Here is a 72,089-nt window from a genome sequence, read left to right as displayed (position 1 = left end):
AAAATTGAAATTTTTATATGAAAAACTTCTTTTGCCCATATCTCCTTAAATATGCGTCCTAGAGCGAAAAGGACTTTAATTCGTGACCACCCTCAAAAAATTGAAAAATCCACCCAAAACCTAAAAAAATTGAAATTTTTATATGAAAAACTTCTTTTTTATATGAAAAACTTCTTTTGCCCATATCTCCTTAAATATGCGTCCTAGAGCGAAAAGGACTTTAAGTCGTGACCACTAGGTAGGGTCACGGCCTAAGGCAAAAAAAAAAGTTGATGCAGTCACCCCCCAGTTTTGTAGCATATTTGAAGACAATTTCAGAACACGAAAACTTTTTTTTTTCCGTGCACCCTACGACCCCCCGAAATACAATTTACTGTGCTGTGTCGTCATTTGAAGTCCGATCGAAAAGAAACGCATATCGTTGTTCATGGTTGATCAGGGGCTATATTTCGTGCATTGGTCATTTTTGACTCCGACGTCAAATTTGATTTTTAATTTTTTTATTTCGCTTCGTATACCCCTATGATGCCCATTTCTTATAACCATTATAAAGATCTTATCAAAATATGAAACTTTTCCTTTGGAAGTATTTAATTATATTCATAAACAAAAAAGTTACAGAGATTTTAAAAAGTCAATAGGTCACCCTACACCATCAAATAGCTTTTGCTGTGTTGTCATGATATCCGATCGAAACCACATGCACATCGTTATTCACATCTACGAAATTAATTTGAAAGGTATTTAATACACACAAACTGTTTATCTGTAAATTTCTAACCGTATCATTGTATACATACTCGTTGTGTGCACTACGGCATTTTCTGCGTTATGCAAAGTGCATGTGTTTTTGCTAGAACAATTTGAGAACAGTAGGCTCTCAAATTGTTCTAGCAAAAAATCTAACAAACACTTTCGCTACATGATTTCTTAAGTCTGTCCATATTTTTGTGAGAGAAGGCTGTTGATAGTATTTGAAAAAAGTGAAAACAAAATGAAATTCGAAGCTCGGGTTATCGACAAAACTAAATTACCAACAAATCATCAAGTTATTGAATTCCTTTTATATTTAAAGAAAGCAGGCACCGCAAGTGTTAAAAATGAATCTACTAGTCATGTTACAGACGATAAACGATTGGGTTATATAATATCCAAAATTAAAAGTCGCCAACAACATAGTAAACTTGATTCTAGACCGGATTTGTTATAAATTAATTCTAAAAAGTTGTTAGCCGCATAATAAAATTGTACAATTAATAAACATGAAATGTACTCAAATCAAATACAAATCTAATCTAATATTTTCTTGTTTAAAGTATTTACTCATGTGACAACATTGCTCACCATTGTGAAGATGACAAGAAAACGCAAAAAAAAATACGGCGTAGTCAGATGTTGAAAGGCAGAAATTTAACCAATGTGTAAGCAGCATAACGATCTTCGTAATTTTCCACAATTCCGTTACCACTTACTTTTATTGTTAGATTGATTGTTAGATTTTAAAACAGTAGGCTCTCAAGTTGTTCAAGCAAAAACACAAGAACTTTGCATAACGCAGAAAATGTCGTAGTGCACACAACGAGTATGTATAATGATACGGTTAGAAATTTACAGATAAACAGTTTGTGTGTATTAAATACCTTTCAAATTAATTTCGTAGATGTGAATAACGATGTGCATGTGGTTTCGATCGGATATCATGACAACACAGCAAAAGCTATTTGATGGTGTAGGGTGACCTATTGACTTTTTAAAATCTCTGTAACTTTTTTGTTTATGAATATAATTAAATACTTCCAAAGCAAAAGTTTCATATTTTGATAAGATCTTTATAATGGTTATAAGAAATGGGCATCATAGGGGTATACGAAGCGAAATAAAAAAATTAAAAATCAAATTTGACGTCGGAGTCAAAAATGACCAATGCACGAAATATAGCCCCTGATCAACCATGAACAACGATATGCGTTTCTTTTCGATCGGACTTCAAATGACGACACAGTACAGTAAATTGCATTTCGGGGGGTCGTAGGGTGCACGGAAAAAAAAAAGTTTTAGTGTTCTGAAATTGTCTTCAAATATGCTACAAAACTGGGGGGTGACTGCATGAACTTTTTTTCGCGACCCTATCTAGTGACCACCCTCAAAAATTGAAAAATCCACCCAAAACCTAAAAAAATTGAAATTTTTATATGAAAAACTTCTTTTGCCCATATCTCCTTAAATATGCGTCCTAGAGAGAAAAGGACTTTAATTCGTGACCACCCTCAAAAAATTGAAAAATCCACCCAAAACCTAAAAAAATTTAAATTTTTCTATGAAAAACTTCTTTTGCCCATATCTCCTTAAATATGCGTCCTAGAGCGAAAATGACTTTAATTCGTGACCACCCCCAAAAAATTGAAAAATCCACCCAAAACCTAAAAAAATGTAAATTTTTATATGAAAAACTTCTTTTTCCCATATCTCTTTAAATATGCGTCCTAGAGCGAAAAGGACTTTAATTCGTGACCACCCTCAAAAAAGTGAAATATCCACCCAAAACCTAAAAAAATTGAAATTTTTATATGAAAAACTTCTTTTGCCCATATCTCCTTAAATATGCGTCCTATAGCGAAAATGACTTTAATTCGTGACCACCCTCAAAAAATTGAAAAATCCACCCAAAACCTAAAAAAATTGAAATTTTTATATGAAAAACTTCTTTTGCCCATATCTCCTAAACTAAGCGTCCTATAGCGAAAAGGACTTTAATTCGTGACCACCCCCAAAAAATTGAAAAATCCACCCAAAACCTAAAATAATTTAAATTTTTATATGAAAAACTTCTTTTGCCCATATCTCCTTAAATATGCGTCCTAGAGCGAAAAGGACTTTAATTCGTGACCACCCTCAAAAAAGTGAAAAATCCACCCAAAACCTAAAAAAATTGAAATTTTTATACGAAAAACTTCTTTTGCCCATATCTCCTAAACTAAGCGTCCTATAGCGAAAAGGACTTTAATTCGTGACCACCCCCAAAAAATTGAAAAATCCACCCAAAACCTAAAATAATTTAAATTTTTATATGAAAAACTTCTTTTTTATATGAAAAACTTCTTTTGTCCATATCTCCTTAAATATGCGTCCTAGAGCGAAAAGGACTTTAATTCGTGACCACCCTCAAAAAATTGAAAAATCCACCCAAAACCTAACAAAATTGAAATTTTTATATGAAAAACTTCTTTTGCCCATATCTCCTTAAATATGCGTCCTAGAGCGAAAATGACTTTAATTCGTGACCACCCTCAAAAAATTGAAAAATCCACCCAAAACCTAAAAAAATTTTAATTTTTATATGAAAAACTTCTTTTGCCCATATCTCCTTAAATATGCGTCCTAGAGCGAAAAGGACTTTAATTCGTGACCACCCTCAAAAAAGTGAAAAATCCACCCAAAACCTAAAAAAATTTTAATTTTTATATGAAAAACTTCTTTTGCCCATATCTCCTTAAATATGCGTCCTATAGCGAAAAGGTCTTAAATTCGTGACCACCCCCAAAAAATTTAAAAATCCACCCAAAACCTAAAAAAATTGAAATTTTTATATGAAAAACTTCTTTTGCCCATATCTCCTTAAATATGCGTCCTAGAGCGAAAAGGACTTTAATTCGTGACCACCCTCAAAAAATTGAAAAATCCACCCAAAACCTAAAAAAATTGAAATTTTTATATGAAAAACTTCTTTTGCCCATATCTCCTTAAATATGCGTCCTAGAGCGAAAAGGACTTTAAGTCGTGACCACCCTCAAACATTGAAAAATCCACCCAAAACCTAAAAAAATTGAAATTTTTATATGAAAAACTTCTTTTGCCCATATCTCCTTAAATATGCGTCCTAGAGCGAAAAGGACTTTAATTCGTGACCACCCTCAAAAAATTTAAAAATCCACCCAAAACCTAAAAAAATTGAAATTTTTATATGAAAAACTTCTTTTGCCCATATCTCCTTAAATATGCGTCCTAGAGCGAAAATGACTTTAATTCGTGACCACCCCCAAAAAATTGAAAAATCCACCCAAAACCTAAAAAAATGTAAATTTTTATATGAAAAACTTCTTTTGCCCATATCTCCTTAAATATGCGTCCTAGAGCGAAAAGGACTTTAATTCGTGACCACCCTCAAAAAATTGAAAAATCCACCCAAAACCTAAAAAAATTTAAATTTTTATATGAAAAACTTCTTTTGCCCATATCTCCTTAAATATGCGTCCTAGAGCGAAAAGGACTTTAATTCGTGACCACCCTCAAAAAATTGAAAAATCCACCCAAAACCTAAAAAAATTTTAATTTTTATATGAAAAACTTCTTTTGCCCATATCTGCTTAAATATGCGTCCTAGAGCGAAAAGGACTTTAATTCGTGACCACCCTCAAAAAATTGAAAAATCCACCCAAAACCTAAAAAAATTGAAATTTTTATATGAAAAACTTCTATTGCCCATATCTCCTTAAATATGCGTCCTGTAGCGAAAATGACTTTAATTCGTGACCACCCTCAAAAAATTTAAAAATCTACCCAAAACCTAAAAAAATTGAAATTTTTATATGAAAAACTTCTTTTGCCCATATCTCCTAAACTAAGCGTCCTATAGCGAAAAGGACTTTAATTCGTGACCACCCCCAAAAAATTGAAAAATCCACCCAAAACCTAAAATAATTTAAATTTTTATATGAAAAACTTCTTTTGCCCATATCTCCTTAAATATGCGTCCTAGAGCGAAAAGGACTTTAATTCGTGACCACACTCAAAAAATTGAAAAATCCACCCAAAACCTAAAAAAATTGAAATTTTTATATGAAAAACTTCTTTTGCCCATATCTCCTTAAATATGCGTCCTAGAGCGAAAAGGACTTTAATTCGTGACCACCCTCAAAAAATTGAAAAATCCACCCAAAACCTAAAAAAATTGAAATTTTTATATGAAAAACTTCTTTTGCCCATATCTCTATAAATATGCGTCCTAGAGCGAAAAGGACTTTAATTCGTGACCACCCTCAAAAAAGTGAAAAATCCACCCAAAACCTAAAAAAATTGAATTTTTTATATGAAAAACTTCTTTTGCCCATATCTGCTTAAATATGCGTCCTAGAGCGAAAAGGACTTTAATTCGTGACCACCCTCAAAAAATTGAAAAATCCACCCAAAACCTAAAAAAATTTAAATTTTTATATGAAAAACTTCTTTTGCCCATATCTCCTTAAATATGCGTCCTGTAGCGAAAATGACTTTAATTCGTGACCACCCTCAAAAAATTGAAAAATCTACCCAAAACCTAAAAAAATTGAAATTTTTATATGAAAAACTTCTTTTGCCCATATCTCCTAAACTAAGCGTCCTATAGCGAAAAGGACTTTAATTCGTGACCACCCCCAAAAAATTGAAAAATCCACCCAAAACCTAAAATAATTTAAATTTTTATATGAAAAACTTCTTTTGCCCATATCTCCTTAAATATGCGTCCTAGAGCGAAAAGGACTTTAATTCGTAACCACCCTCAAAAAAGTGAAAAATCCACCCAAAACCTAAAAAAATTGAAATTTTTATACGAAAAACTTCTTTTGCCCATATCTCCTAAACTAAGCGTCCTATAGCGAAAAGGACTTTAATTCGTGACCACCCCCAAAAAATTGAAAAATCCACCCAAAACCTAAAAAAATGTAAATTTTTATATGAAAAACTTCTTTTGCCCATATCTCCTTAAATATGCGTCCTAGAGCTAAAAGGGCTTTAATTCGTGACCACCCCCAAAAAATTGAAAAATCCACCCAAAACCTAAAAAAATTGAAATTTTTATATGAAAAACTTCTTTTGCCCATATCTCCTTAAATATGCGTCCTAGAGCGAAAATGACTTTAATTCGTGACCACCCCCAAAAAATTGAAAAATCCACCCAAAACCTAAAAAAATTTTAATTTTTATATGAAAAACTTCTTTTGCCCATATCTCCTTAAATATGCGTCCTAGAGCGAAAAGGACTTTAATTCGTGACCACCCTCAAAAAAGTGAAAAATCCACCCAAAACCTAAAAAAATTTTAATTTTTATATGAAAAACTTCTTTTGCCCATATCTCCTTAAATATGCGTCCTAGAGCGAAAATGACTTTAATTCGTGACCACCCCCAAAAAATTGAAAAATCCACCCAAAACCTAAAAAAATGTAAATTTTTATATGAAAAACTTCTTTTTCCCATATCTCTTTAAATATGCGTCCTAGAGCGAAAAGGACTTTAATTCGTGACCACCCTCAAAAAAGTGAAATGTCCACCCAAAACCTAAAAAAATTGAAATTTTTATATGAAAAACTTCTTTTGCCCATATCTCCTTAAATATGCGTCCTATAGCGAAAAGGACTTTAATTCGTGACCACCCTCAAAAAATTGAAAAATCCACCCAAAACCTAAAAAAATTGAAATTTTTATATGAAAAACTTCTTTTGCCCATATCTCCTAAACTAAGCGTCCTATAGCGAAAAGGACTTTAATTCGTGACCACCCCCAAAAAATTGAAAAATCCACCCAAAACCTAAAATAATTTAAATTTTTATATGAAAAACTTCTTTTGCCCATATCTCCTTAAATATGCGTCCTAGAGCGAAAAGGACTTTAATTCGTGACCACCCTCAAAAAAGTGAAAAATCCACCCAAAACCTAAAAAAATTGAAATTTTTATACGAAAAACTTCTTTTGCCCATATCTCCTAAACTAAGCGTCCTATAGCGAAAAGGACTTTAATTCGTGACCACCCCCAAAAAATTGAAAAATCCACCCAAAACCTAAAATAATTTAAATTTTTATATGAAAAACTTCTTTTTTATATGAAAAACTTCTTTTGTCCATATCTCCTTAAATATGCGTCCTAGAGCGAAAAGGACTTTAATTCGTGACCACCCTCAAAAAATTGAAAAATCCACCCAAAACCTAAAAAAATTTAAATTTTTCTATGAAAAACTTCTTTTGCCCATATCTCCTTAAATATGCGTCCTAGAGCGAAAATGACTTTAATTCGTGACCACCCTCAAAAAATTGAAAAATCCACCCAAAACCTAAAAAAATTTTAATTTTTATATGAAAAACTTCTTTTGCCCATATCTCCTTAAATATGCGTCCTAGAGCGAAAAGGACTTTAATTCGTGACCACCCTCAAAAAAGTGAAAAATCCACCCAAAACCTAAAAAAATTTTAATTTTTATATGAAAAACTTCTTTTGCCCATATCTCCTTAAATATGCGTCCTATAGCGAAAAGGTCTTAAATTCGTGACCACCCCCAAAAAATTGAAAAATCCACCCAAAACCTAAAAAAATTGAAATTTTTATATGAAAAACTTCTTTTGCCCATATCTCTATAAATATGCGTCCTAGAGCGAAAAGGACTTTAATTCGTGACCACCCTCAAAAAAGTGAAAAATCCACCCAAAACCTAAAAAAATTGAATTTTTTATATGAAAAACTTCTTTTGCCCATATCTCCTTAAATATGCGTCCTAGAGCGAAAAGGACTTTAATTCGTGACCACCCCCAAAAATTGAAAAATCCACCCAAAACCTAAAAAAATTGAAATTTTTATATGAAAAACTTCTTTTGCCCATATCTCCTTAAATATGCGTCCTAGAGCGAAAAGGACTTTAATTCGTGACCACCCTCAAAAAATTGAAAAATCCACCCAAAACCTAAAAAAATTGAATTTTTATATGAAAAACTTCTTTTGCCCATATCTCCTTAAATATGCGTCCTAGAGCGAAAAGGACTTTAATTCGTGACCACCCTCAAAAAATTGAAAAATCCACCCAAAACCTAAAAAAATTGAAATTTTTATATGAAAAACTTCTTTTGCCCATATCTCCTTAAATATGCGTCCTAGAGCGAAAATGACTTTAATTCGTGACCACCCTCAAAAAATTGAAAAATCCACCCAAAACCTAAAAAAATTTAAATTTTTATATGAAAAATTTCTTTTGCCCATATCTCCTAAACTAAGCGTCCTAGAGCGAAAAGGACTTTAATTCGTGACCACCCCCAAAAAAGTGAAAAATCCACCCAAAACCTAAAAAAATTTTAATTATTATATGAAAAACTTCTTTTGCCCATATCTCCTTAAATATGCGTCCTAGAGCGAAAAGGACTTTAATTCGTGACCACCCCCAAAAAATTGAAAAATCCACCCAAAACCTTAAAAAAATTTAAATTTTTATATGAAAAACTTCTTTTGCCCATATCTCCTTAAATATGCGTCCTAGAGCGAAAAGGACTTTAATTCGTGACCACCCTCAAAAAATTGAAAAATCCACCCAAAACCTAAAAAATGTAAATTTTTATATGAAAAACTTCTTTTGCCCATATCTCCTTAAATATGCGTCCTAGAGCGAAAAGGACTTTAATTCGTGACCACCCTCAAAAAAGTGAAAAATCCACCCAAAACCTAAAAAAATTGAATTTTTTATATGAAAAACTTCTTTTGCTCATATCTCCTTAAATATGCGTCCTAGAGCGAAAAGGACTTTAATTCGTGACCACCCTCAAAAAAGTGAAAAATCCACCCAAAACCTAAAAAAATTGAATTTTTTATATGAAAAACTTCTTTTGCCCATATCTCCTTAAATATGCGTCCTAGAGCGAAAAGGACTTTAATTCGTGACCACCCTCAAAAAATTGAAAAATCCACCCAAAACCTAAAAAAATTGAAATTTTTATATGAAAAACTTCTTTTGCCCATATCTCTATAAATATGCGTCCTAGAGCGAAAAGGACTTTAATTCGTGACCACCCTCAAAAAAGTGAAAAATCCACCCAAAACCTAAAAAAATTGAAATTTTTATATGAAAAACTTCTTTTGCCCATATCTCCTTAAATATGCGTCCTAGAGCGAAAAGGATTTTAATTCGTGACCACCCTCAAAAAATTGAAAAATCCACCCAAAACCTAAAAAAATTGAAACTTTTATATGAAAAACTTCTTTTGCCCATATCTCCTTAAATATGCGTCGTAGAGCGAAAAGGAATTTAATTCGTGACCACCCCCAAAAAATTGAAAAATCCACCCAAAACCTAAAAAAATGAAATTTTTATATGAAAAACTTCTTTTGCCCATATCTCCTTAAATATGCGTCCTAGAGCGAAAAGGACTTTAATTCGTGACCACCCTCAAAAAAGTGAAAAATCCACCCAAAACCTAAAAAAATTGAAATTTTTATATGAAAAACTTCTTTTGCCCATATCTCCTTAAATATGCGTTCTAGAGCGAAAAGGACTTTAATTCGTGACCACCCCCAAAAAATTGAAAAATCCACCCAAAACCTAAAAAAATTTAAATTTTTATATGAAAAACTTCTTTTGCCCATATCTCCTTAAATATGCGTCCTAGAGCGAAAAGGACTTTAATTCGTGACCACCCTCAAAAATTTGAAAAATCCACCCAAAACCTAAAAAAATTGAAATTTTTATATGAAAAACTTCTTTTGCCCATATCTCCTTAAATATGCGCCCTAGAGCGAAAAGGACTTTAAGTCGTGACCACCCTCAAAAATTGAAAAATCCACCCAAAACCTAAAAAAATTGAAATTTTTATATGAAAAACTTCTTTTGCCCATATCTCCTTAAATATGCGTCCTAGAGCGAAAAGGACTTTAATTCGTGACCACCCTCAAAAAATTGAAAAATCCACCCAAAACCTAAAAAATTTAAATTTTTCTATGAAAAACTTCTTTTGCCCATATCTCCTTAAATATGCGTCCTAGAGCGAAAAGGACTTTAATTCGTGACCACCCTCAAAAAAGTGAAAAATCCACCCAAAACCTAAAAAAATTTTAATTTTTATATGAAAAACTTCTTTTGCCCATATCTCCTTAAATATGCGTCCTATAGCGAAAAGGTCTTAAATTCGTGACCACCCCCAAAAAATTGAAAAATCCACCCAAAACCTAAAAAAAATGAAATTTTTATATGAAAAACTTCTTTTGCCCATATCTCCTTAAATATGCGTCCTAGAGCGAAAAGGACTTCAATTCGTGACCACCCTCAAAAAATTGAAAAATCCACCCAAAACCTAAAAAAATTAAAATTTTTATATGAAAAACTTCTTTTGCCCATATCTCCTTAAATATGCGTCCTAGAGCGAAAAGGACTTTAAGTCGTGACCACCCTCAAAAATTGAAAAATCCACCCAAAACCTAAAAAAATTGAAATTTTTATATGAAAAACTTCTTTTGCCCATATCTCCTTAAATATGCGTCCTAGAGCGAAAAGGACTTTAATTCGTGACCACCCTCAAAAAATTTAAAAATCCACCCAAAACCTAAAAAAATTTAAATTTTTATATGAAAAACTTCTTTTGCCCATATCTCCTTAAATATGCGTCCTAGAGCGAAAATGACTTTAATTCGTGACCACCCCCAAAAAATTGAAAAATCCACCCAAAACCTAAAAAAATGTAAATTTTTATATGAAAAACTTCTTTTGCCCATATCTCCTTAAATATGCGTCCTAGAGCGAAAAGGACTTTAATTCGTGACCACCCTCAAAAAATTGAAAAATCCACCCAAAACCTAAAAAAATGTAAATTTTTATATGAAAAACTTCTTTTGCCCATATCTCCTTAAATATGCGTCCTAGAGCGAAAAGGACTTTAATTCGTGACCACCCTCAAAAAATTGAAAAATCCACCCAAAACCTAAAAAAATTGAAATTTTTATATGAAAAACTTCTTTTGCCCATATCTCCTAAACTAAGCGTCCTATCGCGAAAAGGACTTTAATTCGTGACCACCCCCAAAAAATTGAAAAATCCACCCAAAACCTAAAATAATTTAAATTTTTATATGAAAAACTTCTTTTGCCCATATCTCCTTAAATATGCGTCCTAGAGCGAAAATGACTTTAATTCGTGACCACCCCCAAAAAATTGAAAAATCCACCCAAAACCTAAAAAAATGTAAATTTTTATATGAAAAACTTCTTTTGCCCATATCTCCTTAAATATGCGTCCTAGAGCGAAAATGACTTTAATTCGTGACCACCCTCAAAAAATTGAAAAATCCACCCAAAACCTAAAAAAATTGAAATTTTTATATGAAAAACTTCTTTTGCTCATATCTCCTTAAATATGCGTCCTAGAGCGAAAAGGACTTTAATTCGTGACCACCCTCAAAAAAGTGAAAAATCCACCCAAAACCTAAAAAAATTGAATTTTTTATATGAAAAACTTCTTTTGCCCATATCTGCTTAAATATGCGTCCTAGAGCGAAAAGGACTTTAATTCGTGACCACCCTCAAAAAATTGAAAAATCCACCCAAAACCTAAAATAATTTAAATTTTTTATATGAAAAACTTCTTTTGCCCATATCTGCTTAAATATGCGTCCTAGAGCGAAAAGGACTTTAATTCGTGACCACCCTCAAAAAATTGAAAAATCCACCCAAAACCTAAAAAAATTGAAATTTTTATATGAAAAACTTCTTTTGCCCATATCTCCTTAAATATGCGTCCTAGAGCGAAAATGACTTTAATTCGTGACCACCCTCAAAAAATTGAAAAATCCACCCAAAACCTAAAAAAATTGAAATTTTTATATGAAAAACTTCTTTTGCCCATATCTGCTTAAATATGCGTCCTATAGCGAAAAGGACTTTAATTCGTGACCACCCCCAAAAAATTGAAAAATCCACCCAAAACCTAAAATAATTTAAATTTTTATATGAAAAACTTCTTTTGCCCATATCTCCTTAAATATGCGTCCTAGAGCGAAAAGGACTTTAATTCGTGACCACCCTCAAAAAAGTGAAAAATCCACCCAAAACCTAAAAAAATTGAAATTTTTATACGAAAAACTTCTTTTATCCATATCTCCTAAACTAAGCGTCCTATAGCGAAAATGACTTTAATTCGTGACCACCCCCAAAAAATTGAAAAATCCACCCAAAACCTAAAATAATTTAAATTTTTATATGAAAAACTTCTTTTGCTCATATCTCCTTAAATATGCGTCCTAGAGCTAAAAGGGCTTTAATTCGTGACCACCCTCAAAAAATTGAAAAATCCACCCAAAACCTAAAAAAAAATGAAATTTTTATATGAAAAACTTCTTTTGCCCATATCTCCTTAAATATGCGTCCTAGAGCGAAAATGACTTTAATTCGTGACCACCCCCAAAAAATTGAAAAATCCACCCAAAACCTAAAAAAATGTAAATTTTTATATGAAAAACTTCTTTTGCCCATATCTCCTTAAATATGCGTCCTAGAGCGAAAATGACTTTAATTCGTGACCACCCCCAAAAAATTGAAAAATCCACCCAAAACCTAAAAAAATTGAAATTTTTATATGAAAAACTTCTTTTGCCCATATCTCCTTAAATATGCGTCCTAGAGCGAAAAGGACTTTAATTCGTGACCACCCTCAAAAAATTGAAAAATCCACCCAAAACCTAAAAAAATTGAAATTTTTATATGAAAAACTTCTTTTGCCCATATCTCCTTAAATATGCGTCCTAGAGCGAAAAGGACTTTAATTCGTGACCACCCTCAAAAAAGTGAAAAATCCACCCAAAACCTAAAAAAATTTTAATTTTTATATGAAAAACTTCTTTTGCCCATATCTCCTTAAATATGCGTCCTATAGCGAAAAGGACTTAAATTCGTGACCACCCCCAAAAAATTGAAAAATCCACCCAAAACCTAAAATAATTTAAATTTTTATATGAAAAACTTCTTTTGTCCATATCTCCTAAACTAAGCGTCCTAGAGCGAAAAGGACTTTAATTCGTGACCACCCTCAAAAAAATTGAAAAATCCACCCAAAACCTAAAAAAATTGAAATTTTTATATGAAAAACTTCTTTTGCCCATATCTCCTTAAATATGCGTCCTAGAGCGAAAAGGACTTTAATTCGTGACCACCCTCAAAAAATTGAAAAATCCACCCAAAACCTAAAAAAATTGAAATTTTTATATGAAAAACTTCTTTTGCCCATATCTCCTTAAATATGCGTCCTAGAGCGAAAATGACTTTAATTCGTGACCACCCTCAAAAAATTGAAAAATCCACCCAAAACCTAAAAAAATTGAAATTTTTATATGAAAAACTTCTTTTGCCCATATCTCCTTAAATATGCGTCCTAGAGCGAAAAGGACTTTAATTCGTGAATTTTTTGCCCATATCTCCTTAAATATGCGTCCTAGAGCGAAAAGGACTTTAATTCGTGACCACCCCCAAAAAATTTAATAATCCACCCAAAACCTAAAAAAATTGAAATTTTTATATGAAAAACTTCTTTTGCCCATATCTCCTTAAATATGCGTCCTAGAGCGAAAAGGACTTTAATTCGTGACCACCCTCAAAAAATTGAAAAATCCACCCAAAACCTAAAAAAATTGAAATTTTTATATGAAAAACTTCTTTTGCCCATATCTCCTTAAATATGCGTCCTAGAGCGAAAAGGACTTTAATTCGTGACCACCCTCAAAAAATTGAAAAATCCACCCAAAACCTAAAAAAATTGAAATTTTTATATGAAAAACTTCTTTTGCCCATATCTCCTTAAATATGCGTCCTAGAGCGAAAAGGACTTTAATTCGTGACCACCCTCAAAAAATTGAAAAATCCACCCAAAACCTAAAAAAATTGAAACTTTTATATGAAAAACTTCTTTTGCCCATATCTCCTTAAATATGCGTCGTAGAGCGAAAAGGAATTTAATTCGTGACCACCCCCAAAAAATTGAAAAATCCACCCAAAACCTAAAAAAATGTAAATTTTTATATGAAAAACTTCTTTTGCCCATATCTCCTTAAATATGCGTCCTAGAGCGAAAAGGACTTTAATTCGTGACCACCCTCAAAAAAGTGAAAAATCCACCCAAAACCTAAAAAAATGTAAATTTTTATATGAAAAACTTCTTTTGCCCATATCTCCTTAAATATGCGTCCTAGAGCGAAAAGGACTTTAATTCGTGACCACCCCCAAAAAATTGAAAAATCCACCCAAAACCTAAAAAAATTGAAATTTTTATATGAAAAACTTCTTTTGCCCATATCTCCTTAAATATGCGTCCTAGAGCGAAAAGGACTTTAATTCGTGACCACTCTCAAAAAATTGAAAAATCCACCCAAAACCTAAAAAAATTGAAATTTTTATATGAAAAACTTCTTTTGCCCATATCTCCTTAAATATGCGTCCTAGAGCGAAAAGGACTTTAATTCGTGACCACTCTCAAAAAATTGAAAAATCCACCCAAAACCTAAAAAAATTGAAACTTTTATATGAAAAACTTCTTTTGCCCATATCTCCTTAAATATGCGTCCTAGAGCGAAAAGGAATTTAATTCGTGACCACCCCCAAAAAATTGAAAAATCCACCCAAAACCTAAAAAAAATGAAATTTTTATATGAAAAACTTCTTTTGCCCATATCTCCTTAAATATGCGTCCTAGAGCGAAAAGGACTTTAATTCGTGACCACCCTCAAAAAATTGAAAAATCCACCCAAAACCTAAAAAAATTGAAATTTTTATATGAAAAACTTCTTTTGCCCATATCTCCTTAAATATGCGTCCTAGAGCGAAAAGGAATTTAATTCGTGACCACCCCCAAAAAATTGAAAAATCCACCCAAAACCTAAAAAAAATGAAATTTTTATATGAAAACTTCTTTTGCCCATATCTCCTTAAATATGCGAAAAGGACTTTAATTCGTGACCACCCTCAAAAAATTGAAAAATCCACCCAAAACCTAAAAAAATTGAAATTTTATACGAAAAACTTCTTTTGCCCATATCTCCTTAAATGTGCGTCCTAGAGCGAAAAGGACTTTAATTCGTGACCACCCCCAAAAAATTGAAAAATCCACCCAAAACCTAAAAAAATTGAAATTTTTATATGAAAAACTTCTTTTGCCCATATCTCCTTAAATATGCGTCCTAGAGCGAAAAGGACTTTAATTCGTGACCACCCTCAAAAAAGTGAAAAATCCACCCAAAACCTAAAAAAATTTTAATTTTTATATGAAAAACTTCTTTTGCCCATATCTCCTTAAATATGCGTCCTATAGCGAAAAGGACTTAAATTCGTGACCACCCTCAAAAAATTGAAAAATCCACCCAAAACCTAAAAAAAATTAAATTTTTATATGAAAAACTTCTTTTGCCCATATCTCCTTAAATATGCGTCCTAGAGCGAAAAGGACTTTAATTCGTGACCACCCTCAAAAAATTGAAAGATCCACCCAAAACCTAAAAAAATTGAAATTTTTATATGAAAAACTTCTTTTGCCAATATCTCCTTAAATATGCGTCCTAGAGCGAAAAGGACTTTAAATCGTGACCACCCTCAAAAAATTGAAAAATCCACCCAAAACCTAAAAAAATTGAAATTTTTATATGAAAATCTTCTTTTGCCCATATCTCCTTAAATATGCGTCCTAGAGCGAAAAGGACTTTAATTCGTGACCATCCTCAAAAAATTGAAAAATCCACCCGAAACCTAAAAAAATTGAAATTTTTATATGAAAAACTTCTTTTGCCCATATCTCCTTAAATATGCGTCCTAGAGCGAAAATGACTTCAATTCGTGACCACCCCCAAAAAATTGAAAAATCCACCCAAAACCTAAAAAAATGTAAATTTTTATATGAAAAACTTCTTTTGCCCATATCTCCTTAAATATGCGTCCTAGAGCGAAAAGGACTTTAATTCGTGACCACCCTCAAAAAATTGAAAAATCCACCCAAAACCTAAAAAAATTTAAATTTTTATATGAAAAACTTCTTTTGCCCATATCTCCTTAAATATGCGTCCTAGAGCGAAAAGGACTTTAATTCGTGACCACCCTTAAAAAATTGAAAAATCCACCCAAAACCTAAAAAAATGTAAATTTTTATATGAAAAACTTCTTTTGCCCATATCTCCTTAAATATGCGTCCTAGAGCGAAAAGGACTTTAATTCGTGACCACCCTCAAAAAAGTGAAAAATCCACCCAAAACCTAAAAAAATGTAAATTTTTATATGAAAAACTTCTTTTGCCCATATCTCCTTAAATATGCGTCCTAGAGCTAAAAGGGCTTTAATTCGTGACCATCCTCAAAAAATTGAAAAATCCACCCAAAACCTAAAAAAATTTAAATTTTTATATGAAAAACTTCTTTTGCCCATATCTCCTTAAATATGCGTCCTATAGCGAAAATGACTTTAATTCGTGACCACCCCCAAAAAATTGAAAAATCCACCCAAAACCTAAAAAAATTGAAATTTTTATATGAAAAACTTCTTTTGCCCATATCTCCTAAACTAAGCGTCCTATAGCGAAAAGGACTTTAATTCGTGACCACTCTCAAAAAATTGAAAAATCCACCCAAAACCTAAAAAAATTGAAACTTTTATATGAAAAACTTCTTTTGCCCATATCTCCTTAAATATGCGTCCTAGAGCGAAAAGGAATTTAATTCGTGACCACCCCCAAAAAATTGAAAAATCCACCCAAAACCTAAAAAAAATGAAATTTTTATATGAAAAACTTCTTTTGCCCATATCTCCTTAAATATGCGTCCTAGAGCGAAAATGACTTTAATTCGTGACCACCCTCAAAAAATTGAAAAATCCACCCAAAACCTAAAAAAATTGAAATTTTTATATGAAAAACTTCTTTTGCCCATATCTCCTTAAATATGCGTCCTAGAGCGAAAAGGAATTTAATTCGTGACCACCCCCAAAAAATTGAAAAATCCACCCAAAACCTAAAAAAAATGAAATTTTTATATGAAAACGTCTTTTGCCCATATCTCCTTAAATATGCGAAAAGGACTTTAATTCGTGACCACCCTCAAAAAATTGAAAAATCCACCCAAAACCTAAAAAAATTGAAATTTTTATACGAAAAACTTCTTTTGCCCATATCTCCTTAAATGTGCGTCCTAGAGCGAAAAGGACTTTAATTCGTGACCACCCCCAAAAAATTGAAAAATCCACCCAAAACCTAAAAAAATTGAAATTTTTATATGAAAAACTTCTTTTGCCCATATCTCCTTAAATATGCGTCCTAGAGCGAAAAGGACTTTAATTCGTGACCACCCTCAAAAAATTGAAAAATCCACCCAAAACCTAAAAAAATTGAAATTTTTTTATGAAAAACTTCTTTTGCCCATATCTCCTTAAATATGCGTCCTAGAGCGAAAAGGACTTTAATTCGTGACCACCCTCAAAAAAGTGAAAAATCCACCCAAAACCTAAAAAAATTTTAATTTTTATATGAAAAACTTCTTTTGCCCATATCTCCTTAAATATGCGTCCTATAGCGAAAAGGACTTAAATTCGTGACCACCCTCAAAAAATTGAAAAATCCACCCAAAACCTAAAAAAATTTAAATTTTTATATGAAAAACTTCTTTTGCCCATATCTCCTTAAATATGCGTCCTAGAGCGAAAAGGACTTTAATTCGTGACCACCCTCAAAAAATTGAAAGATCCACCCAAAACCTAAAAAAATTGAAATTTTTATATGAAAAACTTCTTTTGCCAATATCTCCTTAAATATGCGTCCTAGAGCGAAAAGGACTTTAAATCGTGACCACCCTCAAAAAATTGAAAAATCCACCCAAAACCTAAAAAAATTGAAATTTTTATATGAAAATCTTCTTTTGCCCATATCTCCTTAAATATGCGTCCTAGAGCGAAAAGGACTTTAATTCGTGACCATCCTCAAAAAATTGAAAAATCCACCCGAAACCTAAAAAAATTGAAATTTTTATATGAAAAACTTCTTTTGCCCATATCTCCTTAAATATGCGTCCTAGAGCGAAAATGACTTCAATTCGTGACCACCCCCAAAAAATTGAAAAATCCACCCAAAACCTAAAAAAATGTAAATTTTTATATGAAAAACTTCTTTTGCCCATATCTCCTTAAATATGCGTCCTAGAGCGAAAAGGACTTTAATTCGTGACCACCCTCAAAAAATTGAAAAATCCACCCAAAACCTAAAAAAATTGAAATTTTTATATGAAAAACTTCTTTTGCCCATATCTCCTTAAATATGCGTCCTAGAGCGAAAAGGACTTTAATTCGTGACCACCCTTAAAAAATTGAAAAATCCACCCAAAACCTAAAAAAATGTAAATTTTTATATGAAAAACTTCTTTTGCCCATATCTCCTTAAATATGCGTCCTAGAGCGAAAAGGACTTTAATTCGTGACCACCCTCAAAAAAGTGAAAAATCCACCCAAAACCTAAAAAAATGTAAATTTTTATATGAAAAACTTCTTTTGCCCATATCTCCTTAAATATGCGTCCTAGAGCTAAAAGGGCTTTAATTCGTGACCACCCTCAAAAAATTGAAAAATCCACCCAAAACCTAAAAAAATTTAAATTTTTATATGAAAAACTTCTTTTGCCCATATCTCCTTAAATATGCGTCCTATAGCGAAAATGACTTTAATTCGTGACCACCCCCAAAAAATTGAAAAATCCACCCAAAACCTAAAAAAATTGAAATTTTTATATGAAAAACTTCTTTTGCCCATATCTCCTAAACTAAGCGTCCTATAGCGAAAAGGACTTTAATTCGTGACCACTCTCAAAAAATTGAAAAATCCACCCAAAACCTAAAAAAATTGAAACTTTTATATGAAAAACTTCTTTTGCCCATATCTCCTTAAATATGCGTCCTAGAGCGAAAAGGAATTTAATTCGTGACCACCCCCAAAAAATTGAAAAATCCACCCAAAACCTAAAAAAAATGAAATTTTTATATGAAAAACTTCTTTTGCCCATATCTCCTTAAATATGCGTCCTAGAGCGAAAATGACTTTAATTCGTGACCACCCTCAAAAAATTGAAAAATCCACCCAAAACCTAAAAAAATTGAAATTTTTATATGAAAAACTTCTTTTGCCCATATCTCCTTAAATATGCGTCCTAGAGCGAAAAGGAATTTAATTCGTGACCACCCCCAAAAAATTGAAAAATCCACCCAAAACCTAAAAAAAATGAAATTTTTATATGAAAACGTCTTTTGCCCATATCTCCTTAAATATGCGAAAAGGACTTTAATTCGTGACCACCCTCAAAAAATTGAAAAATCCACCCAAAACCTAAAAAAATTGAAATTTTTATACGAAAAACTTCTTTTGCCCATATCTCCTTAAATGTGCGTCCTAGAGCGAAAAGGACTTTAATTCGTGACCACCCCCAAAAAATTGAAAAATCCACCCAAAACCTAAAAAAATTGAAATTTTTATATGAAAAACTTCTTTTGCCCATATCTCCTTAAATATGCGTCCTAGAGCGAAAAGGACTTTAATTCGTGACCACCCTCAAAAAATTGAAAAATCCACCCAAAACCTAAAAAAATTGAAATTTTTTTATGAAAAACTTCTTTTGCCCATATCTCCTTAAATATGCGTCCTAGAGCGAAAAGGACTTTAATTCGTGACCACCCTCAAAAAAGTGAAAAATCCACCCAAAACCTAAAAAAATTTTAATTTTTATATGAAAAACTTCTTTTGCCCATATCTCCTTAAATATGCGTCCTATAGCGAAATGGACTTAAATTCGTGACCACCCTCAAAAAATTGAAAAATCCACCCAAAACCTAAAAAAATTTAAATTTTTATATGAAAAACTTCTTTTGCCCATATCTCCTTAAATATGCGTCCTAGAGCGAAAAGGACTTTAATTCGTGACCACCCTCAAAAAATTGAAAAATCCACCCAAAACCTAAAAAAATTGAAATTTTTATATGAAAAACTTCTTTTGCCCATATCTCCTTAAATATGCGTCCTAGAGCGAAAAGGACTTTAAGTCGTGACCACCCTCAAAAAATTGAAAAATCCACCCAAAACCTAAAAAAATTGAAATTTTTATATGAAAAACTTCTTTTGCCCATATCTCCTTAAATATGCGTCCTAGAGCGAAAAGGACTTTAATTCGTGACCACCCTCAAAAAATTGAAAAATCCACCCAAAACCTAAAAAAATTGAAATTTTTATATGAAAAACTTCTTTTGCCCATATCTCCTTAAATATGCGTCCTAGAGCGAAAATGAGTTTAATTCGTGACCACCCCCAAAAAATTGAAAAATCCACCCAAAACCTAAAAAAATGTAAATTTTTATATGAAAAACTTCTTTTGCCCATATCTCCTTAAATATGCGTCCTAGAGCGAAAAGGACTTTAATTCGTGACCACCCTTAAAAAATTGAAAAATCCACCCAAAACCTAAAAAAATTTAAATTTTTATATGAAAAACTTCTTTTGCCCATATCTCCTTAAATATGCGTCCAGAGCGAAAAGGACTTTAATTCGTGACCACCCTTAAAAAATTGAAAAATCCACCCAAAACCTAAAAAAATTGAAATTTTTATATGAAAAACTTCTTTTGCCCATATCTCCTTAAATATGCGTACTAGAGCGAAAAGGACTTTAATTCGTGACCACCCTCAAAAAATTGAAAAATCCACCCAAAACCTAAAAAAATTTAAATTTTTATATGAAAAACTTCTTTTGCCCATATCTCCTTAAATATGCGTACTAGAGCTAAAAGGGCTTTAATTCGTGACCACCCTCAAAAAATTGAAAAATCCACCCAAAACCTAAAAAAATTTAAATTTTTATATGAAAAACTTCTTTTGCCCATATCTCCTTAAATATGCGTCCTATAGCGAAAATGACTTTAATTCGTGACCACCCCCAAAAAATTGAAAAATCCACCCAAAACCTAAAAAAATTGAAATTTTTATATGAAAAACTTCTTTTGCCCATATCTCCTAAACTAAGCGTCCTATAGCGAAAAGGACTTTAATTCGTGACCACCCCCAAAAAATTGAAAAATCCACCCAAAACCTATAAAAATTGAAACTTTTATATGAAAAACTTCTTTTGCCCATATCTCCTTAAATATGCGTCCTAGAGCGAAAAGGACTTTAATTCGTGACCACCCCCAAAAAATTGAAAAATCCACCCAAAACCTAAAAAAAATGAAAATTTTATATGAAAAACTTCTTTTGCCCATATCTCCTTAAATATGCGTCCTAGAGCGAAAAGGACTTTAATTCGTGACCACCCTCAAAAAATTGAAAAATCCACCCAAAACCTAAAAAAATTGAAATTTTTATATGAAAAACCTCCTTTGCCCATATCTCCTTAAATATGCGTCCTAGAGCGAAAAGGAATTTAATTCGTGACCACCCCCAAAAAAATGAAAAATCCACCCAAAACCTAAAAAAAATGAAATTTTTATATGAAAACTTCTTTTGCCCATATCTCCTTAAATATGCGAAAAGGACTTTAATTCGTGACCACCCTCAAAAAATTGAAAAATCCACCCAAAACCTAAAAAATTGAAATTTTTATACGAAAAACTTCTTTTGCCCATATCTCCTTAAATGTGCGTCCTAGAGCGAAAAGGACTTTAATTCGTGACCACCCCCAAAAAATTGAAAAATCCACCCAAAACCTAAAAAAATTGAAATTTTTATATGAAAAACTTCTTTTGCCCATATCTCCTTAAATATGCGTCCTAGAGCGAAAAGGACTTTAATTCGTGCCCACCCTCAAAAAATTGAAAAATCCACCCAAAACCTAAAAAAATTGAAATCTTTATATGAAAAACTTCTTTTGCCCATATCTCCTTAAATATGCGTCCTAGAGCGAAAAGGACTTTAATTCGTGACCACCCTCAAAAAAGTGAAAAATCCACCCAAAACCTAAAAAAATTTTAATTTTTATATGAAAAACTTCTTTTGCCCATATCTCCTTAAATATGCGTCCTATAGCGAAAAGGACTTAAATTCGTGACCACCCTCAAAAAATTGAAAAATCCACCCAAAACCTAAAAAAATTTAAATTTTTATATGAAAAACTTCTTTTGCCCATATCTCCTTAAATATGCGTCCTAGAGCGAAAAGGACTTTAATTCGTGACAACCCTCAAAAAATTGAAAAATCCACCCAAAACCTAAAAAAATTGAAATTTTTATATGAAAAACTTTTTTTGCCCATATCTCCTTAAATATGCGTCCTAGAGCGAAAAGGACTTTAAGTCGTGACCACCCTCAAAAAATTGAAAAATCCACCCAAAACCTAAAAAAATTGAAATTTTTATATGAAAAACTTCTTTTGCCCATATCTCCTTAAATATGCGTCCTAGAGCGAAAAGGACTTTAATTCGTGACCACCCTCAAAAAATTGAAAAATCCACCCAAAACCTAAAAAAATTGAAATTTTTATATGAAAAACTTCTTTTGCCCATATCTCCTTAAATATGCGTCCTAGAGCGAAAATGACTTTAATTCGTGACCACCCCCAAAAAATTGAAAAATTAACCCAAAACCTAAAAAAATGTAAATTTTTATATGAAAAACTTCTTTTGCCCATATCTCCTTAAATATGCGTCCTAGAGCGAAAAGGACTTTAATTCTTGACCACCCTCAAAAAATTGAAAAATCCACCCAAAACCTAAAAAAATTTAAATTTTTATATGAAAAACTTCTTTTGCCCATATCTCCTTAAATATGCGTCCTAGAGCGAAAAGGACTTTAATTCGTGACCACCCTTAAAAAATTGAAAAATCCACCCAAAACCTAAAAAAATTGAAATTTTTATATGAAAAACTTATTTTGCCCATATCTCCTTAAATATGCGTCCTAGAGCGAAGAGGACTTTAATTCGTGACCACCCTCAAAAAATTGAAAAATCCACCCAAAACCTAAAAAAATGAAATTTTTATATGAAAAACTTCTTTTGCCCATATCTCCTTAAATATGCGTCCTAGAGCGAAAAGGACTTTAATTCGTGACCACCCTCAAAAAAGTGAAAAATCCACCCAAAACCTAAAAAAATGTAAATTTTTATATGAAAAACTTATTTTGCCCATATCTCCTTAAATATGCGTCCTAGAGCTAAAAGGGCTTTAATTCGTGACCACCCTCAAAAAATTGAAAAATCCACCCAAAACCTAAAAAAAATTAACTTTTTATATGAAAAACTTCTTTTGCCCATATCTCCTTAAATATGCGTCCTATAGCGAAAATGACTTTAATTCGTGACCACCCCCAAAAAATTGAAAAATCCACCCAAAACCTAAAAAAATTGAAATTTTTATATGAAAAACTTCTTTTGCCCATATCTCCTAAACTAAGCGTCCTATAGCGAAAAGGACTTTAATTCGTGACCACTCTCAAAAAATTGAAAAATCCACCCAAAACCTAAAAAAATTGAAACTTTTATATGAAAAACTTCTTTTTCCCATATCTCCTTAAATATGCGTCCTAGAGCGAAAAGGAATTTAATTCGTGACCACCCCCAAAAAATTGAAAAATCCACCCAAAACCTAAAAAAAATGAAATTTTTATATGAAAAACTTCTTTTGTCCATATCTCCTTAAATATGCGTCCTAGAGCGAAAATGACTTTAATTCGTGACCACCCTCAAAAAATTGAAAAATCCACCCAAAACCTAAAAAAATTGAAATTTTTATATGAAAAACTTCTTTTGCCCATATCTCCTTAAATATGCGTCCTAGAGCGAAAAGGAATTTAATTCGTGACCACCCCCAAAAAATTGAAAAATCCACCCAAAACCTAAAAAAAATGAAATTTTTATATGAAAACTTCTTTTGCCCATATCTCCTTAAATATGCGAAAAGGACTTTAATTCGTGACCACCCTCAAAAAATTGAAAAATCCACCCAAAACCTAAAAAAATTGAAATTTTTATACGAAAAACTTCTTTTGCCCATATCTCCTTAAATGTGCGTCCTAGAGCGAAAAGGACTTTAATTCGTGACCACCCCCAAAAAATTGAAAAATCCACCCAAAACCTAAAAAAATGTAAATTTTTATATGAAAAACTTCTTTTGCCCATATCTCCTTAAATATGCGTCCTAGAGCGAAAAGGACTTTAATTCGTGACCACCCTCAAAAAATTGAAAAATCCACCCAAAACCTAAAAAAATTTAAATTTTTATATGAAAAACTTCTTTTGCCCATATCTCCTTAAATATGCGTCCAGAGCGAAAAGGACTTTAATTCGTGACCACCCTTAAAAAATTGAAAAATCCACCCAAAACCTAAAAAAATTGAAATTTTTATATGAAAAACTTCTTTTGCCCATATCTCCTTAAATATGCGTCCTAGAGCGAAAAGGACTTTAATTCGTGACCACCCTCAAAAAAGTGAAAAATCCACCCAAAACCTAAAAAAATGTAAATTTTTATATGAAAAACTTCTTTTGCCCATATCTCCTTAAATATGCGTACTAGAGCTAAAAGGGCTTTAATTCGTGACCACCCTCAAAAAATTGAAAAATCCACCCAAAACCTAAAAAAATTTAAATTTTTATATGAAAAACTTCTTTTGCCCATATCTCCTTAAATATGCGTCCTATAGCGAAAATGACTTTAATTCGTGACCACCCCCAAAAAATTGAAAAATCCACCCAAAACCTAAAAAAATTGAAATTTTTATATGAAAAACTTCTTTTGCCCATATCTCCTAAACTAAGCGTCCTATAGCGAAAAGGACTTTAATTCGTGACCACTCTCAAAAAATTGAAAAATCCACCCAAAACCTATAAAAATTGAAACTTTTATATGAAAAACTTCTTTTGCCCATATCTCCTTAAATATGCGTCCTAGAGCGAAAAGGAATTTAATTCGTGACCACCCCCAAAAAATTGAAAAATCCACCCAAAACCTAAAAAAAATGAAATTTTTATATGAAAAACTTCTTTTGCCCATATCTCCTTAAATATGCGTCCTAGAGCGAAAAGGACTTTAATTCGTGACCACCCTCAAAAAATTGAAAAATCCACCCAAAACCTAAAAAAATTGAAATTTTTATATGAAAAACTTCTTTTGCCCATATCTCCTTAAATATGCGTCCTAGAGCGAAAAGGAATTTAATTCGTGACCACCCCCAAAAAATTGAAAAATCCACCCAAAACCTAAAAAAAATGAAATTTTTATATGAAAACTTCTTTTGCCCATATCTCCTTAAATATGCGAAAAGGACTTTAATTCGTGACCACCCTCAAAAAATTGAAAAATCCACCCAAAACCTAAAAAAATTGAAATTTTTATACGAAAAACTTCTTTTGCCCATATCTCCTTAAATGTGCGTCCTAGAGCGAAAAGGACTTTAATTCGTGACCACCCCCAAAAAATTGAAAAATCCACCCAAAACCTAAAAAAATTGAAATTTTTATATGAAAAACTTCTTTTGCCCATATCTCCTTAAATATGCGTCCTAGAGCGAAAAGGACTTTAATTCGTGCCCACCCTCAAAAAATTGAAAAATCCACCCAAAACCTAAAAAAATTGAAATTTTTTTATGAAAAACTTCTTTTGCCCATATCTCCTTAAATATGCGTCCTAGAGCGAAAAGGACTTTAATTCGTGACCACCCTCAAAAAAGTGAAAAATCCACCCAAAACCTAAAAAAATTTTAATTTTTATATGAAAAACTTCTTTTGCCCATATCTCCTTAAATATGCGTCCTATAGCGAAAAGGACTTAAATTCGTGACCACCCTCAAAAAATTGAAAAATCCACCCAAAACCTAAAAAAATTTAAATTTTTATATGAAAAACTTCTTTTGCCCATATCTCCTTAAATATGCGTCCTAGAGCGAAAAGGACTTTAATTCGTGACCACCCTCAAAAAATTGAAAAATCCACCCAAAACCTAAAAAAATTGAAATTTTTATATGAAAAACTTTTTTTGCCCATATCTCCTTAAATATGCGTCCTAGAGCGAAAAGGACTTTAAGTCGTGACCACCCTCAAAAAATTGAAAAATCCACCCAAAACCTAAAAAAATTGAAATTTTTATATGAAAAACTTCTTTTGCCCATATCTCCTTAAATATGCGTCCTAGAGCGAAAAGGACTTTAATTCGTGACCACCCTCAAAAAATTGAAAAATCCACCCAAAACCTAAAAAAATTGAAATTTTTATATGAAAAACTTCTTTTGCCCATATCTCCTTAAATATGCGTCCTAGAGCGAAAATGACTTTAATTCGTGACCACCCCCAAAAAATTGAAAAATCCACCCAAAACCTAAAAAAATGTAAATTTTTATATGAAAAACTTCTTTTGCCCATATCTCCTTAAATATGCGTCCTAGAGCGAAAAGGACTTTAATTCTTGACCACCCTCAAAAAATTGAAAAATCCACCCAAAACCTAAAAAAATTTAAATTTTTATATGAAAAACTTCTTTTGCCCATATCTCCTTAAATATGCGTCCTAGAGCGAAAAGGACTTTAATTCGTGACCACCCTTAAAAAATTGAAAAATCCACCCAAAACCTAAAAAAATTGAAATTTTTATATGAAAAACTTCTTTTGCCCATATCTCCTTAAATATGCGTCCTAGAGCGAAAAGGACTTTAATTCGTGACCACCCTCAAAAAAGTGAAAAATCCACCCAAAACCTAAAAAAATGTAAATTTTTATATGAAAAACTTATTTTGCCCATATCTCCTTAAATATGCGTCCTAGAGCTAAAAGGGCTTTAATTCGTGACCACCCTCAAAAAATTGAAAAATCCACCCAAAACCTAAAAAAAATTAACTTTTTATATGAAAAACTTCTTTTGCCCATATCTCCTTAAATATGCGTCCTATAGCGAAAATGACTTTAATTCGTGACCACCCCCAAAAAATTGAAAAATCCACCCAAAACCTAAAAAAATTGAAATTTTTATATGAAAAACTTCTTTTGCCCATATCTCCTAAACTAAGCGTCCTATAGCGAAAAGGACTTTAATTCGTGACCACTCTCAAAAAATTGAAAAATCCACCCAAAACCTAAAAAAATTGAAACTTTTATATGAAAAACTTCTTTTGCCCATATCTCCTTAAATATGCGTCCTAGAGCGAAAATGACTTTAATTCGTGACCACCCCCAAAAAATTGAAAAATCCACCCAAAACCTAAAAAAATGTAAATTTTTATATGAAAAACTTCTTTTGCCCATATCTCCTTAAATATGCGTCCTAGAGCGAAAAGGACTTTAATTCTTGACCACCCTCAAAAAATTTAAAAATCCACCCAAAACCTAAAAAAATTTTAATTTTTATATGAAAAACTTCTTTTGCCCATATCTCCTTAAATATGCGTCCTATAGCGAAAAGGACTTTAATTCGTGACCACCCTCAAAAAAGTGAAAAATCCACCCAAAACCTAAAAAAATTTTAATTTTTATATGAAAAACTTCTTTTGCCCATATCTCCTTAAATATGCGTCCTATAGCGAAAAGGACTTAAATTCGTGACCACCCTCAAAAAATTGAAAAATCCACCCAAAACCTAAAAAATTTTAAATTTTTATATGAAAAACTTCTTTTGCCCATATCTCCTTAAATATGCGTCCTAGATCGAAAAGGACTTTAATTCGTGACCACCCTCAAAAAATTGAAAAATCCACCCAAAACCTAAAAAAATTGAAATTTTTATATGAAAAACTTCTTTTGCCCATATCTCCTTAAATATGCGTCCTAGAGCGAAAAGGACTTTAAGTCGTGACCACCCTCAAAAAATTGAAAAATCCACCCAAAACCTAAAAAAATTGAAATTTTTATACGAAAAACTTCTTTTGCCCATATCTCCTTAAATGTGCGTCCTAGAGCGAAAAGGACTTTAATTCGTGACCACCCCCAAAAAATTGAAAAATCCACCCAAAACCTAAAAAAATTGAAATTTTTATATGAAAAACTTCTTTTGCCCATATCTCCTTAAATATGCGTCCTAGAGCGAAAAGGACTTTAATTCGTGCCCACCCTCAAAAAATTGAAAAATCCACCCAAAACCTAAAAAAATTGAAATTTTTTTATGAAAAACTTCTTTTGCCCATATCTCCTTAAATATGCGTCCTAGAGCGAAAAGGACTTTAATTCGTGACCACCCTCAAAAAAGTGAAAAATCCACCCAAAACCTAAAAAAATTTTAATTTTTATATGAAAAACTTCTTTTGCCCATATCTCCTTAAATATGCGTCCTATAGCGAAAAGGACTTAAATTCGTGACCACCCTCAAAAAATTGAAAAATCCACCCAAAACCTAAAAAAATTTAAATTTTTATATGAAAAACTTCTTTTGCCCATATCTCCTTAAATATGCGTCCTAGAGCGAAAAGGACTTTAATTCGTGACCACCCTCAAAAAATTGAAAAATCCACCCAAAACCTAAAAAAATTGAAATTTTTATATGAAAAACTTTTTTTGCCCATATCTCCTTAAATATGCGTCCTAGAGCGAAAAGGACTTTAAGTCGTGACCACCCTCAAAAAATTGAAAAATCCACCCAAAACCTAAAAAAATTGAAATTTTTATATGAAAAACTTCTTTTGCCCATATCTCCTTAAATATGCGTCCTAGAGCGAAAAGGACTTTAATTCGTGACCACCCTCAAAAAATTGAAAAATCCACCCAAAACCTAAAAAAATTGAAATTTTTATATGAAAAACTTCTTTTGCCCATATCTCCTTAAATATGCGTCCTAGAGCGAAAATGACTTTAATTCGTGACCACCCCCAAAAAATTGAAAAATCCACCCAAAACCTAAAAAAATGTAAATTTTTATATGAAAAACTTCTTTTGCCCATATCTCCTTAAATATGCGTCCTAGAGCGAAAAGGACTTTAATTCTTGACCACCCTCAAAAAATTGAAAAATCCACCCAAAACCTAAAAAAATTTAAATTTTTATATGAAAAACTTCTTTTGCCCATATCTCCTTAAATATGCGTCCTAGAGCGAAAAGGACTTTAATTCGTGACCACCCTTAAAAAATTGAAAAATCCACCCAAAACCTAAAAAAATTGAAATTTTTATATGAAAAACTTCTTTTGCCCATATCTCCTTAAATATGCGTCCTAGAGCGAAAAGGACTTTAATTCGTGACCACCCTCAAAAAAGTGAAAAATCCACCCAAAACCTAAAAAAATGTAAATTTTTATATGAAAAACTTATTTTGCCCATATCTCCTTAAATATGCGTCCTAGAGCTAAAAGGGCTTTAATTCGTGACCACCCTCAAAAAATTGAAAAATCCACCCAAAACCTAAAAAAAATTAACTTTTTATATGAAAAACTTCTTTTGCCCATATCTCCTTAAATATGCGTCCTATAGCGAAAATGACTTTAATTCGTGACCACCCCCAAAAAATTGAAAAATCCACCCAAAACCTAAAAAAATTGAAATTTTTATATGAAAAACTTCTTTTGCCCATATCTCCTAAACTAAGCGTCCTATAGCGAAAAGGACTTTAATTCGTGACCACTCTCAAAAAATTGAAAAATCCACCCAAAACCTAAAAAAATTGAAACTTTTATATGAAAAACTTCTTTTGCCCATATCTCCTTAAATATGCGTCCTAGAGCGAAAATGACTTTAATTCGTGACCACCCCCAAAAAATTGAAAAATCCACCCAAAACCTAAAAAAATGTAAATTTTTATATGAAAAACTTCTTTTGCCCATATCTCCTTAAATATGCGTCCTAGAGCGAAAAGGACTTTAATTCTTGACCACCCTCAAAAAATTTAAAAATCCACCCAAAACCTAAAAAAATTTTAATTTTTATATGAAAAACTTCTTTTGCCCATATCTCCTTAAATATGCGTCCTATAGCGAAAAGGACTTTAATTCGTGACCACCCTCAAAAAAGTGAAAAATCCACCCAAAACCTAAAAAAATTTTAATTTTTATATGAAAAACTTCTTTTGCCCATATCTCCTTAAATATGCGTCCTATAGCGAAAAGGACTTAAATTCGTGACCACCCTCAAAAAATTGAAAAATCCACCCAAAACCTAAAAAATTTTAAATTTTTATATGAAAAACTTCTTTTGCCCATATCTCCTTAAATATGCGTCCTAGATCGAAAAGGACTTTAATTCGTGACCACCCTCAAAAAATTGAAAAATCCACCCAAAACCTAAAAAAATTGAAATTTTTATATGAAAAACTTCTTTTGCCCATATCTCCTTAAATATGCGTCCTAGAGCGAAAAGGACTTTAAGTCGTGACCACCCTCAAAAAATTGAAAAATCCACCCAAAACCTAAAAAAATTGAAATTTTTATATGAAAAACTTCTTTTGCCCATATCTCCTTAAATATGCGTCCTAGAGCGAAAAGGACTTTAATTCGTGACCACCCTCAAAAAATTGAAAAATCCACCCAAAACCTAAAAAAATTGAAATTTTTATATGAAAAACTTCTTTTGCCCATATCTCCTTAAATATGCGTCCTAGAGCGAAAATGAGTTTAATTCGTGACCACCCCCAAAAAATTGAAAAATCCACCCAAAACCTAAAAAAATGTAAATTTTTATATGAAAAACTTCTTTTGCCCATATCTCCTTAAATATGCGTCCTAGAGCGAAAAGGACTTTAATTCGTGACCACCCTCAAAAAATTGAAAAATCCACCCAAAACCTAAAAAAATGTAAATTTTTATATGAAAATCTTCTTTTGCCCATATCTCCTTAAATATGCGTCCAGAGCGAAAAGGACTTTAATTCGTGACCACCCTTAAAAAATTGAAAAATCCACCCAAAACCTAAAAAAATTGAAATTTTTATATGAAAAACTTCTTTTGCCCATATCTCCTTAAATATGCGTCCTAGAGCGAAAAGGACTTTAATTCGTGACCACCCTCAAAAAAGTGAAAAATCCACCCAAAACCTAAAAAAATGTAAATTTTTATATGAAAAACTTCTTTTGCCCATATCTCCTTAAATATGCGTACTAGAGCTAAAAGGGCTTTAATTCGTGACCACCCTCAAAAAATTGAAAAATCCACCCAAAACCTAAAAAAATTTAAATTTTTATATGAAAAACTTCTTTTGCCCATATCTCCTTAAATATGCGTCCTATAGCGAAAATGACTTTAATTCGTGACCACCCCCAAAAAATTGAAAAATCCACCCAAAACCTAAAAAAATTGAAATTTTTATATGAAAAACTTCTTTTGCCCATATCTCCTAAACTAAGCGTCCTATAGCGAAAAGGACTTTAATTCGTGACCACTCTCAAAAAAATGAAAAATCCACCCAAAACCTATAAAAATTGAAACTTTTATATGAAAAACTTCTTTTGCCCATATCTCCTTAAATATGCGTCCTAGAGCGAAAAGGAATTTAATTCGTGACCACCCCCAAAAAATTGAAAAATCCACCCAAAACCTAAAAAAAATGAAATTTTTATATGAAAAACTTCTTTTGCCCATATCTCCTTAAATATGCGTCCTAGAGCGAAAAGGACTTTAATTCGTGACCACCCTCAAAAAATTGAAAAATCCACCCAAAACCTAAAAAAATTGAAATTTTTATATGAAAAACTTCTTTTGCCCATATCTCCTTAAATATGCGTCCTAGAGCGAAAAGGAATTTAATTCGTGACCACCCCCAAAAAAATGAAAAATCCACCCAAAACCTAAAAAAAATGAAATTTTTATATGAAAACTTCTTTTGCCCATATCTCCTTAAATATGCGAAAAGGACTTTAATTCGTGACCACCCTCAAAAAATTGAAAAATCCACCCAAAACCTAAAAAATTGAAATTTTTATACGAAAAACTTCTTTTGCCCATATCTCCTTAAATGTGCGTCCTAGAGCGAAAAGGACTTTAATTCGTGACTACCCCCAAAAAATTGAAAAATACACCCAAAACCTAAAAAAATTGAAATTTTTATATGAAAAACTTCTTTTGCCCATATCTCCTTAAATATGCGTCCTAGAGCGAAAAGGACTTTAATTCGTGCCCACCCTCAAAAAATTGAAAAATCCACCCAAAACCTAAAAAAATTGAAATTTTTTTATGAAAAACTTCTTTTGCCCATATCTCCTTAAATATGCGTCCTAGAGCGAAAAGGACTTTAATTCGTGACCACCCTCAAAAAAGTGAAAAATCCACCCAAAACCTAAAAAAATTTTAATTTTTATATGAAAAACTTCTTTTGCCCATATCTCCTTAAATATGCGTCCTATAGCGAAAAGGACTTAAATTCGTGACCACCCTCAAAAAATTGAAAAATCCACCCAAAACCTAAAAAAATTTAAATTTTTATATGAAAAACTTCTTTTGTCCATATCTCCTTAAATATGCGTCCTAGAGCGAAAAGGACTTTAATTCGTGACCACCCTCAAAAAATTGAAAAATCCACCCAAAACCTAAAAAAATTTAAATTTTTATATGAAAAACTTTTTTTGCCCATATCTCCTTAAATATGCGTCCTAGAGCGAAAAGGACTTTAAGTCGTGACCACCCTCAAAAAATTGAAAAATCCACCCAAAACCTAAAAAAATTGAAATTTTTATATGAAAAACTTCTTTTGCCCATATCTCCTTAAATATGCGTCCTAGAGCGAAAAGGACTTTAATTCGTGACCACCCTCAAAAAATTGAAAAATCCACCCAAAACCTAAAAAAATTGAAATTTTTATATGAAAAACTTCTTTTGCCCATATCTCCTTAAATATGCGTCCTAGAGCGAAAATGACTTTAATTCGTGACCACCCCCAAAAAATTGAAAAATCCACCCAAAACCTAAAAAAATGTAAATTTTTATATGAAAAACTTCTTTTGCCCATATCTCCTTAAATATGCGTCCTAGAGCGAAAAGGACTTTAATTCTTGACCACCCTCAAAAAATTTAAAAATCCACCCAAAACCTAAAAAAATTTAAATTTTTATATGAAAAACTTCTTTTGCCCATATCTCCTTAAATATGCGTCCTAGAGCGAAAAGGACTTTAATTCGTGACCACCCTTAAAAAATTGAAAAATCCACCCAAAACCTAAAAAAATTGAAATTTTTATATGAAAAACTTCTTTTGACCATATCTCCTTAAATATGCGTCCTAGAGCGAAAAGGACTTTAATTCGTGACCACCCTCAAAAAAGTGAAAAATCCACCCAAAACCTAAAAAAATGTAAATTTTTATATGAAAAACTTATTTTGCCCATATCTCCTTAAATATGCGTCCTAGAGCTAAAAGGGCTTTAATTCGTGACCACCCTCAAAAAATTGAAAAATCCACCCAAAACCTAAAAAAAATTAACTTTTTATATGAAAAACTTCTTTTGCCCATATCTCCTTAAATATGCGTCCTATAGCGAAAATGACTTTAATTCGTGACCACCCCCAAAAAATTGAAAAATCCACCCAAAACCTAAAAAAATTGAAATTTTTATATGAAAAACTTCTTTTGCCCATATCTCCTAAACTAAGCGTCCTATAGCGAAAAGGAATTTAATTCGTGACCACCCCCAAAAAATTGAAAAATCCACCCAAAACCTAAAAAAAATGAAATTTTTATATGAAAACTTCTTTTGCCCATATCTCCTTAAATATGCGTCCTAGAGCGAAAAGGAATTTAATTCGTGACCACCCCCAAAAAATTGAAAAATCCACCCAAAACCTAAAAAAAATGAAATTTTTATATGAAAAACTTCTTTTGCCCATATCTCCTTAAATATGCGTCCTAGAGCGAAAAGGACTTTAATTCGTGACCATCCTCAAAAAATTGAAAAATCCACCCAAAACCTAAAAAAATTGAAATTTTTATATGAAAAACTTCTTTTGCCCATATCTCCTTAAATATGCGTCCTAGAGCGAAAAGGAATTTAATTCGTGACCACCCCCAAAAAATTGAAAAATCCACCCAAAACCTAAAAAAAATGAAATTTTTATATGAAAACTTCTTTTGCCCATATCTCCTTAAATATGCGAAAAGGACTTTAATTCGTGACCACCCTCAAAAAATTGAAAAATCCACCCAAAACCTAAAAAAATTGAAATTTTTATACGAAAAACTTCTTTTGCCCATATCTCCTTAAATGTGCGTCCTAGAGCGAAAAGGACTTTAATTCGTGACCACCCCCAAAAAATTGAAAAATCCACCCAAAACCTAAAAAAATTGAAATTTTTATATGAAAAACTTCTTTTGCCCATATCTCCTTAAATATGCGTCCTAGAGCGAAAAGGACTTTACTTCGTGCCCACCCTCAAAAAATTGAAAAATCCACCCAAAACCTAAAAAAATTTAAATTTTTATATGAAAAACTTCTTTTGCCCATATCTCCTTAAATATGCGTCCTAGAGCGAAAAGGACTTTAATTCGTGACCACCCTCAAAAAATTGAAAAATCCACCCAAAACCTAAAAAAATTGAAATTTTTATATGAAAAACTTTTTTTGCCCATATCTCCTTAAATATGCGTCCTAGAGCGAAAAGGACTTTAAGTCGTGACCACCCTCAAAAAATTGAAAAATCCACCCAAAACCTAAAAAAATTGAAATTTTTATATGAAAAACTTCTTTTGCCCATATCTCCTTAAATATGCGTCCTAGAGCGAAAAGGACTTTAATTCGTGACCACCCTCAAAAAATTGAAAAATCCACCCAAAACCTAAAAAAATTGAAATTTTTATATGAAAAACTTCTTTTGCCCATATCTCCTTAAATATGCGTCCTAGAGCGAAAATGACTTTAATTCGTGACCACCCCCAAAAATTGAAAAATCCACCCAAAACCTAAAAAAATGTAAATTTTTATATGAAAAACTTCTTTTGCCCATATCTCCTTAAATATGCGTCCTAGAGCGAAAAGGACTTTAATTCTTGACCACCCTCAAAAAATTGAAAAATCCACCCAAAACCTAAAAAAATTTAAATTTTTATATGAAAAACTTCTTTTGCCCATATCTCCTTAAATATGCGTCCTAGAGCGAAAAGGACTTTAATTCGTGACCACCCTTAAAAAATTGAAAAATCCACCCAAAACCTAAAAAAATTGAAATTTTTATATGAAAAACTTCTTTTGCCCATATCTCCTTAAATATGCGTCCTAGAGCGAAAAGGACTTTAATTCGTGACCACCCTCAAAAAAGTGAAAAATCCACCCAAAACCTAAAAAAATGTAAATTTTTATATGAAAAACTTATTTTGCCCATATCTCCTTAAATATGCGTCCTAGAGCTAAAAGGGCTTTAATTCGTGACCACCCTCAAAAAATTGAAAAATCCACCCAAAACCTAAAAAAAATTAACTTTTTATATGAAAAACTTCTTTTGCCCATATCTCCTTAAATATGCGTCCTATAGCGAAAATGACTTTAATTCGTGACCACCCCCAAAAAATTGAAAAATCCACCCAAAACCTAAAAAAATTGAAATTTTTATATGAAAAACTTCTTTTGCCCATATCTCCTAAACTAAGCGTCCTATAGCGAAAAGGACTTTAATTCGTGACCACTCTCAAAAAATTGAAAAATCCACCCAAAACCTAAAAAAATTGAAACTTTTATATGAAAAACTTCTTTTGCCATATCTCCTTAAATATGCGTCCTAGAGCGAAAAGGAATTTAATTCGTGACCACCCCCAAAAAATTGAAAAATCCACCCAAAACCTTAAAAAAATGAAATTTTTATATGAAAAACTTCTTTTGCCCATATCTCCTTAAATATGCATCCTAGAGCGAAAAGGACTTTAATTCGTGACCACCCTCAAAAAATTGAAAAATCCACCCAAAACCTAAAAAAATTGAAATTTTTATATGAAAAACTTCTTTTGCCCATATCTCCTTAAATATGCGTCCTAGAGCGAAAAGGAATTTAATTCGTGACCACCCCCAAAAAATTGAAAAATCCACCCAAAACCTAAAAAAATGAAATTTTTATATGAAAACTCTTTTGCCCATATCTCCTTAAATATGCGAAAAGGACTTTAATTCGTGACCACCCTCAAAAAATTGAAAAATCCACCCAAAACCTAAAAAAATTGAAATTTTTATACGAAAAACTTCTTTTGCCCATATCTCCTTAAATGTGCGTCCTAGAGCGAAAAGGACTTTAATTCGTGACCACCCCCAAAAAATTGAAAAATCCACCCAAAACCTAAAAAAATTGAAATTTTTATATGAAAAACTTCTTTTGCCCATATCTCCTTAAATATGCGTCCTAGAGCGAAAAGGACTTTAATTCGTGACCACCCTCAAAAAATTGAAAAATCCACCCAAAACTTAAAAAATTGAAATTTTTTTATGAAAAACTTCTTTTGCCCATATCTCCTTAAATATGCGTCCTAGAGCGAAAAGGACTTTAATTCGTGACCACCCTCAAAAAAGTGAAAAATCCACCCAAAACCTAAAAAAAAATTAATTTTTATATGAAAAACTTCTTTTGCCCATATCTCCTTAAATATGCGTCCTATAGCGAAAAGGACTTAAATTCGTGACCACCCTCAAAAAATTGAAAAATCCACCCAAAACCTAAAAAAATTTAAATTTTTATATGAAAAACTTCTTTTGCCCATATCTCCTTAAATATGCGTCCTAGAGCGAAAAGGACTTTAATTCGTGACCACCATCAAAAAATTTAAAAATCCACCCAAAACCTAAAAAAATTGAAATTTTTATATGAAAAACTTCTTTTGCCCATATCTCCTTAAATATGCGTCCTAGAGCGAAAAGGACTTTAAGTCGTGACCACCCTCAAAAAATTGAAAAATCCACCCAAAACCTAAAAAAATTGAAATTTTTATATGAAAAACTTCTTTTGCCCATATCTCCTTAAATATGCGTCCTAGAGCGAAAAGGACTTTAATTCGTGACCACCCTCAAAAAATTGAAAAATCCACCCAAAACCTAAAAAAATTGAAATTTTTATATGAAAAACTTCTTTTGCCCATATCTCCTTAAATATGCGTCGTAGAGCGAAAATGACTTCAATTCGTGACCACCCCCAAAAAATTGAAAAATCCACCCAAAACCTAAAAAAATGTAAATTTTTATATGAAAAACTTCTTTTGCCCATATCTCCTTAAATATGCGTCCTAGAGCGAAAAGGACTTTAATTCGTGACCACCCTCAAAAAATTGAAAAATCCACCCAAAACCTAAAAAAATTTAAATTTTTATATGAAAAACTTCTTTTGCCCATATCTCCTTAAATATGCGTCCTAGAGCGAAAAGGACTTTAATTCGTGACCACCCTTAAAAAATTGAAAAATCCACCCAAAACCTAAAAAAATTGAAATTTTTATATGAAAAACTTCTTTTTCCCATATCTCCTTAAATATGCGTCCTAGAGCGAAAAGGACTTTAATTCGTGACCACCCTCAAAAAAGTGAAAAATCCACCCAAAACCTAAAAAAATGTAAATTTTTATATGAAAAACTTCTTTTGCCCATATCTCCTTAAATATGCGTCCTAGAGCTAAAAGGGCTTTAATTCGTGACCACCCTCAAAAAATTGAAAAATCCACCCAAAACCTAAAAAAATTTAAATTTTTATATGAAAAACTTCTTTTGCCCATATCTCCTTAAATATGCGTCCTATAGCGAAAATGACTTTAATTCGTGACCACCCCCAAAAAATTGAAAAATCCACCCAAAACCTAAAAAAATTTAAATTTTTATATGAAAAACTTCTTTTGCCCATATCTCCTAAACTAAGCGTCCTATAGCGAAAAGGACTTTAATTCGTGACCACTCTCAAAAAATTGAAAAATCCACCCAAAACCTAAAAAAATTGAAACTTTTATATGAAAAACTTCTTTTGCCCATATCTCCTTAAATATGCGTCCTAGAGCGAAAAGGACTTTAAGTCGTTACCACCCTCAAAAAATTGAAAAATCCACTCAAAACCTAAAAAAATTGAAATTTTTATATGAAAAACTTCTTTTGCCCATATCTCCTTAAATATGCGTCCTAGAGCGAAAAGGACTTTAATTCGTGACCACCCTCAAAAAATTGAAAAATCCACCCAAAACCTAAAAAAATTGAAATTTTTATATGAAAAACTTCTTTTGCCCATATCTCCTTAAATATGCGTCCTAGAGCGAAAATGACTTTAATTCGTGACCACCCCCAAAAAATTGAAAAATCCACCCAAAATCTAAAAAAATGTAAATTTTTATATGAAAAACTTCTTTTGCCCATATCTCCTTAAATATGCGTCCTAGAGCGAAAAGGACTTTAATTCGTGACCACCCTCAAAAAATTGAAAAATCCACCCAAAACCTTAAAAAATTTAATTTTTTATATGAAAAACTTCTTTTGCCCATATCTCCTTAAATATGCGTCCTAGAGCGAAAAGGACTTTAATTCGTGACCACCCTTAAAAAATTGAAAAATCCACCCAAAACCTAAAAAAATTGAAATTTTTATATGAAAAACTTCTTTTGTCCATATCTCCTTAAATATGCGTCCTAGAGCGAAAAGGACTTTAATTCGTGACCACCCTCAAAAAAGAGAAAAATCCACCCAAAACCTAAAAAAATTTAAATTTTTATATGAAAAACTTCTTTTGCCCATATCTCCTTAAATATGCGTCCTAGAGCTAAAAGGGCTTTAATTCGTGACCACCCTCAAAAAATTGAAAAATCCACCCAAAACCTAAAAAAATTTAAATTTTTATATGAAAAACTTCTTTTGCCCATATCTCCTTAAATATGCGTCCTATAGCGAAAATGACTTTAATTCGTGACCACCCCCAAAAAATTGAAAAATCCACCCAAAACCTAAAAAAATTGAAATTTTTATATGAAAAACTTCTTTTGTCCATATCTCCTTAAATATGCGTCCTAGAGCGAAAAGGACTTTAATTCGTGACCACTCTCAAAAAATTGAAAAATCCACCCAAAACCTAAAAAAATTGAAACTTTTATATGAAAAACTTCTTTTGCCCATATCTCCTTAAATATGCGTCCTAGAGCGAAAAGGAATTTAATTCGTGACCACCCCCAAAAAATTGAAAAATCCACCCAAAACCTAAAAAAAATGAAATTTTTATATGAAAACTTCTTTTGCCCATATCTCCTTAAATATGCGAAAAGGACTTTAATTCGTGACCACCCTCAAAAAATTGAAAAATCCACCCAAAACCTAAAAAAATTGAAATTTTTATACGAAAAACTTCTTTTGCCCATATCTCCTTAAATGTGCGTCCTAGAGCGAAAAGGACTTTAATTCGTGACCACCCCCAAAAAATTGAAAAATCCACCCAAAACCTAAAAAAATTGAAATTTTTATATGAAAAACTTCTTTTGCCCATATCTCCTTAAATATGCGTCCTAGAGCGAAAAGGACTTTAATTCGTGACCACCCTCAAAAAATTGAAAAATCCACCCAAAACCTAAAAAAATTGAAATTTTTTTATGAAAAACTTCTTTTGCCCATATCTCCTTAAATATGCGTCCTAGAGCTAAAAGCTAAAAGGGCTTTAATTCGTGACCACCCTCAAAAATTGAAAAATCCACCCAAAACCTAAAAAAATTGAAATTTTTATACGAAAAACTTCTTTTGCCCATATCTCCTTAAATATGCGTCCTATAGCGAAAATGACTTTAATTCGTGACCACCCCCAAAAAATTGAAAAATCCACCCAAAACCTAAAAAAATTGAAATTTTTATATGAAAAACTCTTTTGCCCATATCTCCTTAAATATGCGTCCTAGAGCGAAAAGGACTTTAATTCGTGACCACTCTCAAAAAATTGAAAAATCCACCCAAAACCTAAAAAAATTGAAACTTTTATATGAAAAACTTCTTTTGCCCATATCTCCTTAAATATGCGTCCTAGAGCGAAAAGGAATTTAATTCGTGACCACCCCCAAAAAATTGAAAAATCCACCCAAAACCTAAAAAAAATGAAATTTTTATATGAAAACTTCTTTTGCCCATATCTCCTTAAATATGCGAAAAGGACTTTAATTCGTGACCACCCTCATAAAATTGAAAAATCCACCCAAAACCTAAAAAAATTTAAATTTTTATACGAAAAACTTCTTTTGCCCATATCTCCTTAAATGTGCGTCCTAGAGCGAAAAGGACTTTAATTCGTGACCACCCCCAAAAAATTGAAAAATCCACCCACAACCTAAAAAAATTGAAATTTTTATATGAAAAACTTCTTTTGCCCATATCTCCTTAAATATGCGTCCTAGAGCGAAAAGGACTTTAATTCGTGACCACCCTCAAAAAATTGAAAAATCCACCCAAAACCTAAAAAAATTGAAATTTTTTTATGAAAAACTTCTTTTGCCCATATCTCCTTAAATATGCGTCCTAGAGCGAAAAGGACTTTAATTCGTGACCACCCTCAAAAAAGTGAAAAATCCACCCAAAACCTAAAAAAATTTTAATTTTTATATGAAAAACTTCTTTTGCCCATATCTCCTTAAATATGCGTCCTATAGCGAAAAGGACTTAAATTCGTGACCACCCTCAAAAAATTGAAAAATCCACCCAAAACCTAAAAAAATTTAAATTTTTATATAAAAAACTTCTTTTGCCCATATCTCCTTAAATATGCGTCCTAGAGCGAAAAGGACTTTAATTCGTGACCACCCTCAAAAAATTGAAAAATCCACCCAAAACCTAAAAAAATTGAAATTTTTATATGAAAAACTTCTTTTGCCCATATCTCCTTAAATATGCGTCCTAGAGCGAAAAGGACTTTAAGTCGTGACCACCCTCAAAAAATTGAAAAATCCACCCAAAACCTAAAAAAATTTAAATTTTTATATGAAAAACTTCTTTTGCCCATATCTCCTTAAATATGCGTCCTAGAGCGAAAAGGACTTTAATTCGTGACCACCCTCAAAAAATTGAAAAATCCACCCAAAACCTAAAAAAATTGAAATTTTTATATGAAAAACTTCTTTTGCCCATATCTCCTTAAATATGCGTCCTAGAGCGAAAATGACTTTAATTCGTGACCACCCCCAAAAAATTGAAAAATCCACCCAAAACCTAAAAAAATGTAAATTTTTATATGAAAAACTTCTTTTGCCCATATCTCCTTAAATATGCGTCCTAGAGCGAAAAGGACTTTAATTCGTGACCACCCTCAAAAAATTGAAAAATCCACCCAAAACCTAAAAAAATTTAAATTTTTATATGAAAAACTTCTTTTGCCCATATCTCCTTAAATATGCGTCCTAGAGCGAAAAGGACTTTAATTCGTGACCACCCTTAAAAAATTGAAAAATCCACCCAAAACCTAAAAAAATTGAAATTTTTATATGAAAAACTTCTTTTGCCCATATCTCCTTAAATATGCGTCCTAGAGCGAAAAGGACTTTAATTCGTGACCACCCTCAAAAAAGTGAAAAATCCACCCAAAACCTAAAAAAATGTAAATTTTTATATGAAAAACTTCTTTTGCCCATATCTCCTTAAATATGCGTCCTAGAGCTAAAAGGGCTTTAATTCGTGACCACCCTCAAAAAATTGAAAAATCCACCCAAAACCTAAAAAATTTAAATTTTTATATGAAAAACTTCTTTTGCCCATATCTCCTTAAATATGCGTCCTATAGCGAAAATGACTTTAATTCGTGACCACCCCCAAAAAATTGAAAAATCCACCCAAAACCTAAAAAAATTGAAATTTTTATATGAAAAACTTCTTTTGCCCATATCTCCTAAACTAAGCGTCCTATAGCGAAAGTACTTTAATTCGTGACCACCCCCAAAAAATTTAAAAATCCACCCAAAACCTAAAATAATTTAAATTTTTATATGAAAAACTTATTTTGCCCATATCTCCTTAAATATGCGTCCTAGAGCGAAAAGGACTTTAATTCATGACCACCCTCAAAAAAGTGAAAAATCCACCCAAAACCTAAAAAAATTGAAATTTTTATACGAAAAACTTCTTTTGCCCATATCTCCTAAACTAAGCGTCCTATAGCGAAAAGGACTTTAATTCGTGACCACCCCCAAAAAATTGAAAAATCCACCCAAAACCTAAAATAATTGAAATTTTTATATGAAAAACTTCTTGTGCCCATATCTCCTTAAATATGCGTCCTAGAGCGAAAAGGACTTTAATTCGTGACCACCCTCAAAAAATTGAAAAATCCACCCAAAACCTAAAAAAATTTAAATTTTTATATGAAAAACTTCTTTTGCCCATATCTCCTAAACTAAGCGTCCTAGAGCGAAAAGGACTTTAATTCGTGACCACCCTCAAAAAATTTAAAAATCCACCCAAAACCTAAAAAAATTGAATTTTTATATGAAAAACTTCTTTTGCCCATATCTCCTTAAATATGCGTCCTAGAGCGAAAAGGACTTTAATTCGTGACCACCCTCAAAAAATTGAAAAATCCACCCAAAACCTAAAAAAATTGAAATTTTTATATGAAAAACTTCTTTTGCCCATATCTCCTTAAATATGCGTCCTAGAGCGAAAAGAACTTTAATTCGTGACCACCCTCAAAAAAGTGAAAAATCCACCCAAAACCTAAAAAAATTGAAATTTTTATATGAAAAACTTCTTTTGCCCATATCTCCTTAAATATGCGTCCTAGCGCGAAAAAGACTTTAATTCGTGACCACCCTCAAAAAATTGAAAAATCCACCAAAAACCTAAAAAAATTGAAATTTTTATATGAAAAACTTCTTTTGCCCATATCTCCTTAAATATGCGTCCTATAGCGAAAAGGACTTTAATTCGTGACCACCCTCAAAAAATTGAAAAATCCACCCAAAACCTAAAAAAATTTAAATTTTGATATGAAAAACTTCTTTTGCCCATATCTCCTTAAATATGCGTCCTAGAGCGAAAAGGACTTTAATTCGTGACCACCCTCAAAAAATTGAAAAATCCACCCCAAACCTAAAATAATTTAAATTTTTATATGAAAAACTTCTTTTGCCCATATCTCCTTAAATATGCGTCCTAGAGCGAAAAGGACTTTAATTCGTGACCACCCTCAAAAAAGTGAAAAATCCACCCAAAACCTAAAAAAATTGAATTTTTTATATGAAAAACTTCTTTTGCTCATATCTCCTTAAATATGCGTCCTAGAGCGAAAAGGACTTTAATTCGTGACCACCCTCAAAAAAATGAAAAATCCACCCAAAACCTAAAAAAATTGAAATTTTTATATGAAAAACTTCTTTTGCCCATATCTCCTTAAATATGCGTCCTATAGCGAAAAGGACTTAAATTCGTGACCACCCTCAAAAAATTGAAAAATCCACCCAAAACCTAAAAAAATTGAAATTTTTATATGAAAAACTTCTTTTGCCCATATCTCCTTAAATATGCGTCCTAGAGCGAAAAGGACTTTAATTCGTGACCACCCTCAAAAAAGTGAAAAATCCACCCAAAACCTAAAAAAATTGAAATTTTTATATGAAAAACTTCTTTTGCCCATATCTCCTTAAATATGCGTCCTAGAGCGAAAAGGACTTTAATTCGTGACCACCCCCAAAAAATTGAAAAATCCACCCAAAACCTAAAAAAATGTACATTTTTATATGAAAAACTTCTTTTGCCCATATCTCCTTAAATATGCGTCCTAGAGAGAAAATGACTTTAATTCGTGACCACCCCCAAAAAAGTGAAAAATCCACACAAAACCTAAAAAAATTTTAATTTTTATATGAAAAACTTCTTTTGCCCATATCTCCTTAAATATGCGTCCTAGAGCAAAAAGGACTTTAATTCGTGACCACCCTCAAAAAATTGAAAAATCCACCCAAAACCTAAAAAAATTGAAATTTTTATATGAAAAACTTCTTTTGCCCATATCTCCTTAAATATGCGTCCTAGAGCGAAAAGGACTTTAATTCGGGACCACCCCCAGAAAAATCCACCCAAAACCTAAAAAAATTGAAATTTTTATATGAAAAACTTCTTTTGCCCATATCTCCTTAAATATGCGTCCTAGAGCGAAAAGGACTTTAATTTGTGACCACCCTCAAAAAATTGAAAAATCCACCCAAAACCTAAAAAAAATTTAAATTTTTTTATGAAAAACTTTTTTTGCCCATATCTCCTTAAATATGCGTCCTAGAGCGAAAAGGACTTTAATTCGTGACCACCCTCAAAAAATTGAAAAATCCACCCAAAACCTAAAAAAATTGAAATTTTTATATGAAAAACTTCTTTTGCCCATATCTCCTTAAATATGAGTCCTAGAGCGAAAAGGACTTTAATTCGTGACCACCCTCAAAAAATTGAAAAATCCACCCAAAACCTAAAAAAATTGAAATTTTTATATGAAAAACTTCTTTTGTCCATATCTCCTTAAATATGCGTCATAGAGCGAAAAGGACTTTAATTCGTGACCACCCTCAAAAAATTGAAAAATCCACCCAAAAACCTAAAAAAATTGAAATTTTTATACGAAAAACTTCTTTTGCCCATATCTCCTTAAATATGCGTCCTAGAGCGGAAAGGACTTTAATTCGTGACCACCTTCAAAAAATTGAAAAATCCACCCAAAACCTAAAAAAATGTAAATTTTTATATGAAAAACTTCTTTTGCCCATATCTCCTTAAATATGCGTCATAGAGCGAAAAGGACTTTAATTCGTGACCACCCTCAAAAAATTGAAAAATCCACCCAAAAACCTAAAAAAATTGAAATTTTTATACGAAAAACATCTTTTGCCCATATCTCCTAAACTAAGCGTCCTAGAGCGAAAAGGACTTTAATTCGTGACCACCCTCAAAAAATTGAAAAATCCACCCAAAACCTAAAAAAATTGAAATTTTTATATGAAAAACTTCTTTTGCCCATATCTCCTTAAATATGCGTCCTAGAACGAAAAGGACTTTAATTCGTGACCACCCTCACAAAAGTGAAAAATCCACCCAAAACCTAAAAAAATTTTAATTTTTATATGAAAAACTTCTTTTGCCCATATCTCCTAAACTAAGCGTCCTAGAGCGAAAAGGACTTTAATTCGTGACCACCCTCAAAAAATTGAAAAATCCACCCAAAACCTAAAAAAATTGAAATTTTTATATGAAAAACTTCTTTTGCCCATATCTCCTTAAATATGCGTCCTAGAGCGAAAAGGACTTTAATTCGCGACCACCCCCAAAAAATTGAAAAATCCACCCAAAACCTAAAAAAAATTGAAATTTTTATATGAAAAACTTCTTTTGCCCATATCTCCTTAAATATGCGTCCTAGAGCGAAAATGACTTTAATTCGTGACCCCCTCAAAAAATTGAAAAATCCACCCAAAACCTAAAAAAATTGAAATTTTTATATGAAAAACTTCTTTTGCCCATATCTCCTTAAATATGCGTCCTAGAGCGAAAAGGACTTTAATTCGTGACCACCCTCAAAAAATTGAAAAATCCACCCAAAACCTAAAAAAATTTAAATTTTTATATGAAAAACTTCTTTTGCCCATATCTCCTTAAATATGCGTCCTAGAGCGAAAAGGACTTTCATTCGTGACCTCCCGAAAAAAAAATCCACCCAAAACCTAAAAAAATTGAAATTTTTATATGAAAAACTTCTTTTGCCCATATCTCCTTAAATATGCGTCCTAGAGCGAAAAGGACTTTAATTCGTGACCACCCTCAAAAAATTGAAAAATCCACCCAAAACCTAAAAAAATTGAAATTTTATATGAAAATTGAAATTTTGATATCTCCTTAAATATGCGTCCTAGAGCGAAAAGGACTTTAATTCGTGACCACCCTCAAAAAAAGTGAAAAATCCACCCAAAACCTAAAAAAATTGAAATTTTTATATGAAAAACTTCTTTTGCCCATATCTCCTTAAATATGCGTCCTAGAGAGAAAAGGACTTTAATTCGTGACCACCCCCAAAAAATTGAAAAATCCACCCAAAACCTAAAAAAGTTTATATTTTTATATGAAAAACTTCTTTTGCCCATATCTCCTTAAATATGCGTCCTATAGCGAAAAGGACTTAAATTCGTGACCACCCTCAAAAAAGTGAAAAATCCACCCAAAACCTAAAAAAATGTAAATTTTTATATGAAAAACTTCTTTTGCCCATATCTCCTTAAATATGCGTCCTAGAGCGAAAAGGACTTTAATTCGTGACCACCCCCAAAAAATTGAAAAATCCACCCAAAACCTAAAAAAATTTATATTTTTATATGAAAAACTTCTTTTGACCATATCTCCTTAAATATGCGTCCTATAGCGAAAAGGACTTAAATTCGTGACCACCCTCAAAAAAGTGAAAAATCCACCCAAAACCTAAAAAAATGTAAATTTTTATATGAAAAACTTCTTTTGCCCATATCTCCTTAAATATGCGTCCTAGAGCGAAAAGGACTTTAATTCGTGACCACCCTCAAAAAATTGAAAAATCCACCCAAAACCTAAAAAAATGTAAATTTTTATATGAAAAACTTCTTTTGCCCATATCTCCTTAAATATGCGTCCTAGAGCGAAAAGGACTTTAATTCGTGACCACCCTCAAAAAATTGAAAAATCCACCCAAAACCTAAAAAAATTGAAATTTTTATATGAAAAACTTCTTTTGCCCATATCTCCTTAAATATGCGTCCTAGAGCGAAAAGGACTTTAATTCGTGACCACCCTCAAAAAATTGAAAAATCCACCCAAAACCTAAAAAAATGTAAATTTTTATATGAAAAACTTCTTTTGCCCATATCTCCTTAAATATGCGTCATAGAGCGAAAAGGACTTTAATTCGTGACCACCCTCAAAAAATTGAAAAATCCACCCAAAACCTAAAAAAATTGAAATTTTTATACGAAAAACTTCTTTTGCCCATATCTCCTAAACTAAGCGTCCTAGAGCGAAAAGGACTTTAATTCGTGACCACCCCCAAAAAATTGAAAAATCCACCCACAACCTAAAAAAATTGAAATTTTTATATGAAAAACTTCTTTTGCCCATATCTCCTTAAATATGCGTCCTAGAGCGAAAAGGACTTTAATTCGTGACCACCCTCAAAAAATTGAAAAATCCGCCCAAAACCTAAAAAAATTGAAATTTTTATATGAAAAACTTCTTTTGCCCATATCTCCTTAAATATGCGTCCTAGAGCGAAAAGGACTTTAATTCGTGACCACCCTCAAAAAAATTGAAAAATCCACCCAAAACCTAAAAAAATTGAAATTTTTATATGAAAAACTTCTTTTGCCCATATCTCCTTAAATATGCGTCCTAGAGCGAAAAGGACTTTCATTCGTGACCACCCTCAAAAAAGTGAAAAATCCACCCAAAACCTAAAAAAATTTTAATTTTTATATGAAAAACTTCTTTTGCCCATATCTCCTAAACTAAGCGTTCTAGAGCGAAAAGGACTTTAATTCGTGACCACCCTCAAAAAATTGAAAAATCCACCCAAAACCTAAAAAAATGTAAATTTTTATATGAAAAACTTCTTTTGCCCATATCTCCTTAAATATGCGTCATAGAGCGAAAAGGACTTTAATTCGTGACCACCCTCAAAAAATTGAAAAATCCACCCAAAACCTAAAAAAATTGAAATTTTTATATGAAAAACTTCTTTTGCCCATATCTCCTTAAATATGCGTCCTAGAGCGAAAATGACTTTAATTCGTGACCACCCTCAAAAAATTGAAAAATCCACCCAAAACCTAAAAAAATTGAAATTTTTATATGAAAAACTTCTTTTGCCCATATCTCCTTAAATATGCGTCCTAGAGCGAAAAGGACTTTAATTCGTGACCACCCCCAAAAAATTGAAAAATCCACCCACAACCTAAAAAAAATTGAAATTTTTATACGAAAAACTTCTTTTGCCCATATCTCCTTAAATATGCGTCCTTGAGCGAAAAGGACTTTAATTCGTGACCACCCGAAAAAAAATGAAAAATCCACCCAAAACCTAAAAAAATTGAAATTTTTATATGAAAAACTTCTTTTGCCCATATCTCCTTAAATATGCGTCCTAGAGCGAAAAGGACTTTAATTCGTGACCACCCTCAAAAAAGTGAAAAATCCACCCAAAACCTAAAGAAATGTAAATTATTATATGAAAAACTTCTTTTGCCCATATCTCCTTAAATATGCGTCCTAGAGCGAAAAGGACTTTAATTCGTGACCACCCTCAAAAAATTGAAAAATCCACCCAAAACCTAAAAAAATTTAAATTTCTATATGAAAAACTTCTTTTGCCCATATCTCCTTAAATATGCGTCCTAGAGCGAAAAGGACTTTAATTCGTGACCACCCTCAAAAAAGTGAAAAATCCACCCAAAACCTAAAAAAATGTAAATTTTTATATGAAAAACTTCTTTTGGCCATATCTCCTTAAATATGCGTCCTAGAGCGAAAAGGACTTTAATTCGTGACCACCCCCAAAAAATTGAAAAATCCACCCAAAACCTAAAAAAATTTAAATTTTTATATGAAAAACTTCTTTTGCCCATATCTCCTTAAATATGTGTCCTAGAGCGAAAAGGACTTTAATTCGTGACCACCCCCAAAAAATTGAAAAATCCACCCAAAACCTAAAAAAATTTAAATTTTTATATGAAAAACTTCTTTTGCCCATATCTCGTTAAATATGCGTCCTAGAGCGAAAATGACTTTAATTCGTGACCACCCTCAAAAAATTGAAAAATCCACCCAAAACCTAAAAAAAATTGAAATTTTTATATGAAAAACTTCTTTTGCCCATATCTCCTTAAATATGCGTCCTAGAGCGAAAAGGACTTTAATTCGTGACCACCCTCAAAAAAGTGAAAAATCCACCCAAAACCTAAAAAAATTTAAATTTTTATATGAAAAACTTCTTTTGCCCATATCTCCTAAACTAAGCGTCCTAGAGCGAAAAGGACTTTAATTCGTGACCACCCCCAAAAAATTTAAAAATCCACCCAAAACCTAAAAAAATTGAAATTTTTATATGAAAAACTTCTTTTGCCCATATCTCCTTAAATATGCGTCCTAGAGTGAAAAGGACTTTAATTCGTGACCACCCTCAAAAAAGTGAAAAATCCACCCAAAACCTAAAAAAATGTAAATTTTTATATGAAAAACTTCTTTTGCCCATATCTCCTTAAATATGCGTCCTAGAGCGAAAAGGACTTTAATTCGTGACCACCCCCAAAAAATTGAAAAATCCACCCAAAACCTAAAAAAAATTATATTTTTATATGAAAAACTTCTTTTGCCCATATCTCCTTAAATATGCGTCCTATAGCGAAAAGGACTTAAATTCGTGACCACCCTCAAAAAAGTGAAAAATCCACCCAAAACCTAAAAAAATGAAAAATGAAAAATGAAAAACTTCTTTTGCCCATATCTCCTTAAATATGCGTCCTAGAGCGAAAAGGACATTAATTCGTGACCACCCTCAAAAAATTGAAAAATCCACCCAAAACCTAAAAAATGTAAATTTTTATATGAAAAACTTCTTTTGCCCATATATCCTTAAATATGCGTCCTAGAGCGAAAAGGACTTTAATTCGTGACCACCCTCAAAAAATTGAAAAATCCACCCAAAACCTAAAAAAATTGAAATTTTTATATGAAAAACTTCTTTTGCCCATATCTCCTTAAATATGCGTCCTAGAGCGAAAAGGACTTTAATTCGTGACCACCCTCAAAAAATTGAAAAATCCACCCAAAACCTAAAAAAATGTAAATTTTTATATGAAAAACTTCTTTTGCCCATATCTCCTTAAATATGCGTCATAGAGCGAAAAGGACTTTAATTCGTGACCACCCTCAAAAAATTGAAAAATCCACCCAAAACCTAAAAAAATTGAAATTTTTATACGAAAAACTTCTTTTGCCCATATTTCCTTAAATATGCGTCCTAGAGCGAAAAGGACTTTAATTCGTGACCACCCTCAAAAAATTGAAAAATCCACCCAAAACCTAAAAAAATGTAAATTTTTATATGAAAAACTTCTTTTGCCCATATCTCCTTAAATATGCGTCATAGAGCGAAAAGGACTTTAATTCGTGACCACCCTCAAAAAATTGAAAAATCCACCCAAAACCTAAAAAAATTGAAATTTTTATACGAAAAACTTCTTTTGCCCATATCTCCTAAACTAAGCGTCCTAGAGCGAAAAGGACTTTAATTCGTGACCACCCTCAAAAATTTGAAAAATCCACCCAAAACCTAAAAAATTGAAATTTTTATATGAAAAACTTCTTTTGCCCATATCTCCTTAAATATGCGTCCTAGAGCGAAAAGGACTTTAATTCGTGACCACCCTCAAAAAAGTGAAAAATCCACCCAAAACCTAAAAAAATGTAAATTTTTATATGAAAAACTTCTTTTGGCCATATCTCCTTAAATATGCGTCCTAGAGCGAAAAGGACTTTAATTCGTGACCACCCCCAAAAAATTGAAAAATCCACCCAAAACCTAAAAAAATTTAAATTTTTATATGAAAAACTTCTTTTGCCCATATCTCCTTAAATATGTGTCCTAGAGCGAAAAGGACTTTAATTCGTGACCACCCCCAAAAAATTGACAAATCCACCCAAAACCTAAAAAAATTGAAATTTTTATATGAAAAACTTCTTTTGCCCATATCTCGTTAAATATGCGTCCTAGAGCGAAAATGACTTTAATTCGTGACCACCCTCAAAAAATTGAAAAATCCACCCAAAACCTAAAAAAATTGAAATTTTTATATGAAAAACTTCTTTTGCCCATATCTCCTTAAATATGCGTCCTAAAGTGAAAAGGACTTTAATTCGTGACCACCCTTTAAAAATTGAATAATCCACCCAAAACCTAAAAAAATTGAAATTTTTATACGAAAAACTTCTTTTGCCCATATCTCCTTAAATATGCGTCCTAGAGCGAAAAGGACTTTCATTCGTGACCTCCCGAAAAAAAAAATCCACCCAAAACCTAAAAAAATTGAAATTTTTATATGAAAAACTTCTTTTGCCCATATCTCCTTAAATATGCGTCCTAGAGCGAAAAGGACTTTGATTCGTGACCACCCTCAAAAAAGTGAAAAATCCACCCAAAACCTAAAAAAATGTAAATTTTTATATGAAAAACTTCTTTTGCCCATATCTCCTTAAATATGCGTCCTAGAGCGAAAAGGACTTTAATTCGTGACCACCCCCAAAAAATTGAAAAATCCACCCAAAACCTAAAAAAATTTATATTTTTATATGAAAAACTTCTTTTGCCCATATCTCCTTAAATATGCGTCCTATAGCGAAAAGGACTTAAATTCGTGACCACCCTCAAAAAAGTGAAAAATCCACCCAAAACCTAAAAAAATGTAAATTTTTATATGAAAAACTTCTTTTGCCCATATCTCCTTAAATATGCGTCCTAGAGCGAAAAGGACTTTAATTCGTGACCACCCTCAAAAAATTGAAAAATCCACCCAAAACCTAAAAAAATTGAAATTTTTATACCCACCACCATAGAATGGTGACGGGGGTATAATAAGTTTGTCATTCCGTTTGTAACGCATCGAAATATCGATTTCCGACTATATAAAGTATATATATTCTTGATCAGGGAGAAATTCTAAGACGATATAACGATGTCCGTCTGTCCGTCTGTCTGTCTGTCTGTCTGTCTGTCTGTCTGTTGTAATCACGCTACAGTCTTCAATAATCAAGCAATCGTGCTGAAATTTTGCACAAACTCGTCTTTTGTCTGCAGGCAGGTCAAGTTCGAAGATGGGCTATATCGGTCCAGGTTTTGATATAGTCCCCATATAAACCGACCTCCCGATTTGGGGTCTTGGGCTTAAAGAAATCGTAGTTTTTATCCAATTTGCCTGAAATTTGAAATCTAGAGGTATTTTATGGCCATAAAGAGGTGTGCCAAAAATGGTGAGTGTCGGTCCATGTTTTGGTATAGCCCCCATATAGACCGATCTCTCGATTTTATTTCTTGGGCTTATAGAAACCGCAGTTTTTATTCAATTTACCTGAAATTGGAAATCTAGAGGTATTGTAGGACCACAAATACGTGTGCCAAAAATTGTGAGTATCGGTCCATATTTTTGTATAGCCCCCATATAGACCGATTTCCCGATTTTACTTCTTGGGCTTATAGAAACCGCAGTTTTTATTCAATTGACCTGAAATTGGAAATCTAAAGGTATTGTAGGGCCACAAATACGTGTGCCAAAAACTGTGAGTATCGGTCTATGTTTTGGTATGGTCCCCATATAAAACGACCTCCCGATTTGGGGTCTTGGGCTTATAGAAACCTAGTTTTAATCCAATTTGTCTGAAATTGGAAATCTAGAGGTATTTCAGGATCATAAAGAGGTGTGCCGAAAATGGTGGGTATCGGTCCATATTTTGGTATAGCCCCCATATAGACCGATTTCCCGATTTTACTTCTTGGGCTTCTAGAATCCGAAGTTTTTATCCTATTTGCCTGAAATTGGAAATCTAGAGGTATTTTCGGGTCATAAAGAGGTGTGCCGAAAACGGTGAGTATCGGTCCATATTTTAGTATAGCCCCCATAAGAACGATCTCCCGATTTAACTCCTTGGGTTTCTAGAAACCGTAGTTTTTATCTGATTTGCCTGAAATGGAAAATATTCTGGTATTTTAGGCTCACAAAACGTGTATCGGATTAAGTTTTTATCGGTCCATTTGGTAATGCCTCCATATAGACCGACTTCACTTCTTGAGGGTGTAGAAGGCGCACTGATCATGAAAATTTCTTGAAACTCAATGTAAAATTTCCAGATTTTACTTCTACAGATTTAAGATTTCAAATCAAGACGTTATTTTATAATTTTCTTGCACACTTACAAGAGATGTTAATGATTCCTCTAAAACTCAAACAAAAATGGTTCTTATAAATCCAGAATCTGATATAGTCTTCATAGGTGAAATCTTTAAATTTATCTTCGGGAAGTGTCCTCAAGTCCTCAAGCCCTCCTGAAATTTCAAAGGAAACCCTAACATTTGGTTCATGGTGGTGGGTATTTAAGATTCGGCCCGGCCGAACTTAGTGCTGTATATACTTGTTATATGAAAAACTTCTTTTGCCCATATCTCCTTAAATATGCGTCCTAGAGCGAAAAGGACTTTAATTCGTGACCACCCTCAAAAAATTGAAAAATCCACCCAAAACCTAAAAAAATTGAAATTTTTATATGAAAAACTTCTTTTGCCCATATCTCCTTAAATATGCGTCCTAGAGCGAAAAGGACTTTAATTCGTGACCACCCTCAAAAAATTGAAAAATCCACCCAAAACCTAAAAAAATGTAAATTTTTATATGAAAAACTTCTTTTGCCCATATCTCCTTAAATATGCGTCATAGAGCGAAAAGGACTTTAATTCGTGACCACCCTCAAAAAATTGAAAAATCCACCCAAAACCTAAAAAAATTGAAATTTTTATACGAAAAACTTCTTTTGCCCATATCTCCTAAACTAAGCGTCCTAGAGCGAAAAGGACTTTAATTCGTGACCACCCTCAAAAATTTGAAAAATCCACCCAAAACCTAAAAAAATTGAAATTTTTATATGAAAAACTTCTTTTGCCCATATCTCCTTAAATATGCGTCCTAGAGCGAAAAGGACTTTAATTCGTGACCACCCTCAAAAAAGTGAAAAATCCACCCAAAACCTAAAAAAATTGAAATTTTTATATGAAAAACTCCTTTTGCCCATATCTCCTTAAATATGCGTCCTAGAGCGAAAATGACTTTAATTCGTGACCACCCTCAAAAAATTGAAAAAACCCACCCAAAACCTAAAAAAATTGAAATTTTTATATGAAAAACTCCTTTTGCCCATATCTCCTTAAATATGCGTCCTAGAGCGAAAAGGACTTTAATTCGTGACCACCCTCAAAAAATTGAAAAATCCACCCAAAACCTAAAAAAATTTAAATTTTTATATGAAAAACTTCTTTTGCCCATATCTCCTTAAATATGCGTCCTAGAGCGAAAAGGACTTTAATTCGTGACCACCCTCAAAAAAGTGAAAAATCCACCCAAAACCTAAAAAAAATTGAAATTTTTATATGAAAAACTTCTTTTGCCCATATCTCCTTAAATATGCGTCCTAGAGCGAAAAGGACTTTAATTCGTGACCACCCGAAAAAAATGAAAAATCCACCCAAAACCTAAAAAAATTGAAATTTTTATATGAAAAACTTCTTTTGCCCATATCTCCTTAAATATGCGTCCTTGAGCGAAAAGGACTTTAATTCGTGACCACCCTCAAAAAAGTGAAAAATCCACCCAAAACCTAAAAAAATTTAAATTTTTATATGAAAAACTTCTTTTGCCCATATCTCCTTAAATATGCGTCCTAGAGCGAAAAGAACTTTAATTCGTGACCACCCTCAAAAAATTGAAAAATCCACCCAAAACCTAAAAAAATGTAAATTTTTATATGAAAAACTTCTTTTGCCCATATCTCCTTAAATATGCGTCCTAGAGCGAAAAGGACTTTAATTCGTGACCACCCTCAAAAAATTGAAAAATCCACCCAAAACCTAAAAAAATTGAAATTTTTATATGAAAAACTTCTTTTGCCCATATCTCCTTAAATATGCGTCCTAGAGCGAAGAGGACTTTAATTCGTGACCACCCTCAACAAATTGAAAAATCCACCCAAAACCTAAAAAAATGTAAATTTTTATATGAAAAACTTCTTTTGCCCATATCTCCTTAAATATGCGTCATAGAGCGAAAAGGACTTTAATTCGTGACCACCCTCAAAAAATTGAAAAATCCACCCAAAACCTAAAAAAATTGAAATTTTTATATGAAAAACTTCTTTTGCCCATATCTCCTTAAATATGCGTCCTAGAGCGAAAAGGACTTTAATTCGTGACCATCCCCAAAAAATTGAAAAATCCACCCAAACCCTAAAAAAATTGAAATTTTTATATGAAAAACTTCTTTTGCCCATATCTCCTTAAATATGCGTCCTAGAGCGAAAAGGACTTTAATTCGTGACCACCCCCAAAAAATTGAAAAATCCACCCAAAACCTAAAAAAATTGAAATTTTTATATGAAAAACTTCTTTTGCCCATATCTCCTTAAATATGCGTCCTAGAGCGAAAAGGACTTTAATTCGTGACCACCCTCAAAAAATTGAAAAATCCACCCAAAACCTAAAAAAATGTAAATTTTTATATGAAAAACTTCTTTTGCCCATATCTCCTTAAATATGCATCCTAGAGCGAAAAGGACTTTAATTCGTGACCACCCTCAAAAAATTGAAAAATCCACCCAAAACCTAAAAAAATTGAAATTTTTATACGAAAAACTTCTTTTGCCCATATCTCCTAAACTAAGCGTCCTAGAGCGAAAAGGACTTTAATTCGTGACCGCCCTCAAAAAATTGAAAAATCCACCCAAAACCTAAAAAAATTGAAATTTTTATATGAAAAACTTCTTTTGCCCATATCTCCTTAAATATGCGTCCTAGAGCGAAAAGGACTTTAATTCGTGACCACCCTCAAAAAAGTGAAAAATCCACCCAAAACCTAAAAAATGTAAATTTTTATATGAAAAACTTCTTTTGCCCATATCTCCTTAAATATGCGTCCTAGAGCGAAAAGGACTTTAATTCGTGACCACCCCCAAAAAATTGAAAAATCCACCCAAAACCTAAAAAAAATTAAATTTTTATATGAAAAACTTCGTTTGCCCATATCTCCTTAAATATGCGTCCTAGAGCGACAAGGACTTTAATTCGTGACCACCCCCAAAAAATTGAAAAATCCACCCAAAACCTAAAAAAATTGAAATTTTTATATGAAAAACTTCTTTTGCCCATATCTCCTTAAATATGCGTCCTAGAGCGAAAATGACTTTAATTCGTGACCACCCTCAAAAAATTGAAAAATCCACCCAAAACCTAAAAAAATTTAAATTTTTATATGAAAAACTTCTTTTGCCCATATCTCCTTAAATATGCGTCCTAGAGCGAAAAGGACTTTAATTCGTGACCACCCTCAAAAAATTGAAAAATCCACCCAAAACCTAAAAAAATTGAAATTTTTATATGAAAAACTTCTTTTGCCCATATCTCCTTAAATATGCGTCCTAGAGCGAAAAGGACTTTAATTCGTGACCACCCGAAAAAAAATGAAAAATCCACCCAAAACCTAAAAAAATTGAAATTTTTATATGAAAAACTTCTTTTGCCCATATCTCCTTAAATATGCGTCCTAGAGCGAAAAGGACTTTAATTCGTGACCACCCTCAAAAAAGTGAAAAATCCACCCAAAACCTAAAAAAATGTAAATTTTTATATGAAAAACTTCTTTTGCCCATATCTCCTTAAATATGCGTCCTAGAGCGAAAAGGACTTTAATTCGTGACCACCCTCAAAAAATTGAAAAATCCACCCAAAACCTAAAAAAATGTAAATTTTTATATGAAAAACTTCTTTTGCCCATATCTCCTTAAATATGCGTCCTAGAGCGAAAAGGACTTTAATTCGTGACCACCCTCAAAAAAGTGAAAAATCCACCCAAAACCTAAAAAAATGTAAATTTTTATATGAAAAACTTCTTTTGCCCATATCTCCTTAAATATGCGTCCTAGAGCGAAAAGGACTTTAATTCGTGACCACCCCCAAAAAATTGAAAAATCCACCCAAAACCTAAAAAAAATTAAATTTTTATATGAAAAACTTCTTTTGCCCATATCTCCTAAACTAAGCGTCCTATAGCGAAAAGGACTTAAATTCGTGACCACCCACAAAAAAGAGAAAAATCCACCCAAAACCTAAAAAAATGTAAATTTTTATATGAAAAACTTCTTTTGCCCATATCGCCTTAAATATGCGTCCTAGAGCGAAAAGGACTTTAATTCGTGACCACCCTCAAAAAAGTGAAAAATCCACCCAAAACCTAAAAAAATGTAAATTTTCATATGAAAAACTTCTTTTGCCCATATCTCCTTAAATATGCGTCCTAGAGCGAAAAGGACTTTAATTCGTGACCACCCTCAAAAAATTGAAAAATCCGCCCAAAACCTAAAAAAATGTAAATTTTTATATGAAAAACTTCTTTTGCCCATATCTCCTTATATATGCGTCCTAGAGCGAAAAGGACTTTAATTCGTGACCACCCCCAAAAAATTGAAAAATCCACCCAAAACCTAAAAAAATTGAAATTTTTATATGAAAAACTTCTTTTGCCCATATCTCCTTAAATATGCGTCCTAGAGCGAAAAGGACTTTAATTCGTGACCACCCTCAAAAAATTGAAAAATCCACCCAAAACCTAAAAAAATTGAAATTTTTATATGAAAAACTTCTTTTGCCCATATCTCCTTAAATATGCGTCCTAGAGCGAAAAGGACTTTAATTCGTGACCACCCTCAAAAAATTGAAAAATCCACCCAAAACCTAAAAAAATTGAAATTTTTATATGAAAAACTTCTTTTGCCCATATCTCCTTAAATATGCGTCCTAGAGCGAAAAGGACTTTAATTCGTGACCACCCTCAAAAAATTGAAAAATCCACCCAAAACCTAAAAAAATTTAAATTTTTATATGAAAAACTTCTTTTGCCCATATCTCCTTAAATATGCGTCATAGAGCGAAAAGGACTTTAATTCGTGACCACCCTCAAAAAATTGAAAAATCCACCCAAAACCTAAAAAAATTGAAATTTTTATACGAAAAACTTCTTTTGCCCATATCTCCTAAACTAAGCGTCCTAGAGCGAAAAGGACTTTAATTCGTGACCGCCCTCAAAAAATTGAAAAATCCACCCAAAACCTAAAAAAATTGAAATTTTTATATGAAAAACTTCTTTTGCCCATATCTCCTTAAATATGCGTCCTAGAGCGAAAAGGACTTTAATTCGTGACCACCCTCAAAAAAGTGAAAAATCCACCCAAAACCTAAAAAAATGTAAATTTTTATATGAAAAACTTCTTTTGCCCATATCTCCTTAAATATGCGTCCTAGAGCGAAAAGGACTTTAATTCGTGACCACCCCCAAAAAATTGAAAAATCCACCCAAAACCTAAAAAAATTTAAATTTTTATATGAAAAACTTCTTTTGCCCATATCTCCTTAAATATGCGTCCTAGAGCGACAAGGACTTTAATTCGTGACCACCCCCAAAAAATTAAAAAATCCACCCAAAACCTAAAAAAATTGAAATTTTTATATGAAAAACTTCTTTTGCCCATATCTCCTTAAATATGCGTCCTAGAGCGAAAATGACTTTAATTCGTGACCACCCTCAAAAAATTGAAAAATCCACCCAAAACCTAAAAAAATTGAAATTTTTATATGAAAAACTTCTTTTGCCCATATCTCCTTAAATATGCGTCCTAGAGCGAAAAGGACTTTAATTCGTGACCACCCTCAAAAAATTGAAAAATCCACCCAAAACCTAAAAAAATTGAAATTTTTATATGAAAAACTTCTTTTGCCCATATCTCCTTAAATATGCGTCCTAGAGCGAAAAGGACTTTAATTCGTGACCACCCGAAAAAAAATGAAAAATCCACCCAAAACCTAAAAAAATTGAAATTTTTATATGAAAAACTTCTTTTGCCCATATCTCCTTAAATATGCGTCCTAGAGCGAAAAGGACTTTAATTCGTGACCACCCTCAAAAAAGTGAAAAATCCACCCAAAACCTAAAAAAATGTAAATTTTTATATGAAAAACTTCTTTTGCCCATATCTCCTTAAATATGCGTCCTAGAGCGAAAAGGACTTTAATTCGTGACCACCCTCAAAAAATTGAAAAATCCACCCAAAACCTAAAAAAATGTAAATTTTTATATGAAAAACTTCTTTTGCCCATATCTCCTTAAATATGCGTCCTAGAGCGAAAAGGACTTTAATTCGTGACCACCATCAAAAAAGTGAAAAATCCACCCAAAACCTAAAAAAATGTAAATTTTTATATGAAAAACTTCTTTTGCCCATATCTCCTTATATATGCGTCCTAGAGCGAAAAGGACTTTAATTCGTGACCACCTTCAACAAATTGAAAAATCCACCCAAAACCTAAAAAAATGTAAATTTTTATATGAAAAACTTCTTTTGCCAATATCTCCTTAAATATGCGTCATAGAGCGAAAAGGACTTTAATTCGTGACCACCCTCAAAAAATTGAAAAATCCACCCAAAACCTAAAAAATTGAAATTTTTATATGAAAAACTTCTTTTGCCCATATCTCCTTAAATATGCGTCCTAGAGCGAAAAGGACTTTAATTCGTGACCATCCCCAAAAAATTGAAAAATCCACCCAAAACCTAAAAAAATTGAAATTTTTATATGAAAAACTTCTTTTGCCCATATCTCCTTAAATATGCGTCCTAGAGCGAAGAGGACTTTAATTCGTGACCACCCTCAACAAATTGAAAAATCCACCCAAAACCTAAAAAAATGTAAATTTTTATATGAAAAACTTCTTTTGCCCATATCTCCTTAAATATGCGTCATAGAGCGAAAAGGACTTTAATTCGTGACCACCCTCAAAAAATTGAAAAATCCACCCAAAACCTAAAAAAATTGAAATTTTTATATGAAAAACTTCTTTTGCCCATATCTCCTTAAATATGCGTCCTAGAGCGAAAAGGACTTTAATTCGTGACCATCCCCAAAAAATTGAAAAATCCACCCAAACCCTAAAAAAATTGAAATTTTTATATGAAAAACTTCTTTTGCCCATATCTCCTTAAATATGCGTCCTAGAGCGAAAAGGACTTTAATTCGTGACCACCCCCAAAAAATTGAAAAATCCACCCAAAACCTAAAAAAATTGAAATTTTTATATGAAAAACTTCTTTTGCCCATATCTCCTTAAATATGCGTCCTAGAGCGAAAAGGACTTTAATTCGTGACCACCCTCAAAAAATTGAAAAATCCACCCAAAACCTAAAAAAATGTAAATTTTTATATGAAAAACTTCTTTTGCCCATATCTCCTTAAATATGCGTCATAGAGCGAAAAGGACTTTAATTCGTGACCACCCTCAAAAAATTGAAAAATCCACCCAAAACCTAAAAAAATTGAAATTTTTATACGAAAAACTTCTTTTGCCCATATCTCCTAAACTAAGCGTCCTAGAGCGAAAAGGACTTTAATTCGTGACCGCCCTCAAAAAATTGAAAAATCCACCCAAAACCTAAAAAAATTGAAATTTTTATATGAAAAACTTCTTTTGCCCATATCTCCTTAAATATGCGTCCTAGAGCGAAAAGGACTTTAATTCGTGACCACCCTCAAAAAAGTGAAAAATCCACCCAAAACCTAAAAAAATGTAAATTTTTATATGAAAAACTTCTTTTGCCCATATCTCCTTAAATATGCGTCCTAGAGCGAAAAGGACTTTAATTCGTGACCACCCCCAAAAAATTGAAAAATCCACCCAAAACCTAAAAAAAATTAAATTTTTATATGAAAAACTTCTTTTGCCCATATCTCCTTAAATATGCGTCCTAGAGCGACAAGGACTTTAATTCGTGACCACCCCCAAAAAATTGAAAAATCCACCCAAAACCTAAAAAAATTGAAATTTTTATATGAAAAACTTCTTTTGCCCATATCTCCTTAAATATGCGTCCTAGAGCGAAAATGACTTTAATTCGTGACCACCCTCAAAAAATTGAAAAATCCACCCAAAACCTAAAAAAATTGAAATTTTTATATGAAAAACTTCTTTTGCCCATATCTCCTTAAATATGCGTCCTAGAGCGAAAAGGACTTTAATTCGTGACCACCCTCAAAAAATTGAAAAATCCACCCAAAACCTAAAAAAATTGAAATTTTTATATGAAAAACTTCTTTTGCCCATATCTCCTTAAATATGCGTCCTAGAGCGAAAAGGACTTTAATTCGTGACCACCCGAAAAAAAATGAAAAATCCACCCAAAACCTAAAAAAATTGAAATTTTTATATGAAAAACTTCTTTTGCCCATATCTCCTTAAATATGCGTCCTAGAGCGAAAAGGACTTTAATTCGTGACCACCCTCAAAAAAGTGAAAAATCCACCCAAAACCTAAAAAAATGTAAATTTTTATATGAAAAACTTCTTTTGCCCATATCTCCTTAAATATGCGTCCTAGAGCGAAAAGGACTTTAATTCGTGACCACCCTCAAAAAATTGAAAAATCCACCCAAAACCTAAAAAAATTGAAATTTTTATATGAAAAACTTCTTTTGCCCATATCTCCTTAAATATGCGTCCTAGAGCGAAAAGGACTTTAATTCGTGACCACCCTAAAAAAAGTGAAAAATCCACCCAAAACCTAAAAAAATGTAAATTTTTATATGAAAAACTTCTTTTGCCCATATCTCCTTAAATATGCGTCCTAGAGCGAAAAGGACTTTAATTCGTGACCACCCCCAAAAAATTGAAAAATCCACCCAAAACCTAAAAAAAAATTAAATTTTTATATGAAAAACTTCTTTTGCCCATATCTCCTAAACCAAGCGTCCTATAGCGAAAAGGACTTAAATTCGTGACCACCCACAAAAAAGAGAAAAATCCACCCAAAACCTAAAAAAATGTAAATTTTTATATGAAAAACTTCTTTTGCCCATATCGCCTTAAATATGCGTCCTAGAGCGAAAAGGACTTTAATTCGTGACCACCCTCAAAAAAGTGAAAAATCCACCCAAAACCTAAAAAAATGTAAATTTTCATATGAAAAACTTCTTTTGCCCATATCTCCTTAAATATGCGTCCTAGAGCGAAAAGGACTTTAATTCGTGACCACCCTCAAAAAATTGAAAAATCCGCCCAAAACCTAAAAAAATGTAAATTTTTATATCAAAAACTTCTTTTGCCCATATCTCCTTATATATGCGTCCTAGAGCGAAAAGGACTTTAATTCGTGACCACCCCCAAAAAATTGAAAAATCCACCCAAAACCTAAAAAAATTGAAATTTTTATATGAAAAACTTCTTTTGCCCATATCTCCTTAAATATGCGTCCTAGAGCGAAAAGGACTTTAATTCGTGACCACCCTCAAAAAATTGAAAAATCCACCCAAAACCTAAAAAAATTGAAATTTTTATATGAAAAACTTCTTTTGCCCATATCTCCTTAAATATGCGTCCTAGAGCGAAAAGGACTTTAATTCGTGACCACCCTCAAAAAATTGGAAAATCCACCCAAAACCTAAAAAAATTGAAATTTTTATATGAAAAACTTCTTTTGCCATTATCTCCTTAAATATGCGTCCTAGAGCGAAAAGGACTTTAATTCGTGACCACCCTCAAAAAATTGAAAAATCCACCCAAAACCTAAAAAAATTTAAATTTTTATATGAAAAACTTCTTTTGCCCATATCTCCTTAAATATGCGTCATAGAGCGAAAAGGACTTTAATTCGTGACCACCCTCAAAAAATTGAAAAATCCACCCAAAACCTAAAAAAATTGAAATTTTTATACGAAAAACTTCTTTTGCCCATATCTCCTAAACTAAGCGTCCTAGAGCGAAAAGGACTTTAATTCGTGACCGCCCTCAAAAAATTGAAAAATCCACCCAAAACCTAAAAAAATGTAAATTTTTATATGAAAAACTTCTTTTGCCCATATCTCCTTAAATATGCGTCCTAGAGCGAAAAGGACTTTAATTCGTGACCACCCTCAAAAAAGTGAAAAATCCACCCAAAACCTAAAAAAATGTAAATTTTTATATGAAAAACTTCTTTTGCCCATATCTCCTTAAATATGCGTCCTAGAGCGAAAAGGACTTTAATTCGTGACCACCCCCAAAAAATTGAAAAATCCACCCAAAACCTAAAAAAATTTAAATTTTTATATGAAAAACTTCTTTTGCCCATATCTCCTTAAATATGCGTCCTAGAGCGACAAGGACTTTAATTCGTGACCACCCCCAAAAAATTGAAAAATCCACCCAAAACCTAAAAAAATTGAAATTTTTATATGAAAAACTTCTTTTGCCCATATCTCCTTAAATAAGCGTCCTAGAGCGAAAATGACTTTAATTCGTGACCACCCTCAAAAAATTGAAAAATCCACCCAAAACCTAAAAAAATTGAAATTTTTATATGAAAAACTTCTTTTGCCCATATCTCCTTAAATATGCGTCCTAGAGCGAAAAGGACTTTAATTCGTGACCACCCTCAAAAAATTGAAAAATCCACCCAAAACCTAAAAAAATTGAAATTTTTATATGAAAAATTTCTTTTGCCCATATCTCCTTAAATATGCGTCCTAGAGCGAAAAGGACTTTAATTCGTGACCACCCGAAAAAAAATGAAAAATCCACCCAAAACCTAAAAAAATTGAAATTTTTATATGAAAAACTTCTTTTGCCCATATCTCCTTAAATATGCGTCCTAGAGCGAAAAGGACTTTAATTCGTGACCACCCTCAAAAAAGTCAAAAATCCACCCAAAACCTAAAAAAATGTAAATTTTTATATGAAAAACTTCTTTTGCCCATATCTCCTTAAATATGCGTCCTAGAGCGAAAAGGACTTTAATTCGTGACCACCCTCAAAAAATTGAAAAATCCACCCAAAACCTAAAAAAATGTAAATTTTTATATGAAAAACTTCTTTTGCCCATATCTCCTTAAATATGCGTCCTAGAGCGAAAAGGACTTTAATTCGTGACCACCCTCAAAAAAGTGAAAAATCCACCCAAAACCTAAAAAAATGTAAATTTTTATATGAAAAACTTCTTTTGCCCATATCTCCTTAAATATGCGTCCTAGAGCGAAAAGGACTTTAATTCGTGACCACCCCCAAAAAATTGAAAAATCCACCCAAAACCTAAAAAAAATTAAATTTTTATATGAAAAACTTCTTTTGCCCATATCTCCTAAACTAAGCGTCCTATAGCGAAAAGGACTTAAATTCGTGACCACCCTCAAAAAAGAGAAAAATCCACCCAAAACCTAAAAAAATGTAAATTTTTATATGAAAAACTTCTTTTGCCCATATCGCCTTAAATATGCGTCCTAGAGCGAAAAGGACTTTAATTCGTGACCACCCTCAAAAAAGTGAAAAATCCACCCAAAACCTAAAAAAATGTAAATTTTCATATGAAAAACTTCTTTTGCCCATACCTCCTTAAATATGCGTCCTAGAGCGAAAAGGACTTTAATTCGTGACCATCCTCAAAAAATTGAAAAATCCGCCCAAAACCTAAAAAAATGTAAATTTTTATATGAAAAACTTCTTTTGCCCATATCTCCTTATATATGCGTCCTAGAGCGAAAAGGACTTTAATTCGTGACCACCCCCAAAAAATTGAAAAATCCACCCAAAACCTAAAAAAAATGTAAATTTTTATATGAAAAACTTCTTTTTCCCATATCTCCTTAAATATGCGTCCTAGAGCGAAAAGGACTTTAATTCGTGACCACCCTCAAAAAATTGAAAAATCCACCCAAAACCTAGAAAAATGTAAATTTTTATATGAAAAACTTCTTTTGCCCATATCTCCTTAAATATGCGTCATAGAGAGAAAAGGACTTTAATTCGTGACCACCCTCAAAAAATTGAAAAATCCACCCAAAACCTAAAAAAATTGAAATTTTTATACGAAAAACTTCTTTTGCCCATATCTCCTAAACTAAGCGTCCTAGAGCGAAAAGGACTTTAATTCGTGACCACCCTCAAAAAATTGAAAAATCCACCCAAAACCTAAAAAAATTGAAATTTTTATATGAAAAACTTCTTTTGCCCATATCTCCTTAAATATGCGTCCTAGAGCGAAAAGGACTTTAATTCGTGACCACCCTCAAAAAATTGAAAAATCCACCCAAAACCTAAAAAAATGTAAATTTTTATATGAAAAACTTCTTTTGCCCATATCTCCTTAAATATGCGTCATAGAGCGAAAAGGACTTTAATTCGTGACCACCCTCAAAAAATTGAAAAATCCACCCAAAACCTAAAAAAATTGAAATTTTTATACGAAAAACTTCTTTTGCCCATATCTCCTAAACTAAGCGTCCTAGAGCGAAAAGGACTATAATTCGTGACCGCCCTCAAAAAATTGAAAAATCCACCCAAAACCTAAAAAAATTGAAATTTTTATATGAAAAACTTCTTTTGCCCATATCTCCTTAAATATGCGTCCTAGAGCGAAAGGGACTTTAATTCGTGACCACCCTCAAAAAAGTGAAAAATCCACCCAAAACCTAAAAAAATTTTAATTTTTATATGAAAAACTTCTTTTGCCCATATCTCCTTAAATATGCGTCATAGAGAGAAAAGGACTTTAATTCGTGACCACCCTCAAAAAATTGAAAAATCCACCCAAAACCTAAAAAAATTGAAATTTTTATACGAAAAACTTCTTTTGCCCATATCTCCTAAACTAAGCGTCCTAGAGCGAAAAGGACTTTAATTCGTGACCACCCTCAAAAAATTGAAAAATCCACCCAAAACCTAAAAAAATTGAAATTTTTATATGAAAAACTTCTTTTGCCCATATCTCCTTAAATATGCGTCCTAGAGCGACAAGGACTTTAATTCGTGACCACCCTCAAAAAATTGAAAAATCCACCCAAAACCTAAAAAAATTGAAATTTTTATATGAAAAACTTCTTTTGCCCATATCTCCTTAAATATGCGTCCTAGAGCGAAAAGGACTTTAATTCGTGACCACCCGAAAAAAATGAAAAATCCACCCAAAACCTAAAAAAATTGAAATTTTTATATGAAAAACTTCTTTTGTCCATATCTCCTTAAACATGCGTCCTAGAGCGAAAAGGACTTTAATTCGTGACCACCCAAAACCTAAAAAAATTTAAATTTTTATATGAAAAACTTCTTTTGCCCATATCTCCTTAAATATGCGTCCTAGAGCGAAAAGGACTTTAATTCGTGACCACCCTCAAAAAAGTGAAAAATCCACCCAAAACCTAAAAAAATGTAAATTTTTATATGAAAAACTTCTTTTGCCCATATCTCCTTAAATATGCGTCCTAGAGCGAAAAGGACTTTAATTCGTGACCACCCCCAAAAAATTGAAAAATCCACCCAAAGCCTAAAAAAATTTAAATTTTTATATGAAAAACTTCTTTTGCCCATATCTCCTTAAATATGCGTCCTATAGCGAAAAGGACTTAAATTCGTGACCACCCTCAAAAAAGTGAAAAATCCACCCAAAACCTAAAAAAATTTTAATTTTTATATGAAAAACTTCTTTTGTCCATATCTCCTTAAGTATGCGTCCTAGAGCGATAAGGACTTTAATTCGTGACCACCCTCAAAAAATTGAAAAATCCGCCCAAAACCTAAAAAAATGTAAATTTTTATATGAAAAACTTCTTTTGCCCATATCTCCTTAAATATGCGTCCTAGAGCGAAAAGGACTTTAATTCGTGACCACCCCCAAAAAATTGAAAAATCCACCCAAAACCTAAAAAAATTGAAATTTTTATATGAAAAACTTCTTTTGCCCATATCTCCTTAAATATGCGTCCTAGAGCGAAAAGGACTTTAATTCGTGACCACCCTCAAAAAATTGAAAAATCCACCCAAAACCTAAAAAAATTGAAATTTTTATATGAAAAACTTCTTTTGCCCATATCTCCTTAAATATGCGTCCTAGAGCGAAAAGGACTTTAATTCGTGACCACCCTCAAAAAATTGAAAAATCCACCCAAAACCTAAAAAAATGTAAATTTTTATATGAAAAACTTCTTTTGCCCATATCTCCTTAAATATGCGTCATAGAGCGAAAAGGACTTTAATTCGTGACCACCCTCAAAAAATTGAAAAATCCACCCAAAACCTAAAAAAATTGAAATTTTTATACGAAAAACTTCTTTTGCCCATATCTCCTAAACTAAGCGTCCTAGAGCGAAAAGGACTATAATTCGTGACCGCCCTCAAAAAATTGAAAAATCCACCCAAAACCTAAAAAAATTGAAATTTTTATATGAAAAACTTCTTTTGCCCATATCTCCTTAAATATGCGTCCTAGAGCGAAAGGGACTTTAATTCGTGACCACCCTCAAAAAAGTGAAAAATCCACCCAAAACCTAAAAAAATTTTAATTTTTATATGAAAAACTTCTTTTGCCCATATCTCCTAAACTAAGCGTCCTAGAGCGAAAAGGACTTTAATTCGTGACCACCCTCAAAAAATTGAAAAATCCACCCAAAACCTAAAAAAATGTAAATTTTTATATGAAAAACTTCTTTTGCCCATATCTCCTTAAATATGCGTCCTAGAGCGACAAGGACTTTAATTCGTGACCACCCCCAAAAAATTGAAAAATCCACCCAAAACCTAAAAAAATTGAAATTTTTATATGAAAAACTTCTTTTGCCCATATCTCCTTAAATATGCGTCCTAGAGCGAAAATGACTTTAATTCGTGACCACCCTCAAAAAATTGAAAAATCCACCCAAAACCTAAAAAAATTGAAATTTTTATATGAAAAACTTCTTTTGCCCATATCTCCTTAAATATGCGTCCTAGAGCGAAAAGGACTTTAATTCGTGACCACCCTCAAAAAATTGAAAAATCCACCCAAAACCTAAAAAAATTGAAATTTTTATATGAAAAACTTCTTTTGCCCATATCTCTATAAATATGCGTCCTAGAGCGAAAAGGACTTTAATTCGTGACCACCCGAAAAAAAAATGAAAAATCCACCCAAAACCTAAAAAAATTGAAATTTTTATATGAAAAACTTCTTTTGCCCATATCTCCTTAAATATGCGTCCTAGAGCGAAAAGGACTTTAATTCGTGACCACCCGAAAAAAATGAAAAATCCACCCAAAACCTAAAAAAAATGGAATTTTTATATGAAAAACTTCTTTTGCCCATATCTCCTTAAATATGCGTCCTAGAGCGAAAAGGACCTAAAAAAATGTAAATTTTTATATGAAAAACTTCTTTTGCCCATATCTCCTTAAATATGCGTCCTAGAGCGAAAAGGACTTTAATTCGTGACCACCCTCAAAAAAATGAAAAATCCACCCAAAACCTAAAAAATGTAAATTTTTATATGAAAAACTTCTTTTGCCCATATCTCCTTAAATATGCGTCCTAGAGCGAAAAGGACTTTAATTCGTGACCACCCCCAAAAAATTGAAAAATCCACCCAAAATCTAAAAAAATTTAAATTTTTATATGAAAAACTTCGTTTGCCCATATCTCCTTAAATATGCGTCCTATAGCGAAAAGGACTTAAATTCGTGACCACCCTCAAAAAAGTGAAAAATCCACCCAAAACCTAAAAAAATGTAAATTTTTATATGAAAACCTTCTTTTGCCCATATCTCCTTAAATATGCGTCCTAGAGCGAAAACGACTTTAATTCGTGACCACCCTCAAAAAATTGAAAAATCCACCCAAAACCTAAAAAAATGTAAATTTTTATATGAAAAACTTCTTTTGCCCATATCTCCTTAAATATGCGTCCTAGAGCGAAAAGGACTTTAATTCGGGACCACCCCCAAAAAATTGAAAAATCCACCCAAAACCTAAAAAAATTGAAATTTTTATATGAAAGACTTCTTTTGCCCATATCTCCTTAAATATGCGTCCTAGAGCGAAAAAGACTTTAATTCGTGACCACCCCCAAAAAATTGGAAAATCCACCCAAAACCTAAAAAAATTGAAATTTTTATATAAAAAACTTCTTTTGCCCATATCTCCTTAAATATGCGTCCTATAGCGAAAAGGACTTTAATCCGTGACCACCCTCAAAAAATTGACAAATCCACCCAAAACCTAAAAAATGTAAATTTTTATATGAAAAACTTCTTTTGCCCATATCTCCTTAAATATGCGTCCTAGAGCGAAAAGGACTTTAATTCGTGACCACCCCCAAAAAATTGAGAAATCCACCCAAAACCTAAAAAAATTGAAATTTTTATATGAAAAACTTCTTTTGCCCATATCTCCTTAAATATGCGTCCTAGAGCGAAAAGGACTTTAATTCGTGACCACCCTCAAAAAATTGGAAAATCCACCCAAAACCTAAAAAAATTGAAATTTTTATATGAAAAACTTCTTTTGCCCATATCTCCTTAAATATGCGTCCTAGAGCGAAAAGGACTTTAATTCGTGACCACCCTCAAAAAATTGAAAAATCCACCCAAAACCTAAAAAAATTGAAATTTTTATATGAAAAACTTCTTTTGCCCATATCTCCTTAAATATGCGTCCTAAAGCGAAAAGGACTTTAATTCGTGACCACCCTCAAAAAAGTGAAAAATCCACCCAAAACCTAAAAAAATTGAAATTTTTATACGAAACACTTCTTTTGCCCATATCTCCTAAACTAAGCGTCCTATAGCGAAAAGGACTTTAATTCGTGACCACCCCCAAAAAAATTGAAAAATCCACCCAAAACCTAAAATAATTTAAATTTTTATATGAAAAACTTCTTTTGCCCATATCTCCTTAAATATGCGTCCTAGAGCGAAAAGGACTTTAATTCGTGACCACCCTCAAAAAATTGAAAAATCCACCCAAAACCTAAAAAAATTGAAATTTTTATATGAAAAACTTCTTTTGCCCATATCTCCTTAAATATGCGTCCTAAAGCGAAAAGGACTTTAATTCGTGACCACCCTCAAAAAAGTGAAAAATCCACCCAAAACCTAAAAAAATTGAAATTTTTATACGAAACACTTCTTTTGCCCATATCTCCTAAACTAAGCGTCCTATAGCGAAAAGGACTTTAATTCGTGACCACCCCCAAAAAAATTTAAAAATCCACCCAAAACCTAAAATAATTTAAATTTTTATATGAAAAACTTCTTTTGCCCATATCTCCTTAAATATGCGTCCTAGAGCGAAAAGGACTTTAATTCGTGACCACCCCTAAAAAATTGAAAAATCCACCCAAAACCTAAAAAAATTTAAATTTTTATATGAAAAACTTCTTTTGCCCATATCTCCTTAAATATGCGTCCTAGAGCGAAAAGGACTTTAATTCGTGACCACCCTCAAAAAAGTGAAAAATCCACCCAAAACCTAAAAAAATTGAAATTTTTATACGAAAAACTTCTTTTGCCCATATCTCCTTAAATATGCGTCCTAGAGCTAAAGGGCTTTAATTCGTGACCACCCCAAAAAATTGAAAAATCCACCCAAAACCTAAAAAAATTTTAATTTTTATATGAAAAACTTCTTTTGCCCATATCTCCTTAAATATGCGTCCTAGAGCGAAAAGGACTTTAATTCGTGACCACCCTCAAAAAATTGAAAAATTCACCCAAAACCTAAAATAATTGAAATTTTTATATGAAAAACTTCTTTTGCCCATATCTCCTTAAATATGCGTACTAGAGCGAAAAGGACTTTAATTCGTGAACACCCTCAAAAAAGTGAAAAATCCACCCAAAACCTAAAAAAAATTTAATTTTTATATGAAAAACTTCTTTTGCCCATATCTCCTTAAATATGCGTCCTAGAGCGAAAAGGACTTTAATTCGTGACCACCCCCAAAAAATTGAAAAATCCACCCAAAACCTAAAAAAATGTAAATTTTTATGTGAAAAACTTCTTTTGCCCATATCTCCTTAAATATGAGTCCTAGAGCGAAAAGGACTTAAATTCGTGACCACCCGCAAAAAAGTGAAAAATCCACCCAAAACCTAAAAAAATTTTAATTTTTATATGAAAAACTTCTTTTGCCCATATCTCCTTAAATATGCGTCCTAGAGCGAAAAGGACTTTAATTCGTGACCACCCTCAAAAAATTGAAAAATCCACCCAAAACCTAAAAAAATTTAAATTTTTATGTGAAAAACTTCTTTTGCCCATATCTCCTTAAATATGCGTCCTAGAGCGAAAAGGACTTAAATTCGTGACCACCCGCAAAAAAGTGAAAAATCCACCCAAAACCTAAAAAAATTTTAATTTTTATATGAAAAACTTCTTTTGCCCATATCTCCTTAAATATGCGTCCTAGAGCGAAAAGGACTTTAATTCGTGACCACCCTCAAAAAATTTAAAAATCCACCCAAAACCTAAAAAATTGAAATTTTTATATGAAAAACTTCTTTTGCCAATATCTCCTTAAATATGCGTCCTAGAGCGAAAAGGACTTTAATTCGTGACCACCCCCAAAAAATTGAAAAATCCACCCAAAACCTAAAAAAATTTAAATTTTTATGTGAAAAACTTCTTTTGCCCATATCTCCTTAAATATGCGTCCTAGAGCGAAAAGGACTTTAATTCGTGACCACCCTCAAAAAATTGAAAAATCCACCCAAAACCTAAAAAAATTTAAATTTTTATATGAAAAACTTCTTTTGCCCATATCTCCTTAAATATGCGTCCTAGAGCGAAAAGGACTTTAATTCGTGACCACCCTCAAAAAAGTGAAAAATCCACCCAAAACCTAACAAAAATTTTAATTTTTATATGAAAAACTTCTTTTGTCCATATCTCCTTAAATATGCGTCCTAGAGCGAAAAGGACTTTAATTCGTGACCACCCCAAAAAATTGAAAAATCCACCCAAAACCTAAAAAATTTAAATTTTTATTGAAAAACTTCTTTTGCCCATATCTCCTTAAATATGCGTCCTAGAGCGAAAAGGACTTTAATTCGTGACCACCCCAAAAAATTGAAAAATCCACCCAAAACCTTAAATAATTGAAATTTTTATATGAAAAACTTCTTTTGCCCATATCTCCTTAAATATGCGTCCTAGAGCGAAAAGGACTTTAATTCGTGACCACCCCCAAAAAATTGAAAAATCCACCCAAAACCTAAAAAAATGTAAATTTTTATATGAAAAACTTCTTTTGCCCATATCTCCTTAAATATGCGTCCTAGAGCGAAAAGGACTTTAATTCGGACTTAAATTAAAATTTTAATTTTTATATGAAAAACTTCTTTTGTCCATATCTCCTTAAATATGCGTCCTAGAGCGAAAAGGACTTTAATTCGTGACCACCCCAAAAAATTGAAAAATCCACCCAAAACCTAAAAAAATTTAAATTTTTATATGAAAAACTTCTTTTGCCCATATCTCCTTAAATATGCGTCCTAGAGCGAAAAGGACTTTAATTCGTGACCACCCTCAAAAAATTGAAAAATCCACCCAAAACCTAAAAAATTGAAATTTTTATATGAAAAACTTCTTTTGCCCATATCTCCTTAAATATGCGTCCTAGAGCGAAAAGGACTTTAATTCGTGACCACCCTCAAAAAATTGAAAAATCCACCCAAAACCTAAAAAAATTGAAATTTTTATATGAAAAACTTCTTTTGCCCATATCTCCTTAAATATGCGTCCTAGAGCGAAAAGGACTTTAATTCGTGACCACCCTCAAAAAATTGAAAAATCCACCCAAAACCTAAAAAAATTTAAATTTTTATATGAAAAACTTCTTTTGCCCATATCTCCTTAAATATGCGTCCTAGAGCGAAAAGGACTTTAATTCGTGACCACCCTCATAAAAGTGAAAAATC

This window comes from Haematobia irritans, unplaced genomic scaffold (assembly GCF_050003625.1).
Source record: "Haematobia irritans isolate KBUSLIRL unplaced genomic scaffold, ASM5000362v1 scaffold_10, whole genome shotgun sequence".
NCBI lineage: Eukaryota > Metazoa > Arthropoda > Insecta > Diptera > Muscidae > Haematobia > Haematobia irritans.
This window is presented reverse-complemented; position numbering follows the sequence as displayed.